Source organism: Panthera onca, chromosome B3, assembly GCF_046562875.1.
Source record: "Panthera onca isolate mPanOnc1 chromosome B3, mPanOnc1 haplotype 2, whole genome shotgun sequence".
In the NCBI taxonomy this organism is placed as follows: domain Eukaryota; kingdom Metazoa; phylum Chordata; class Mammalia; order Carnivora; family Felidae; genus Panthera; species Panthera onca.
Genome location: NC_138344.1, coordinates 145,649,567 through 145,710,514, shown reverse-complemented (window position 1 = coordinate 145,710,514; position 60,948 = coordinate 145,649,567). Strand labels below are relative to the sequence as shown.

At 64.8% G+C, this 60,948-nt stretch overlaps 2 protein-coding genes across 4 annotated transcripts; both read left to right on the top strand.

Moving 5' to 3' along the window:
• Window positions 1–754: 754 nt before the first annotated feature.
• NUDT14 (nudix hydrolase 14) lies at window positions 755–8,043 on the top strand. The gene is made up of 5 exons (XM_060620965.3): window positions 755–935; window positions 3,911–3,954; window positions 4,451–4,515; window positions 4,731–4,968; window positions 7,724–8,043. The coding sequence occupies exons 1-5, from the start codon at window positions 855–857 to the stop codon at window positions 7,962–7,964; spliced, it is 669 nt and encodes a 222-aa protein (XP_060476948.1). The 5' UTR covers window positions 755–854; the 3' UTR covers window positions 7,965–8,043.
• Window positions 8,044–9,894: 1,851 nt separating this feature from the next.
• On the top strand, window positions 9,895–36,306 carry JAG2 (jagged canonical Notch ligand 2). 3 transcript variants are annotated; one of them, XM_081796017.1, is made up of 28 exons: window positions 9,895–10,054; window positions 10,673–10,797; window positions 12,255–13,316; window positions 13,520–13,870; window positions 20,940–20,997; window positions 22,395–22,646; window positions 22,813–22,873; window positions 26,127–26,257; window positions 26,347–26,466; window positions 26,657–26,770; window positions 26,993–27,106; window positions 27,248–27,364; window positions 27,446–27,492; window positions 27,603–27,773; window positions 28,642–28,792; window positions 28,901–29,053; window positions 29,139–29,252; window positions 29,473–29,586; window positions 29,669–29,782; window positions 29,961–30,077; window positions 30,418–30,445; window positions 30,533–30,618; window positions 31,116–31,229; window positions 31,336–31,451; window positions 31,908–32,156; window positions 32,618–32,749; window positions 34,234–34,390; window positions 34,725–36,306. In XM_081796017.1, the coding sequence occupies exons 3-28, from the start codon at window positions 12,873–12,875 to the stop codon at window positions 35,207–35,209; spliced, it is 4,110 nt and encodes a 1,369-aa protein (XP_081652143.1). In that variant the 5' UTR covers window positions 9,895–10,054; window positions 10,673–10,797; window positions 12,255–12,872; the 3' UTR covers window positions 35,210–36,306. The 3 variants fall into 3 exon arrangements, with proteins under 3 accessions (XP_081652143.1, XP_078303889.2, XP_078303890.2); XM_078447763.2 differs by lacking the exon at window positions 27,248–27,364 and having other exon boundaries at window positions 9,897–10,054; XM_078447764.2 differs by lacking the exons at window positions 9,895–10,054; window positions 10,673–10,797; window positions 27,248–27,364 and having other exon boundaries at window positions 12,115–13,316; window positions 26,347–26,457.
• Window positions 36,307–60,948: the final 24,642 nt, after the last annotated feature.

Below are 60,948 nucleotides of genomic sequence, written 5' to 3'. Positions count from 1 at the left end.
CAGATCCACACCCAAGGCAGGAGTCCAGCTGTTGGGGCCTTTCCACAGCTAGAGGGGGTGTCAGCACGGTGGGACTTCCCAAGAAGGTAGGGGTAGCAGCAGGCTCCAGAGGTGAGGCCCGGACAGCTCCACAGACAGGGAGTGTCAGCTCCTCCCAAGTCCGGCAGGTGGGCAGTGCCTCCCAGGTCAGCTCCCTGCCCCCCAGGGGAGGGCTGAGCTCTGCGACGGCCCTGGTCCCGCCCCCTTCCCGGGCTCTTTTGCCGCGCCCTCCTTCCAGAGCTTCTGTCTTCCCGGCCAACAGGCACCCTGGAGGTGACGACACTGTCCCCCACCGTCGCCCGCGCAGTGACCCCGCGCGCAGCCGCCGACCGACCCCTTCCTTCCTCCTCTCGCAGGCGCCACCAGGCAGCCCCGACCCCTGACCGTTCTCTTCAGGGCCCAGCCTCTCCCCGGCCGGGGCCTGACCCCCACCTAATCTCCGGGCCTTGGTCAACCCATGTGGGCTGGGACAGCCGCTCGGCTCCTCCCGCCGCAGCTCAAGTTGCGAAGTCCCGGGTCCGGCGGGTCCCCTCCAGCCCCGCCCGCCAGCCCTGCGCCGCAGCCGGGGTCCACCGGGCTGGCCCTCCCCGCTCGGCTCCCGCAGCGCGCGGAAGTGGGAGCGCCTCACCTGCGCGGCCCCCCCCACCCCCTGGCAGGTGCCGCCCGCGGTCCGCCCCGTCCCGCCCCCGCTCGGCGCCCGTCCGCCCCGCCCCGGGCGCACTGGGCATGCTCAAAGCCGGGTCACGCGCCGCGCGCCCGAGGCCCGTGCGCACTCTGCCCGTGGCCGCCCGGACCCGGCTGCCCGGCGCGCTGCCATGGAGCGCATCGAGGGCGCGGCCGTGGGCCGCTGCGCAGCCTCGCCCTACCTGCGGCCTCTCACGCTGCACTACCGCCAGGTGAGCCCGCCCGCGCGTGCGCCTTCCGCGGCCCCGCTCACCGTGGGCCCCCACCCCCGGCCCCGCCGAAGCCCCGCCCCCGCCGGGTCCCGCCCCCACCATAGGTCCCGCCCCCACCGGCGCCCCGCCCCTCGCGCCTGGCCGAGCTCCCCGGCTCCGAGTGCGGCTCCGGTTCGAGCCGGGTTCCCAGCCGGGGTGAGCGCCCCGGTCGGGACGCCGCTGGGGGACCACTCATCCCTCCAAGGAGGCTTGGCAGGGCCCCAGCGCTCTGCACGTGGGCTTGCTTCCGAGGGCACCTCAGAGTCTCCACCTGCTCAGCCGGCAGGCGGGCTGCCCCTCGGGCATCCTTCCCCCACCCCGCCCTCCCACCTGTCACAGGAAGAGCGGGACCAGCCGACTTCCTGGGCGCCACGCACATAGCAGGTTCAGGAGAAGTATTTGTGGGGCGAGTGAGAACCAGCTCTGTGGTTCGGGTCCACCGGCGCCCGCCCGCCTCCCAGTCGGGACAGCTGGGCCGGATGTTCCATGCTCCTCTCCCCGGCTGCCTCTGGGCTTGCGGCTACCTGTCCTCTCCGCGGCCCTTCGCTCAGCAGCCTCCAGCCTGAGGGAGGCCCCCGCGCCCCTCGCTTGCCCTGCCCATGTAGTCCTTTGGCTCCATTCTTAGGATGGGCCCAAGTTGGCAGTGCTGGCCTGGGACAGACGCAGGGGGTCAGGTGACAGGCAGGGGCCTGGAGGTGGCTGCCCTTCTCCCTGGCACTGACTTTGGCTGGGGATGCCTGACTGTGGCTGCGCAGCCCCCCAGGGGCTGAGGCTCCGGGAGGCAGTGGGTAGGCACAGGGTGGGCCAGGCGCATAACTGCTCTAGGGCCTATGGCTGCAGTTCTCTCCCAGTTTTGTTTTTGTTTTTATTTTAAGTGCAGAGCCCAGCGCGGGGCTGGAACCCACACCCCTGAGATCCTGACCTGAGCTGAGGTCAAGAGTCAGATGCTTAACCGACTGAGCTACCCAGGGACTCTTAAGATTTTATTCTTAAGTAATCTCTACACCCAGCATGGGGCTCGAACTCACAACCCCAAGATCAAGGGTCGCACACTCTGCAGACTGAGCCAGCCAGGCGCCCCTCTCCCAGTGCCTGTGAAGTGTGGTAGCCTGTCCGTGTGTTCCCATTAATGGGCGCTGGTGACCAGAGCAGAGGAGGCCGTGATGGGCACAGGCCTGGGAACCAACGCAGCACGCCTCCAGGGGACATCGGGCTGGGCTGTGCGTGCCACTGAGGGACATCTGCAGCCCTCTGTCATTAGCTACCCCTGGTCAGGGGAGACGTGCTGGCCAGACAGGCCAGAGGCAGGTCATGTCTGTGGCTCTGAAGTCCTGTCTCTCCCTCCCAGGGCCCCTAGAAGATTAACCAGGCCTAGGACCCAACCGGCTGGTCCGGGGGTCCTGTGGAGGGGCTGGCTGGGCCTCACCGGCTCTCCTGGACTGCCCCTGGCACCCTGCCTTGGCTGGACCTGAGGGTCTGACAGACATTTTGATCTTGAGCCGAGAGAGTGCCCAAGACTCGCACAAGATGGCCCGTATCCTGAGGGAGGCCGGAGGCACGGCAGGCCTCCTCTGGAGCCCGTCCCGGGTGGGTGGCTGGCCCCAGGGTGGCCAGATGGCAGGCAGGCCCAGGCTTGCCTCCTGGGGGTGGTGCCTCTCAACAGCCTCCCAGGCAGCCCGACCTGTACACCGCAGGGTGTCCACCCTCCCGCCGCCTTGGAAACAAAGGCCCCACCACTCCTCTGGGACTCCTCTGCCTCCAGCCGAGCTGAAACCAATGTTCCCCGCTCCTCTCGCACCAGCGTGGGGGCCTCTGCCTGGAACACCCTTTGCTCACTTCGGTGGGGCCTGGTGCACTGTCACCTCTTCCAGGAAGTCCTCCCTCTCCGGTAGTCCTAGCGGCACATTCTGTGTCTCTGGTGTCTTCAGGGCCTGGATAGAGCCCCAAAAGTGGGGCCTGCAGCTCTCCAGGGCCTTAGGGCCGACCCAGTGACCGAGGGTGGCTAGGCTAAGCCCGCTGGTGACAGGCCGCCTCGGGGCGGGGCCCCAGGGCCCTAGGGCCAGCCCCATTGTCAGAGGCCCCTTGGGGAGCAGGCAGGGCCAAGTGGAATGCTGTTGTTGGCTCTGGCCCCTGGGATGGGAGCCCACCTTGTCTAGCAGTGTCCAGCTGGCAGGAGTCTGGGCCCCTCGCGCCCCCTGACCATCCCCCAGCAGGCCCTGCACCATCTCCTTCGTTCACTGATGGCTGCCTGGAGCCCCGGGAGCCCTTTGGGGGTGTGCTGCCCAGGCCTGGGGGGCAGGACGGTGGAGGCCAGTGACAAAACAGCAGGACCACAGGATGTGCGAGAGACGGCCTGAGACAGACACCGGGCTGGGGGAGGGGCTATCACCCGGCTGGTCACCGTCATTGTCATTACATCACTCCATCCTGCAGGGCCGCCTCCCGCCTGCCTCGGGTGGTGCCGATGCCCTCTCGGGAGGCCGGCCAGCCCCTCCTGCCTTCCTGTCACCCTGTCCCCTGGCCCGAGGGAGCTTCAGCAGTGAACACCTGATCTCTGTCCCCTGGGGACCCTCCCTGTCCTCACTGTAAGGACACCTTTGCCCGTCTCTCCCCCACAGCCCCCACGGTCCACCCTCCACTTGCTGACAGGATACGTCTCTTTGCAGCTACTTGAGGTCAGCCTGTGCCTTTCCACCATTTGCTCTGGTTTTCTGCCTCGCCCCACCCCCCCCACTGGAGCACCAGACTGTCGCTGACCTCCCCGGCCGGCCCGCTCCTGCTCCTCCCCCACCTGCTGAGGCTCCCCCGGTGGGCCTCGAGTGGGTCTCCGGGCCGGTGCGGTGCGCGGGTCGTCTGGCCTTCTCAGCCGCCCTGAGCGCTTGGAGCCTCGCGGGCAGCCCCGCGGCCCACCCTCACCCCTGTGCCATCTCTTTCAGAATGGCACTCAGAAGTCGTGGGACTTCATGAAGACACATGACAGGTGAGAGCCCGGCCTGGCCTGGTTGCCTGGGAAGCCCCAGACCGCTGCCCGCTGGGACGCTGGGCCCCTGGGGGCCTGGAGCCCCACCCCTGCCTCTGGCTCCCGGCTCAGGCCCCGGTGGACCTGGAAGAGGCCATCCGGGTGCCCTCGCCCGCCCCGGGCGTCAGGGCTGCGGGCTGGGTGGCAGTGTGGCGCGAGGAGCGTGGCTGGTGGGCGGCTGGCCAGCGGGGGCCACGTGTCCCGTCAGTCACCCGGCCTCGGCTGCTGCCACCCCTAGCTCACCCTAACCCCACCCTCTTGCCCCCGTTCGGCCAGTTGGAACGCAGTGGGCCTGGCCAGCCCTGGCCCTGCCTGGGCCTCAGTCTCCCCATTTTCCCAGGCTGCTGGGGAGAGGAGGTGGGCCCGGCATGCTGGGAACGGGGCATGGGGGCCAGGGGCCCCAGGGAGACGAGGTGAGGGGGTTGCTTCCGTCCTGAGCTCTGTCCACCCCCCGCAGTGTGGCCATTCTCATGTTCAACTCTTCCCAGCAGAGCCTGGTGTTGGTGAAGCAGTTCCGGCCAGGTGAGGCCGGGCAGAGCGGGCCGCGGGGGGAGGGGAGGGCTGCGGGGGGCACGTTCAGGCCCCTGGGGGCCATCGGGTCTAAACGCGGACATGGGGCCGGGGGGCTCCAGGGGAAACTCACGCCCCGTGAGGGGGTGGGGGTCTGGCCTGGAGCGGGGCGCGTGGAGGCCTCGACAGCACGGCTGTGACCGTGGTCAACGCCCCCCGGCCCCCAGCTGTGTATGTGGGCGAGGTGGAGCGCCTCTTCCCCGGGTCCCTGGCGGCCGTGGACCAGGACGGGCCCCGGGCGCTGCCAGTGGAGCTGCCTGGCTCGGCGGGGGTGACCTACGAGCTGTGCGCTGGCCTCGTAGACCAGCCCGGGCTCTCGCTGGAGGACGTGGCCTGTGCGGAGGCTTGGGAGGAGTGCGGCTACCGGCTGGCTCCCTCCGACCTGCGCCGGGTCGCCACCTACAAGTGAGTGGGGTTGGGCCCGCGGGCCTGCCAGGCCGGGGGAGGGCATCTTGTGGTCAGCACCGCCCCCAGGGGGGTGCGACGCGCTGGGGGGCAGCGAGCGCCCCGTCCTCACGGGTGTGCGGCTCCTGTTTGTTTTCCAGCATGGAGTTGGGGGGAGGTGGGGCAGCACGCACCTCAGATCGTGATCCAGGCCGGAACCCGGGGCTCTGGGGGGCAGTTCTGGAGCACGCGGCGCCCCCACCCTGCGGCCCTAGCAGCTGCTGCCGACAGATACCTCTACTTCCTGTGGGATTAAGCACCGGGCGCTGGGGGTGGGGGTGAGTCACAGATCTGCTGGCAGACGGCGCCTCAGGAATGAGGCTGGGGTGGGGGGGGGGGGGTGGGCAGGGGTCCGGCCTTGCTGGGGAGCGGAAGCTGTGTGGCCCAGAGCCCGGGTGTCCCCACCATGTTCCCCACGAGGCCCGCAGCTGGGGCTGTCCTCCCAGGATGGGATGTTGGGGTGAGGCCCCTCCCGCCCCTGCCCCAGGAATGCTGTCAGGGTCCCTGACCCTGGTGAAGTCTGGGAGCAGGAGGACGGTCCTGGCAGTGACACCCTGTCCCCAGCGCTGAGCACTGGCCGCTGGCAGCCGTCCCCAGAGGGGGGAGCTCTGCTCCTCAGCCCAGTGCAGGAACCACTCGGTGTGGGGCCCAGGCCCCTCTGCCTCAGCAGCCCAGGGCTTTGTCGCCGTGTCTCCCTGGCCTAGGGGCTGGGGGCTGGAGCTGACCTCTGGCACACGAGGGAGCCCCCGCGTCGAACATAAGATGCCAAGCGGCTGAGTGTCTTGGTCTGAGGGGCAGGCCTCGGTGACCTGCGGGCGTCCTCCTCGGCGCTGGGGTCCCAGAGGATCCGAGGGGCCTGATCTGGAGCTGGCGTTGAGCCGGGAGGAGGCACTCTGGAAGGTGGGGGACCCCAGATGAGGTGAGCCTGGGTGGAGTCGTGGCAGAGAGGCCGGCCCAAGCGCGGCCCAGGCTGCAACGTTTCCACAAGCAGGGCTATGGCTTGATCGTGAGGGTGCTGGGGAGCCCAGGAGGGCTCTAGGCAGCAAGCAGCATGGTAAAGACTTGCATTTTGGAGGCAAGGGGTGGCTGTGGCAGGGGGGCAGGACTGAGGGGCTGGAGGAGAGGTCAGGGCAGCTGTCCCTGCGGACCCGGGGGCTGGACAGACAGCAGAGAGATCTCGAGCCTCTTCTTCGTGTGGAGGTGAACCAGGCCACTCACCTGCCAGGCACAGGTGACAAGGCCCGAAGGCACATTCCTCTTGCTCTGGGTCAAAGGCTGTGCCTGTCTCCTTCACAAGCTGGCGGAAACTGGGACTGGAAACCCCACACGCTGGCGCTTCCATCAAAGGCGCAGCCTATGGCCACCGTTGTAAACAGGCCATCGGGAGAGGACTGTGGCAGATAAGAGTCTGGGGCGGGGGAAGCAGCTAGGTGAGGCCGGTCGGTCGGGATGGGGTTGGCCGTCCTGGGGGGTGGGGCACGGAAGCTCTGTCAGCCGTCTCTGCCCTCCGCGCCCCGCCCGGGCAGGTCTGCAAGAGCAGCCTCCGCCCTGCGGGTGTCTGGCTGGCCTGACGCCCCCGGTCCCCCCGCCCACTCACGCGGGACCTTCCCCTGCGGTTCTGGGACGCGGGCGGGCCCCGCCATGGCCCTGCCCTCACAGACGGCAGTTCCCGTGGCTGCCCGTTCTCGCCAGTCTGGGCCACCGCGCTTCCCCTGGGTGTCTGCCCCCCTCCTGGCGGCCAGCGGCCCGCTCTGGCCACCTGTCCACACCCCTCCACGCCCCAGCTGCCTCAGCATGGCTGTCCCCAGCCTGGAACTGGTGTTCTACAGATGCTGGGGTTGGGGGCTCTCACAGGGCAGGTCACACGGGTCGCCAGGAGGGCCCTTGCTTCCAGCCCGCCTGGAGCCTCGGGTGGGAAGGGAGGCCCTGGCTGAGGGGCTCACGGGAGCAGAGGGCAGCGGCCTGCCTGGCGTCTGCACTGCCGAATGTGGCAGAGACCTAGCGGCTTCCGTCAGCCCACAGTTAGGACCTCGAAGTCGCTGTGGGTCAGCCGTCTGCTTCTTGGGAACGGGGCCCGGCGCTCAGGGTTTTGCTGTCCTGCAGTCAGGGTCGGCTGGGCTCGTCTGGGGCTCAGGACCCCCTTCCTAGCGCACACGGTCGCGGCAGAATTCAGCTCCTTGTGGCTGTGTGACTGAGGGCCCCGTTTCCTGGCTGGCTGGTGGCCGGGGACCACAGTCAGCAACTTAAGGCCACCTGCGGGCCTGGACCACGTGGCCCCCTCACAGGGCAGCTTGCTTTGTCTGCAAGGCCTGCGGGACGGGCTTGTCTCTCTGACTTCCTCCGTCTCCCCTCTCTAAACCTGCACTGAAGAGCTCACCTAGTTAGGTTGGGCCCACCAACGTAATCTCTGTGGCCGAGTCAAAGTCATCTGATTAAGGCCCTTAGTGACACCTGCAGAACCCTTCCGTCTCTGCCTCGTGACGTAAGGATCACAGAAGCGACACCCAGCATACTGCCAGGTTTCTGCTCCACCCGAAGGTCGCAGGAATCTGGGGGTGGGGGGTCCGGGGGGGTGCACCCCGGAGTCCTGCCTCCCAGACTGGCCTGCCTGGCCTGGGGGGGGGCGGGGAGGCTAGAAGGAGGGCTGGAGGGAGCAGGACAGGTGTGTCCGCGAGGCCCGTGTGGGCGGTTCAGTAGGGGCTGTTTCAACCCGCAGGTCTGGCGTGGGACTGACCGGCTCCAACCAGACCATGTTCTACGCAGAGGTGACCGATTCCCAGCGGAGCGGCCCGGGCGGGGGCCTGGCAGAGGAGGGCGAGCTCATCCAAGTGGTGCATCTGCCGCTGGATGGGGCCCAGGCCTTCGCGGACGACCCGGATGTCCCCAAGACCCTTGGTGTCATCTTCGGCATCTCCTGGTTCCTCAGCTGTGTGGCCCCTGGGCTGGGTCCCCGGTGAGACTCCGGGGGGGGGGGGTCGAGACCAAGGTCGGCCACGGTCACCTCCTGCAGACCAAATAAAGGCTTGTAGAACTCCAGCCTGTGTCCTCTGGCTCCGAGCGGTGGCCCCGGGTGGGCTGGGGCAGGTGGAGGGACCGCGGGTCTTTCCCTGGGGGGCCTGGGGGAGGGTGGGCTTTCCACCAAGAGGCCTCTGGCAGCAGGCAGGGCAGGGACTGCTGAGGGCAGCTGGTGGCCGGCAGAAGGCTAAGGTCAGGCCTTAGGTGGGGGCTCGGCCAGGCCAGGCGCTCAGGGAGGACAGAGTGGTGGGCCATGGGGTGGCCGTGGAGCGGTGGCAGAGCCAGCCCTGGGGAGGAGGTGGGGACAGAGCCGCAGGCTGTTCATTCTTGAGGGCGCGTGCTCCCAGCACCCTACCCTCTCCTGGAGTCCGAAGCCAGGGCCGCTCTGGGTCTAGCGCCCCTTCCCCCCCCCGCCCCCCCACGCCCCGGGCAGTGCTCTGGGCAGTTGGAGTCGGTGATAAGAACTCCCTCTGCCTGCTGGCCTGTGTGTGGCGTGGCCTACAAAGCTGGGAGGACCCCTGCCCTGCACCCTGGCCTGTCTTAAGGGTCAGGGGCTGCATGAGCTGCCTTTGTGACCCTTAAAACACTTGGGCTCACAGGAGAGCTGGGTGACTGCTCAGCTACGCTCCCAGTAAATGCTCCATACGTAGCGGGTGGACGGGGGTCCTAAGTGGAGAGGGTGTGCCAGTCACCACAGTCCAGGTTGGGCAGTCGGTCGGTCGGGGACGGGGGCCCAGCCTGAGCGCTGGGGACGCTCCTGGGATGAGGGCCAGCCTGACCTCCCTTGCAGCTGGTGATCTGTCCTGGCCCTCCCCCAGAGCCCTCCAAGTCCTCTGGTCCACCGAGGGCGGCGCCACGGATGATGGGTTGTGGGCAGCTGGGGGAGGGCCAGGTGCCCACGGGCTGTTGCTGTCACAGGCAGTAGGAGCTGGCATGGTCGGGAGCTCTGCTCCGAACCTGACTTTAGTGTCCCTTCCGACCAGACCTCAGGCTGGAATGGGGCGGGTGCCGAGGAAGGGCCTGCCTTTGGCTCCCACTGAGACCCCACTGCCAGGTGGGGGCCACTCCCTCTGGCTGAGGTCACCCTGCCCTCCAGTAATCCCCCTGCCCTGCCCCAGGCTGACCCCACACAGGCAGCACACGTGGAAGGCCCCTCCCTTCAGCCGGGGAGGGGGCGGGGGCGACAGGCACAGTGCAGACAGCCCCTGGGCCTGGCATTCGAGGCCGTCCTGAGGAGGCCGTGCCCAAGGGGCCCACCCGAGCGGCACCACCTGTATGCAAATGCTGGCTGCGACCCAGGTGGGGCCTCCAGGGAGCCCAGCCAGTTGAGTGGCACACTGCTGGGAGTGGCCCTCAGGTGTGTGCTGTGCGACCAAGGGGGCTGGCAGGGCTCGCCTGTGGCAGGGTCCAGAGGAGCGGGCCGCGCTGGGCCTCGGTGCATCCGGAGAACGGCTCGCAGGGCGGGAACCCTGCCCAGCCTAGAACCACCCCACCTCCCTCCCTCTTGCCTGCCTGGTGCCCCCCTCTAGGGCCCCACTGTCCCTCCTCGCTGACCTGCAGGTGCTGCCCGCTGCCTCAGAGGGGCCCTGGCAGGCTGGTGCCGGGGAGCAGCTGGGGGCTGGGAAGCGGCAGGCGGGGGGCGAGGGGCAGAGCCCCCGGACTTGGGTGCGGTCCAGCCCCCTCATTCTGCTCTGCAGCCTGATGGGGCAGGTCAGCAGGCACTGCCGCTGGGCCTGACGGCGCTGGCATCGATTTCCCGGCACTGGGGGGTGGTGGGGGGGGCTGTAACCGGAAACTCCCCTCCCTGGCCGCTATATTTAGCACCACAGAACACGGGCGGAAGCGCAGCTCGCTCCTGAGCCAAGCCGGCTCCATCCAGACTCCGGGCAGCCCGCACCCTGGCCTGGCCCTGAAGATCCCCTGCCAGGTCGGGGGCCTCCGCCCCTCCCACGCCTTGTCAAGCGCCCACCTCAGAGCATGCCCGAGAGCCCCTGGTACTGGGGAGCTCGGAGAGGGAGCCCCCAGGCTAGAGGTGGGTGTCGCGGCCCAGTGGGCCCCAGAACAGGGATGGGGTCTCTCTGGAAGAGGCGAGGCAGCCCGGCCCAGCACTGGTGATACAGGCGCCCTGGGCCCCATAGGACCCCCAGCCCTCCAGCCCAAGGCTGCAGAAACCCCTATGGGGAGCACCCTGAGGGGAGGACTTATCCCTCTCCCAGCAGCCTCCAAGGCCCACCCCTTGCCTGAAGTGGCCACCTTCGTGACTCGAACCGCTCCTGGGAATTAAGTCTGGGCTGAGGCTCCTGGGAAGCAGAAGGAGAATGGGGGCAGTGAGAGGCAGGAGTCTTCTGTGCCCTGCAGGGTGGGGCACGCTGGGCAGGGAGGCGAGGAGCCGGCCCCTGACAGGCACCCTGGGTCTGCCGAACCCCTGGTACCGCCCTGATGGTCACCCAGCTGCCCTGCTCCCGAAAGGCCCCGAGGGAGGCAGGTGGCACCAGGCCATTGTCTCCCTAGCTTTGCAAGGCAGGTGGGGGCTCTCTCTGCCCGCGAGACAGGGCTGGCCAGCCGGAGGGGCCCCGGGGAGGCCACCTCCCTCGACAGGCTGAGCTTGAATCTTGAGATGCAGTGAGCATCCCTCCCTGGTACCTCCCAGCTGAGACCGCTCCGAGCACGGAAAGAACCCCCGCCGGAACTCCGCAGCTTCTGGAACTGGCGGCTCAGCGAGTCTCCGGGTCGTCCTTCCCTCCTGCAGCTGGCTGTGGGCAGGAAGCTTCAGAGGTGGATGACGGAGGGGCGTGTGGGGGGATTGTTCTCTGCATTCCGCCCACCACTTATCTGGGGATTCCGCCCCCCACCCCCACCCCAGCACCCCAGTCCCTCTGCTGCCAGGCCCCGGTTGGCAGTCCTGGGCCTCCCTGCCCTGGCTTTACCCCTGCTGCCCCTCTCCCCGCAGCCAGGGATTTCTGTGAAAATGTAAGTCTCTACAGTGCAGCCCGACCCAGCTCAGCTTCTCTCCGTGACTTCCCCTTGGTCTTAGCAGAAGACTAGTGCAGAGGCCCAGCACAGCCGGCAGTCACTACCACCAGCAGCCTCACCTATGCCCCTCACCCCCTGTGCGTCTGCCGTTGTGTCTTTCTCACAGGCTTTCACCTGGGTCAGGCTCCCTCACCCCAGGGCCTTTGCACGTGCTTTTCCCAGCTCCTGGCTGACTCATCTGCCTTTGGGTCTTAGTAGACCCCCTGCCCAGTTTGCCCCGCCTGCCTCACCCTTTAAGTTTGTCAATCTAGCTCTGTTCGTGCCTGGGCCGGGACCCCCCCAAGGGTTCACCACTTGGCTGAATGCTGGGTAAAGGTGTCTAGAAATTTCCTGGATAGTGGGGGCAGAGGGCACAGACTAGGATGGGCAGGGATGGAGCCCTGGGCCCCTGGAGCTGTGTTTGGGTCTCCTCACTTGTCTAGGGGCCAGGAGTATGTGGGTGCCTGCTTCTGAGCCAAAGAGAAGGAGCCCCCCACCCTGCGTCCCCCTCCCCATGACCCCTCCCCCGCAGGCAGTAACTGGAAGGCTCCAACCCAGTTTGCATTCCCTTATTTGGTGTGTGTCCTGCCCCCACCCCCACCCCCCCCCCCCCCCCATCCCAGCAGCCAGGGGCTCAGGTCTGCAGGGATGGGTGCCAGGCCCATCCCTTCAGGGGCTTCCAGCTGCTCCTGTCGCCTGCGTCCTAGAGGGGCTGCTGAGCGGCATCAGTCTGGCCCCCTTGAAAGCCTCTTCTCCCAGGAAGCCTTCTGTGCCTCCCCCCACCCCATAACAATTACAAGCTCCAGGCAGGGGCTGTACTTCCAGCCCAAGGGCCCGCAACAGACTCGCTCCAGGAGCCAGAGTTGAGAAGATAGCCCAGTTTTTGTGGGGGTGGGGTCAGAAGACCCCTGTGGACTTCGGGTCCCTAACCGCCAAGATGACCGCCAGCCCTGGAAGGGACCCTGCTTGCTGGAGGGGGGCTGATGTTTGCAGACAAGGAGCCCTTGGTATTGACCCCGGATGGGTGGTGGTGGGGGGCGGCGCGAGGTTACCCCGGCAGAGGGCAGCACGGTGATGACGGAGAAGCGGGACGTGGGGACCTGGTGACCAGGACAGCAGGAAGAGCCTCTTGGGGCAGCTCTCCCCTGGTCCCTTTGAGCGTGCACCACCGTCTTTTACCGTCTTTTATTCCTTGGTCATCCCCTGTGTCCCCACCCCAGCCCAGGGTCCGGCCTAGGCGTTCGGCAAGGGTGAGGCCTGGCGACCCCTGCGCCAGCGCGGACCCGGGCACCCAGCCTACGCCGCGGAGCATCTGTTGCCTGGCTGCCCGACCCGCGAGCCGTGCGGCGGGAGGGCAGGGGCGTCGGAGAGGAGCAGCGCCCCCTGCGGCCGGCGTGGAGGCGGTAGGGGCTGCGCGGAGGGGGACGTTCCCCAAGGAAGGGTCCCAGGCCGCGCCCGCCCCGCGTGGGGGCAGAGCCCTGATTTGTGCAGCAGGCGGCTTCTCCCCCGGGACGGCGAGGAGCGCGGCGGTGGCGCACTGATGGGAGGGGACCTCGGCGGTGACCTCAGGGGCGCCCCACCCCCGGCTCCTGACACCCGGCGGGGCTCGGGCGAGGGGAGGCCGCTTGGCGGCGCCTGCCCCCGCACGCCGGGTTCATTGGAGGCGTGACGGAACCCCCGACGCCCGGGGGCCTGGCGAGGCGCGCGCCGGGTCTGGGCGCGGGCAGGAGCGCCCTCCGCCGCCTTTAAAGCGGGCGCCCCCGGCCGCCCCCCCCCCCCAGCCCCACCCCGCGGCGCGGCCCCGCCCCCTCATGCATATGCAGGTACGCGGGTGACGAATGGGCGAGCGAGCTGTCAGTCTCGTCCCGAACTTGTTGGCTGCGGGCGCCGGGAGCGCGGGCGCGCAGAGCCGAGGCCGGGACCCGCCGCCGCCGCCGCCGCCGCCGCCGCTGCCGCCGCCGCCGCCGCCGCGAGGAAGGGAGCCGGGCTGGAGAACCGCTGCCTGCGAGCCGGAGCCGCCGCCGCCGCCCCGCGCGCCCGCCGCCCAGGCCCGCGTCCAGGCCGGCGCCCGCATCGCCGCCCCGACCCCGCCCGCCACCGCCGCCGCCGCCGCCGCTGCTGTTGCCGGCGCTCGGAGGGCGGGCAGGCGGGCTCGGGGGGGGGGGCCGGCGCGGGCCGGGGCGGCGGGCGCGGCGCGGGGGGGATCCGGGGCGGCGATGCGGGCGCAGGCCCGGGGGCGACTGCCGGGGCGGCTGCTGCTGCTGCTGGCGCTCTGCGTGCAGGTGAGCGGAGGCCGGGGGGGCGCGGACGGGGCGCACCGGGCCGCCCCTCGGGGCCGGGCGGCACCGCTGCGGGCGCCCGCTGTTAGCAGCCCTCGAGGCTGCGCGGCGCGGCGGGGGCTCCGGGCGGGTCCCCCACCCCCCGCGCCCGGGCTCCCCGACCCCGGCCCGCGCCTCCACGCGCTCTCCCTCTGCCTTATTTTTAGGCGGCACGGCCCATGGGCTATTTCGAGCTGCAGCTGAGCGCGCTGCGGAACGTGAACGGGGAGCTGCTGAGCGGCGCCTGCTGTGACGGCGACGGCCGGACGACGCGCGCGGGGGGCTGCGGCCACGACGAGTGCGACACGTACGTGCGCGTGTGCCTCAAGGAATACCAGGCCAAGGTGACGCCCACGGGGCCCTGCAGCTACGGCCACGGCGCCACGCCCGTGCTGGGCGGCAACTCCTTCTACCTGCCGCCGGCGGGCGCCGCGGGGGATCGGGCGCGGGCACGGGCCCGGGCCGGAGGCGACAAGGACCCCGGCCTCGTCGTCATCCCCTTCCAGTTCGCCTGGCCGGTACGTGCCCCCCCCCCCACCCCTTCCCGGTCCCAGCCCTCCCCTCCTTCGGCGCCCGCCGCCCCTCCGGCACCTGCGGCCGGGCCCTACATGCCGACTGCGCGCACCCGGACGGGGAGGGGCCGGCAGGGGGCGCCGCGCGGCGGGCCGAACCTGGGCGCGTGCTCCGTGGGGCTCCGTCCGCGCCTGGCCACGTGGACGCGCGGGGGTCGCGGCAGGGGCGGGGCGGGAGCGGGGTGGCCGCGGCCCGCGTGCGCGGCAGCCTTCGGCGTGTGCCTGCGTCTCCTTGCGCGTGTCTGTCTGGGGAGGGGGGAGGCGAGGCGAGGCGAGGCGCGGCGCCCGGGCCCGGGCAGGCCGCGGAGGCATGTGCGCCGCGCGTGCTGGGGCTGGTCTGGGGCAGGCCCTGGCGGAGCCGCCCCGGGCCCGTGGCCAGCCTGCGCCCGCCCTGCTGTTTCCTGGATGCCCGGGGGTGGAGGTGGGGGGCAGCCCTGGCTGGCCTTGGAGGACCCGATGTGCGAGTGTCGGCGCACCCCTGCTGCTGGCCCAAGGACACCCCTGGTGTTGGGATCTTCCCGGCACCGTCTATCTGGGGGCTTTTGGTTTTGTTTTATTTTGTTTTTAAGGGGGTCAGTGGGGGGCAGGCTGGCTGAAAAGTGGGCTCGGGAATGCTGAGAGGGATGTGGTCCAAACCTGGGGTCTGCTCTGGGGCTGGCAGGCAGGGGGATGTGCCCGAGTAGTTGGGTGAGCCAGGGGAGGTCTCCTGATGCACCAGGTGACTGGTCCGCTTTCTGAAGCAGAGCCTGCCCCCTTCCCCCTTCCCCCACACTCAGGTTTCTGCTGCAGGTCTGGGTGGGGCAGGAATGAGAGAAGGCCCCAGAGAGGCACCCCAGTGTGCAGGAGCTGGTGGGGGCCGCTGAGGTGGGCTTGCTAGAGGGTCTGGGAGCGGGGAGGGGTGGAGCAGGGTGCCAGGCTGTGACTGAGGGCCCCAGACCATTGGCCGCACCGGTGTCCATCTGATGCCCTGGTCCTGGGAGAGATTTGGGGTTAAGGCCAGGCCGGCCAATGTTGGGTCAGTAGGACCTGCCTGTGGGGGGGCTGGGCCCCCTGCCTCACCCTGCTCTGAGCCTTGTGCTGATACCTCTTCCTAAGCTTAGGCCAGGCAGCCTTCCCCGCTACCCCGTCTCTGCTGCTTTCTGAGCTCCGCTGGCATAGGAGGGATGGCGGGGGTCCCCTCTAGCCAGGGCCCCGTCCTAGCGTCCCTGGCTGGCCTCTGGGGTCTCCCTTGACCTTGGGGCCTTGGGTGGGAGCTGTGTCCCTGCTGGAAAATGCAGGGGCAGGCATGGGAGGGCTCCAGGCGGTTAGGATCTGCTCGGCCCCCTCACCCCCACAGCCGTGCAGCAGGCAGGTCTGAGCAGGGCCCGCAGCCTGTCATCTGCACTTGGGCCTGAGCCAGCGTGGCTCCAAATCGCTACCTGAGGATGTGTTTTCTGCTCGAGTTGGCAGCAGTGGGGGTGGGGGGCAGGGAGGCCTTGGAGGAATGTGGCGGGCCGGCGCGTGTCCCTCATGCCTCTTGGCCCCACGGGCTGGCCAGGGGCGGGATGGGACAGGGCAGGGAGCCCCGGAGCCTGGGCACTGGGTCTTTGGTGCCGTCTCCCCCCACCCCCCCCCCTTCCTCCCGCTCCGAGCTGGCTCCCTCAGGTGCTCAGGAGGGGACGCGCTGTGAGGTGGCCGGGGCCATGGGCTCGCTGCATGCTCGGGGGGTGGCTTCCGCGTCTCCGCTCCCCGCCGACAGTGCATCCTGGCCGCCGTGTGCAGCTGGTTTGGTGATGCCAGCGCCCTGGTATTTCCGCTCCGCCGGCGGCAGCCCCGCGGCCACGCTGCCTGGCTCTGCTGCAAGTTCGGTTCCGTCCTGTGAGCCGGGGCGCGTTTGGAATCGTATTTGGGTTTCCTTTGGGAGGGTTGCGGCGGGGGCAGGGGGAGGCCCTGCCCAGGACCAGCTTGGACTCTCGGGCATCCTGGAGTAGGGGTGTGAGGAGGGCGTTGAGCTGGGGAGGTGAGGGAGCCAGCTGCCAGTGCCGCCCCCGCCCCCGCCCCCGGAGACAGGAGGACAGGGAGCTAGTCTGGGCTCTGCACCACCCCCCCCCCCCCCCGCCCCGTCAAGCCGGCCGCGTGGGGCGAGCCGTCTATAGCGCGTGCTTGCGGGTTGGCGTCAGGCTCGGTGTTTGGGGACAGGCGGGCCCAGGGTTTGGGAGGTGGGGGTAGACCTGCCAGGATGTGGCCCACGCGACGCACACCTCCCACTGGCCCCCCAGGAGTTCGGTGACTCCTTGTTGTCACTGGTGCTGAGCCCGTGGCGGTCAGGATGGAGGCCACGTTTGGTCACGCGTGCCTGTGCGCGTGTGTGCACGCGTGCCACCTCTGGGTGTGGCCGGGAGCCAGTGCTGGGTTTGGAGGGGCCTGTGGGTGGTGAGCTCAGAGCAGCTGGCTGCTGGAGGGGCCCGTCCTGAGCAAGGGGCCAGCAGGAAGCACACCCCTTCCTACCTGGCCCAGGCCCTGGCACTTGGCACCCCAGAACGCCACCCGTAGGCGTCTCTTGTCGTACACGTCGCGCGTGCAGGGAGGCGACTGTGTGTGGCTCGCTGGAGACGGGCCTGGGGCTGACCCTCACAGTATAGCCACCTGAGCTCTCGGGCCGCTGCAGGACCCGGTGCGGGGGCCTTCCCGCCTGTGAAGTGGGGCGATGGTGGGGTCTCACAAGCGGGGGGGGGGGGGGGCAGGGCTGCCCTGTGGGCTCGGGCTCGTGGAAGCCCCCGGGCTGCTCCCTGGCCTCCCCCGTCTCCTCTTCTCCACGGGGAGCCCACAGAAAGAAGGCCAGAGTCCCAGAGGGTCCCTGGTGTGCTCAGGGCCGTGTGTAGGGACTGTGGCCGCTGAAGGAGGGCCTGGTGGGATGTGAATACAGGGCCTGACCCTGCTGCGCCCAACTGCCGCGGGAACCTGTCGTCTGCGTGCTTCCGGCCCAGGATTGCCAGGCTAGGGTCTGTGTCCGGGAGTACCGCGGCTGCCCTCAGTCGGGAGCCTCCATCCCTCCTGTGTGCCCTGCCCCGAGGACCCAAGGGCTGCCGTGGGCCCACCCCCGGAGCGCGCCGGGGCTGCTTTCTTGAGCCATCCCAGAGGGGACCAGGGGCTTGCTTGGATGACACTCGGCAGGCCGCACCCTGCTCTGCACCTGGTCACCTGCTGGTGTCAGGGGTCTCGTTTGAGGCTTTGGTGTGGGGGCGGCAGGGCGGGGCTCTCAGTGCCTGGAGGGGCCGCGCCAGCCAGTGGAGGGCTCGGAAATGGACAGGGGCTTTGTCCTCAGGCTTTGAGGGGGTGCTGGGTTGCGGAGCAACAGGGATGCTGGAGGGCCCGTGGCGGGGCTTTGTGGGGGGCTCTGTCAGCTGTTCTGTGGTGTGCGGACGGGGGTTGGGGGGGTGTGCAGGCTGGCCCGGTGAGGGGACGGAGTCAGGCCGGCAGACAAGCCTCTCTAATCTCCAGGCCTGAGCTGGGGTCCCCATCCCCAGACCCCGGGTGGGGAAGGCCTGACTGGTGTCAGCACGTCATGGGCTTTGCTGCGGGGATCTCGCGAGGTCCATGTGACACGGCACCGGGAGACCCCGGGCTGCCGGCGACCTTCACGGTGAGGGACTGCGGGTGGGGCAGGTGGGGCGCACCCAGGCAAGGTGTGGAGTGCGGGTGTCTGAGTTGCTGTGTGGGGCGGACCTGTGGTCCACTTCTCGGGCCTCGCCTTGGGGGAAGGTGGCCCCCTCCCCCTCTCCTTAGGGACAATGGCGGCAGAGGCCTGGGCCTCTCCAAGGCTCAGGTTTCAGGAAATGTATCTGTGCTTAGAGCTCCTGGCGCCGGCTCCATGGGGGGGCTGGGTTGCTGATGCGGGATGCTGCGGGAAGAAACCAGTGCCGGCCTTTCTTGGCCACGGGGTGTGGTCCATGGGTCCCGTGTCTGCCCTGCGCCGTTCCCATGCCTTTGGGCTGCTGCCCTGTCAGCCCCGTCCGAGGGTCAGACGAAGGCTTTGGGCCTGGCCTTGGGGGTCTGAGCTGGGGAGGGGTAGTCAGATGGCCGGGCCGGGGGTCTACCTGTGTGGTGCAGGTGGGTCAGGGCAGTCCTTTGGGAAAGGGTGTGGTGGGGCCTTCGGGGACTACGGCCAGGTAGCCGGATGGGCCTCTCGGGGCCAGGCAGGCAGGTGGCCCAGCTGAGGCTGGCCTGGGCGGAGGGACGGGGGCTCTCTGACTGCTTGCTCGGGGCCCCCCTCCCGTCCTAGCTACCACTGCCCAGCCCTCATCGTCTCTGCCCCATCCCTGGAACCACGGGAGACCTTATGAGCCTCTGGCTTGGACCTATCAACTCTCCTGTTCTCTGGGGACTTGGGCGACAAAACCCTGTCCTGGCTCACACTGCACGTGTCGGGAAGCACGGGGACGAGAGGCTGCCGTTGGCATTGGGGAAACTGAGTCTTGGAGGCCAGCCCCATAGAGGAGAGGAGGCTGGGGGCCCAGCACCGGGGGAGGTGTGGGTGCTGTCCCGCCTGCTGGCTCAGGTTCTCTCTGGATGACTTCCTGTTGTCCCTGCGCAGGGAGCCCAGCTGGCGGGCGGGTACGCATCCCTGTGGGAGCAGGTAACTGGAGCCCTGGGCGCGGACGAAGGTGGTGGTAATCCTACCTGAGCTTCTGGCGTGGGGGCTCTGGGGAGCCAGGAGGAGCCCCCTGCTCACCTGGAGCCCAGGTGCTCGTCCTGCTGGTGGACTTGACCTGCAGCGGTGGTCACAGCCCCCCCCCGCCCTGAAACCGGCCTGTCCTCTCGTGCCCGGCCTGTGGCTCCCTGCCCCTGCCTGCACCCACCCTCGCAGACCACTCTGCACAGTGGCCAGAGCGGTCACTACAGCCCTGCCGGGCGGTCTGTGGCCTCCCTGCCCCCTCCAGCAACCACTCGCTTCTCTCGGCATCGGCGCCCGAGCTGGTACGGGGTCTGTGACTAAGCACAGCCTGATAGCCCGTGTTCACACCCCTGCTCTCCCAGCCCCGCGGGCCTACCGTGCGCTTCCTCCTGCTCAGGGTGCTTCCTGATTGTCTGCGGCCTCAACCCCAACATCTCCATTTCCACAGCCTGCCCTGATCCCTGTTTAGAACGGCACCTCGCTCCTGGGTCTCTGACTCACCCATTAGTAGTAGGCCCATGCCTGGTGCATGCTCGATGAATGAATGAATGAATGAATGAATGAGTGAGTGAGTTGGGTGGAGTGAGGTCTAGGAAGAGCTGGGTACTCTAACTGTCAGCACGAGTGGGAACGGCCAGGGGAAGGCTGGCCCGAGGGTGGCATTCTAGGCAGAGGGAGGGAGCTGTGTGTACAAAGGTCCAGGGGCAGGGTGGGCAGGCTGGGGTGGAGGCAGGGCAGGGGCTGGGTGGTTGGGAAGAGGGCAGGAGTCACGGGGAGCCCCAGGAGGGCTCTGAGCATTGGGGAAGACACACAGCCCTGGGGGTCATCGGGGCTCCCATGGATGGGGGTGTGGAGGCCCCAGTGGCTGCAGGTAGCTGGCTTGATGGAGGTTGGTAGGGGGCATGGGGAGTGGGTTTAAGGGAGACTCCAAGATGTGCGACCGAGAGCCTAGTGACAGCCCAATGTGGGCGGAGAATGTTCTAAAGGGGTGGAGGACGGCTCCTGGGTGGGTGTGAGGTCCCGTGGGGCATCCAGGAGGCTCTGCTCAGGGCAGAGTCAGCAGTGTAGGTAAGGCTGGGAACAGCTGGGGGTGGTGCGGTCTCTCTGGAGGGACAGTTGCAGGCCTAGAGTGGGGACGAGGAGAGGGTCCCCGAAGGAGGGCTGTGCCCCGGGGACCCGGAGGCCGTGGGGGTGGCTAGGTGTGGCAGGCAGTCGGAGTGGGGCCGGGGTCCAGGGAGGCTGGGGTCTGTCTCTGGCCGGAGTGTGCTGACGGGTTGGGGCATCAGCGGGAGGCTGCTGGGCTGGGGGAACAGCCCACGCGGTGGCCTTTGGCCGTGAGGTGTGTGAGTTCCCCGGCACGGCCAGACCACAGGGGCGAGAAGGTGGGGGGTGCCAAGGGTGGGGATGAGTCTGGCCTCTCCCGCGTGGCCCCCCACCTTGGGGGGGAAGCCACCAGCCTGTGGCCACAGAGGCGGCCCTGTGCCACGGGCCCCCAACCCAGGGCAGCCAGGGCTGGATGGAGGGGTGTTCAGCATGTTCATGGCTGGTCTGAAGAGGGCTGAGCAGTGTGCATCCGGGAGCACGGAAGGCCCTGGGCGGGAGGAGCTGGGCCCCTGCGGCTGGAAAGCACACCTGCGCTGGACAAGGGCAGCACTGCTGGGGTCTCTGTCGCCTCCGGTGGAGAGGGTGGGTCCTGAGTTCACTCGGTGACATTACCCATCACATTGTACTCGAGGACCAGAGGCTCCTGGGAGGAGCGAGTGGGGAGTGACATCCGTGGGCAGTCCCCGAGCCTCAGTTTCCCCATCTGTGCAGTCAGGGCCCCTCCCTTCTGTTCTTTGGATGGGGCAGGTTTGTGGGATGTGTGCCGTTGAACCGTGCACCTGCTGTGGCCTGGGGGCAGCTCCGGGCCCTGGTAGAGGGGCAGCTGGGGCGGTGACAGGGCATCGTCCCTCTCGAGTCTCCGCTCGCAGAAGGCCTCATGTTTTGCGGGCCCCAGTGAGGTGCCCAGGGGTGCTCCTGCCCGTGGGACCCTGGTCTGTGTGCCAGCCCCCAGCCCACTGCCCCGCTCCTCCTGCTGACCCAGCTGGGGTAGCTGGCTAGGTGTGGGCCACTGGGGCTGCAGGAGCCCAAGTCCCCAGAGCCTTCGTGGCCTGGAGGGGCAGCCTCCGCCCCCTGGGTCATTTTGGGGCCTGTTGAGATGTGGCACTAAGCCACTCCCCAGAGCGGAGGAGTGAGGCGGGGAGGGCGCCGGGGAGGCAGAACCGGGACAACCCCAGGGGCAGAGCTGGGGCACTGGGGAGGGGAGGTGGCCAGGGTGGGCCCCGCCTGGTCCCTGACTGCCTGCCCCTGTGTCTGCAGCGCTCCTTCACCCTCATCGTGGAGGCCTGGGACTGGGACAATGACACCACCCCGGATGGTGAGTCCTCTGGGAGCCGGGTGGCTGGGGCAGTCAGTTGCCTGCAGGGCCTCCCTCAGGACACGGGGAGGCTACCCTCTTTAGCCAGATGCGTGTGGCCAGATTCCCGGTCCTCTGCCTGCTGGGGACCAAGACCCATGAGCCTGTACCCCAGGGGTCTAGTGTGCTGTCTCCCCCTTTGCCCTGGCTGCTAGAAGCTCTGCCACATTTGTGATGTGCAGAGCTGTGCCTGGACCCTGACCCCAGTCCTGGCTTCTTCCGTTCTGTTCTCCCGATGAGATGTTTTCCCCAGGGCCATGTCGGGCGCATGGCGGAGTGGGCGTCCCTGAGAGGCTCTCTGCATTTGCGGCCCCTCCTCTGCCTTTGTGTCCTGGAACGTGGGGGCTCGCTGGCCCTTCCCTGAGGCTCACATGCCGGCCGGCTGGCCGGCCGGCCTGTGCGTGGGGTCTGTGGGCCTTACGGTGACAGGGCAGAGGGCAGGAGCCGTGCAGGTGGCAGGGGTGAGCCGATGTGTTTGTGAGCAGCGTGGGCCTGCGTGGTGGGGGGTGACGAGGTTAGCGAGGCCAAGGTCAGGTCACGGAGGCCGCGTGGGCCCCCCTGAGGATGCTGGCCTTTTCCTGGAGGCCGGATCGCGCAGGCCACCGCACGTAGGGTGGACTGTCTGGCCAGGTTGGAGGCCCGGGAGGAGGCCGCTGGGTGCCAGGCCCAGGGGCGGCCTGTGGGGCGAGTGGGGCCCTGGCCACTCCGAAGGTAGACGTCATGAGAGAGGGTGGGGTCGGGATGGCCTGAGGAGCAGGCAGGACGGAGGGCCATCGCTGGGATGGATGCTGCGAGGGTGATGTCGCGAGGGCCCTCGGGTCCCCCGTCTGCCCGGAGGGGCCCCGGGCTCAGGGCAGCGGTCGGTGGGGACCGGGTAGGTGTGGGGACGGGTCGGCCGGGCACCTTGGCCAGATGGGCTCAGTGGGCTGTGGGCTGTGAGGCCAGAGCGGGAGTGCTCCCCAGGCCCTTAAGCGGTGCAGCGGGAGGGAGAGTGAGGTGCCTGTGGCTCCCGGGCCTCTCATTGCGGAAAACCCCAAATCGGAACAGAAGCGTTGGGGGTGGCTTCCCCCGCTCTGTGTGCCCACGGCTGTCAGCCTGCTCCCCCTCACCCCCTCGTGGCTTAATTGGAAGTGAGGCCCAGCTGTGGGGTCACGGGACCCACGTGTGTCTCGGGGGCGGGAGAAGCTTTGTGTTAAGACAGTGTGGGGGGCGGGGACGAACCCTCGACAGGGAGGGCAGTCCGGCCGGCCCCGCCCCTGCAGAGCTGTGGCCCCCCTCCCCCCCCCCCGGCCCCGCAGCCCCCGCGGCGGCCCGGCCGGCGTCCCCGTGGCCCCGGCTGACTCTGCCGCCCCCCCAAGAGGAGCTGCTGATCGAGCGGGTGTCGCACGCGGGCATGATCAACCCCGAGGACCGCTGGAAGAGCCTGCACTTCAGCGGCCACGTGGCGCACCTGGACCTGCAGATCCGCGTGCGCTGCCACGAGAACTATTACAGCGCCACGTGCAACAAGTTCTGCCGGCCGCGCGACGACTTCTTCGGCCACTACACCTGCGACCAGTATGGCAACAAAGCCTGCATGGACGGCTGGATGGGCCAGGAGTGCAAGGAGGGTGAGTGCCGGCCGGGTGGGCGGCACTCGAGGGGCACGCGGGGGCGGGGGGCGGGGGGGTGTGGCGAGGGGGCAGCCCGTCGGGGCGCCGGGCGGAGGGCTGCAGGGTGCGGGCTGGCGGCGGGGCTGGCCTCGGCTGGCACCTCTCACGTGCTCTCTGTTCACAGCGGTGTGTAAACAGGGGTGTAATCTGCTCCACGGGGGGTGTGCCGTGCCCGGGGAATGCAGGTAAGTGCCTGGGGGCGACGGCGGTCCAGCAGGATGTCAGGGACAGAGCCGATGCCACGCGTGTCCTTGAGCCCGGGTGCGTGTGTGCTCCTTCAGGATCCTGTGGCAAGGGGCCCGTGGCAAGGGCCCGAAGACGGGTGCCCTCAGCACAGCAGGCACACGGGGCACCGGGGCTCATGCTTGTGGCTGTGCAGGTGTCCCGGAGTGGATTTGAAGTGGGGTCTGAGAAGACGAGTGGGGGGCTGGGGCGGGGGGGGGCGCAGGTCTTCCAGCCAGAGTTGCTGAACAAGGGAACTGCCGTGACTGAGGCCGCCGGCCTTGGGCAGAGCCGGCAGGGCAGAGAGAGGGAGGTGGTGCTGGGGGCGGTGTCTCTCCTGTTCTGGGAGACACCGCCAAAGCAGAGGGATGGATGTGGAGAGACCCAGCCTGAGACACACGTGGGGAGACACACATCGTAGCACACGCAGGACAAGCTTGAGGGTCTAGGGCACCAGGACGGGACACAGGACGCGCTGGGGGGTCGCAGGGGCACCAGGACAGGACACAGGATGCGCTGGGGGGTCGCGGGGGCACCAGGACGGGACGCAGGACGCGCTGGGGGGTCGCGGGGGCACCAGGAGAAGACACAGGATGGGCTGGGGGGTCGCAGGGGCACCAGGACGGGACACAGGACACGCTGGGGGGTCGCGGGGGCACTAGGAGAAGACACAGGATGGGCTGGGGGGTCGCGGGGGCACCAGGAGAAGACACAGGACGGGCTGGGGGGTCACGGGGGCACCAGGAGAAGACACAGGACGGGCTGGGGGGTCGCGGGGGCACCAGGAGAAGACACAGGACGGGCTGGGGGGTCGTGGGGGCACCAGGACATGGCACAGGACGGGCTGGGCATCGAGGGGGCCCCAGGAGAGTGAGAGATCCTGTCAGCCTCCTGCAGACAGGGGAAGCCAGGGACAGGGTCAGGGGGCAGCAGGCAGGCAGAGGGGCGGGGGGGCGGGGCGGCTGGAGGGCCCGGGGCCTGTGACTTGGAGGGGGCGTAGGACGTAGAGCAGGGCCCCGGTACGGCGTGTGAGCGAGGGTGGGCGCAGAGGTGCACGGGCAGCCTGGGAGCCGGCTGTCCGGGTGGACGTACTCAGGGAGCCCCTGGGAGGGGCTGCCAGCTGTGGGCCGAGTAGGTGGGTCGGGGTGACGGTGGCCCTGCCCTGGCCGCAGGGTGCATTGACCCCAGGGCCTCACTCTGGGGGCGGGTGTGCTGTCACGTGCGTTTCGTAGACGAGGATGTTGAGCATGGAGAAGTCACTTCCCCAGGTCACCCAGTGTTGAGTCTGCACGGGAGGGTGCGGTTTGAGAGCTGGCTGGCTCGGGAGACGGAAAAGGGGGGACCCCTCTGTGTGTCCTGTGGGGGTTCCAGCCTGGGAGGCAGTGTGAGGAGAGCCCGGAGGGTCCCAGGGCAAGGGGGGGGGGGGTGCAGGCCCCCCACCCCGCCGAGCCGTATCCTGGGTCCGCCTGGGGCAGGGCCATGCCCTGCAGCCCTGCCCTCTGGCCTGTGTGATGGGTGTGAGCGTGGGGACCGTGGGCAGACCAGTCCATGGGGAGGGGTGCGGCCGGGGTGCAGCAGGGCTGCCCCCTGGTGCCATGCACCGCCTCGATGCCGCGCCAGCAGCCCTTGGTGGCCAGTGACCGGGCGACCAGGGTGGGAGGAAGGTGGGAGAGAAGTGGATCTTTTCCCACCCCCCTCCTGCTGCCGTGGGCTGTGGGGAGCAGTAGGTGAGCCCCCCACCACCCCTGTGGGTGGAGCGCAGCTGCTGCTGGTGGCTCAGGGCTCAGGTTTCAGTGCAGGACACCCCCCTCCCCCCCCCCCACCGGATGCTGCGGGAATGGCTCTGCCTTCCTGCCGCCTCCTCCCTGGGCTTCTGTAGCCACAGGCCAGGGAAGCCAGGGAGGGTGGGGCCTGGTGAGCGCTGCCCCACCCAAGGCTGAGAGCACATCCTCGGGACCTGCGGGGTCCTTCCTGGCGGGTGCCCCGCCCCCAGCCCCGGTCCCCTCACGTCACCTGTAGGTAGGGAGGATTCTGGGTGAGGACGTGCAGCCCATGCATGCACAGGCCCTCCTGGCAAGTGGGGGGCTGGGCGGTGGAGCCCCTCTTTCCAGCCTGGGTTTCCCCGTGTCTTGCCTGCTGAGCCTGTCGACGTCCCTTGGCGGTGGGGCTTGTGGGCAGCTCAGGAAAAGGCCACCGCTCCTTCCTTTACAAAAATAAACTCACATGGCAGGTGCCAGCACGGAGGGGACGTTGCCTCGATGACCGTGCCATGACCTTCCTGTTCTAGGAAGGGGGCCCCCGGGGGGACTGTCCAGAGCCTGGAGGGTAGCCCGCTGATCCCCGGGGTGCACTGCGGGACAATGGGCTCTTTCTCCTGACTGCAGTGCCCCCAAGTCAGGCTCAGCTCTGGCGGGGCCATACCTGGGATGGGACTGCACTGGTGGCCTGGGTGCCCTCTGTGCCCCAGCCGCCTGCCTCTCCTGAAGGACTTCCCAGAGAGAGCGCTGGCCCATAGCGGAAGGCGGGGCTGGGCCTGGGGTCGTGGCCTCGGAGCCAAGAGGCCTCTCTGGGCTGTTTGCCAGGAAGCGGGTGAGTCCTCCTGGGTCAGGAACTGCTCTGAGTCTGAGCGTGGCCTCTTGCACTGCTGGCTCAGGGCCGGGGGTGGGCCTCTGCATCCCCCATCTGTGAGATGGGTCTTCGACAGGGTTTTATTGGCAGAGTGGTTGCTGCCCTTGAGCTGCAGGTGAGGTCACACGCTGTGCCCGGGGTCTCGCAGGGGGGCTGAGCCTGGAGCTCTCCCCTGGTGTCCCAGCAGCCCGCCTGGCCCCGGGTGCCGCCCAGCCTTGGCAGCTCCTGGAGCGCTTGGGCTGGCAGCGTCGCTCCTGGGGTCCCCGCGGGGCCTTCCTTTCTCAGCGCCTGCTCTCGGGGCCCTGCTCAGGGGTGAGTCCCAAAATAGCTCGGGGGGGGGGGAGTGGCTGGGCAGCTGCGGCCGGCCATCCGAGGCCAGCGGCCGGGAAGTGCCCGTGACGGTGCGGGCTGGCTGGCGGGCCGTAACCCCCGCCCGGCGCGGGGCCTGCCTCGGTTCAGAGGCCGAGGCCGCCGGCCCCCCGGGGGTGGCCCACGTGACTGCGCCCACGTCCGGGCCTCCCCGCAGTGGCCACGGCTCCTGGCGTCCACCCTCCCCCACCGGGCCTCGTGCCTCTCGGCCTAATGCAGGTGCAGCTACGGCTGGCAGGGGCGGTTCTGCGACGAGTGCGTCCCATACCCTGGCTGTGTCCACGGCAGCTGTGTGGATCCCTGGCAGTGCAATTGTGAGACCAACTGGGGCGGTCTGCTCTGCAACAAAGGTAGCTGGGCGAGCGGGGGCAGGCTGGGCGGGGCAGGCCGGGGGGCCGAGGCGGGGGCCGTCCTCTGAGTACCCTACCCTCGCCTCCAGACCTGAACTACTGCGGCAGCCACCACCCTTGCACCAACGGGGGCACGTGCATCAACGCCGAGCCCGACCAGTACCACTGCGCCTGTCCCGATGGCTACTCGGGGAAGAACTGTGAGCGGGGTGCGTCAGGGGCCAGCTACGGGCTTCGGGCGGGTGCCCGGGGGGCCTCGCGGGCCCCGTGTCTCTGGTCTCTCTGCAGTAGGCATCCTCCGACCCCCAGCTTGGGGCCTCGGGGAGGAACACTCGTGGAAGGGCGGGGGGCCTGGGCTGCCGGCCTCCCCCAACCCCCCGCCTTCGGTTCCCCGTGCAGCCGAGCACGCCTGTGCCTCCGACCCGTGCGCCAATGGGGGCTCTTGTCACGAGGTGCCCTCTGGCTTCGAATGCCACTGCCCATCAGGCTGGAGCGGGCCCACCTGTGCTCTCGGTGAGTGCCCCCGCTCAGATGGGTGGGGCTCCCGCCTGGCACCTGGGGGCATCTGAGAGTGGGGGTGGGCTGGCGCTCCAGGGCGAGGTGGGGTGGTTGAGTCCGCACATGCTGTCGTGGGCCTGGTGGTCAGGAGAGGAGTGACAGGAACACCGGGGCCCAGAGCCCCGCCACCTCCCCACGTGGCCCACACCCCCACACACTCCCTCCGTCCCTCTGCAGACATCGACGAGTGTGCCTCCAACCCCTGCGCGGCAGGGGGCACCTGCGTGGACCAGGTGGACGGCTTCGAGTGCATCTGCCCCGAGCAGTGGGTGGGGGCCACCTGCCAGCTGGGTAAGCGGCCCACGGGGCCCTCGCGTACATGGACTGTGCTCCGTGCATGTGGCTGTGGCTGCTGGTGCTGCTGGGGCTGCGGGGGCCAGGTGTGGGGCCGGTGGGGCTGAGCCCCTTCGCTCCCCCTTGTCTCCTTCACAGACGCCCATGAGTGTGAGGGGAAGCCGTGCCTTAATGCTTTTTCTTGCAAAAACCTGATTGGTGGCTATTACTGTGATTGCGTCCCGGGCTGGAAGGGCATCAGTGCCACATCAGTCAGTATGGGCGGGTGGGTGGTGCCAGGTGGGCGGGGCTGCGGAGATCCCGGACCCTGCTCGTGACCCCGCCCCTTGTCCCCAGACATCAAGGACTGTCGTGGGCAGTGTCAGCACGGTGGCATCTGCAAAGTAAGACGCGCACCCGTGGCGGAGGCCGAGGGGAGGGGGGCGGGCAGGAGCTGCCCCGGGGGGTGGCCTGTGGAGGCTCACCGACCCCTGCTTTGCTCACCCTGCCCCAGGACCTGGCGGCCGGCTACCAGTGTGTGTGCCCACGGGGCTTCGGCGGCCGGCACTGTGAGCTGCAGCTGAACTCGTGTGCCAGCAACCCCTGCCATGGTGGCCTCTGTGAGGACCTGGGGGACGGCTTCCGCTGCCGCTGCTCCAAGGGCACCTCGGGGCCGCTCTGCGAGGTGAGGCCTGGGGTGCAGCCCCGGGGGCTTCAGGGGCATGCCGTCATCCCAGGTCACCCAAGTGTGCGGGACAGGCCGCAGTTGGGCTGCATGCAGCTCTGGACGGAAACCCAGCCTCGGAGCCTTGGGTGGGGCCGGGACGGTGGCGGGGGGGCGGGGGGGCGGGGGGGGGGGGGGCGGGTCGTAGGGTCAGTACCTGTACTGACAAGTGTCTCCTGATGGGGCGGGCCCGGGTTCTCTACCTGTCTACCTGTCACTGTGACTGGAATGATCTTCATGTGACAGAGGAGCCCTGGGTGGGATGGGGTGCCCCAGGGCGTGCGGACCCGCACGGTCACGTGTGTCTGAGCAGGGGTGGCTGACATCCCTGGTGCCTCGTGACCCCGCCTTGCGCTGACCTGCCCTGGCCTTTGGGGCTACAGACGCGCCAGGGGCAGGGCTCCTGACTGGCGGGCCTCCTAGGGCCCCTGGTGCAAGTCCCGCCTGTACTGGTGGAGCCTGGTGATGACGCTTTTGGGAAAGACCCGCAGACTGGGCTTGGCGTGGCTGTGGTGGCTCTGGAGGGGGTCAGGAGCCGGCCTTCCTGCCAGCAGGAGGGGTGAAGCCGGATGCTGCCTGGCGAGGCAGAGGAAGCGGGCCCCCCTGGAGGCCAGGGCGGTAGGAGGGGCCTGTAGCCTGCAGGTGTTTCCGTCCAGCTGACTGGCCTGGACAGTGTCGGGTGGGCGGTCCTGCGGGCTCCGGCAGCGGACGCCTGGGTGTGCAGGCTGAGCAGGGCCTGGGCCTCCGGGATTCTTCGGAGGGATGCGAGGCCTGGCTGTCTCCCAGGTAAGGGCCCGGCCTCCACAGATGCTCCCCGCCCTCCCCACAGGTAGACATAGACTTCTGTCAGCCCAGCCCCTGCCAGAACGGAGCTCGCTGCTACAACCTGGAGGGCGACTATTACTGCGCATGCCCTGACGACGTGGGCGGCAAGAACTGTTCTGTGCCCAGGGAGTCGTGCCCGGGCGGGGCCTGCGGAGGTGGGGCGGGGCCTGCGGGGGTGGGGCGGGGCCTGCGGGGGTGGGGGCGGGGCGGGGCCTGTGGTTTGCGGGGTGGCGGGCACACTGACCTTCTCCCATCTGCTACAGTGATCGATGGGTGCGGGTTTGAGTCGGAGTCCAGAGTGGCGGGCAGGGCCCCTTCTGGTGTATGTGGTCCCCACGGACACTGCGTCAGCCTGCCTGGGGGCAACTTCTCCTGCGTGTGCGACAGCGGCTTCACGGGCGCCTACTGCCATGAGAGTGAGTGGCCGCAGGCCGCGTTGGGCGGGACGGGCCGGCAGGGAACCCCCCCCCCCCCCCCCCAGCTCACTGCCGCCTCCCGCAGACATCGACGATTGCCTGGGTCAGCCGTGCCGCAATGGGGGCACGTGCATCGATGAGGTGGACGCATTCCGCTGCTTCTGCCCCAGCGGCTGGGAGGGCGAGCTCTGTGACACTAGTGAGTAAGCCCCCCGCCCCCGCCCCCCTCCCAGGGGCTCGGCAGCTCACTCAGTGGTGCCCAAAGGGGCCTCTGTGTGGGGTGGGTGGGGGGCTCCACGAGTGCTTCCGACCCGCCCCCGCCCCTCCCTCTCTCCCGGGTCACCTCCTCACACCCCCACGCTCTCCCTGACCCTCCCTGAGCGCCGGCGACCCCCGCTGACCGGCGTCCTCGCCCCCAGATCCCAACGACTGCCTTCCCGATCCCTGCCACAGCCGCGGCCGCTGCTACGACCTGGTCAACGACTTCTATTGCGCCTGTGATGACGGCTGGAAGGGCAAGACCTGCCACTCGCGTGAGTGCCCGCCGGGCCCCTGCCGCGCTGGGGTCTGCCGGCCGCTCTGGGCACTCCCACTGAGCGGCCTGTGTGCCCACAGGCGAGTTCCAGTGCGATGCCTACACCTGTAGCAACGGTGGCACGTGCTATGACAGCGGGGACACCTTCCGCTGTGCCTGCCCCCCGGGCTGGAAGGGCAGCACCTGCAACATAGGTGAGGAGGCAGGGCTCCGGGGCGCGCTGGGCCTTGGCCCCGCCCCTGGGCCTGCTCCTGGCCCCGCCCCTGGCTCCGCTTCCAGCTCTGCCTGGCATGGCCCGGTCAGGGACGTGAGTGGACGCCTCGTGCCTGCCCAGATCAGATGAGAAGGTTCTCTTCTTTTTCTTCTTCGCAGCCGAGAACAGCAGCTGCCTGCCCAACCCCTGCGTGAACGGGGGCACGTGCGTGGGCAGCGGGGACTCCTTCTCCTGCATCTGCCGGGACGGCTGGGAGGGCCGCACCTGCACGCACAGTGAGCTCGTGGGTGGGGGCCGCGGGGAGTGGGTGGAGGCCTGTGGGGTGGGAGCCCACCTATGCCCCAAAGCCCTGGTGCCCCCCAGGACCTGCAGTGTCACTTTTGGCCCCCCACCCCCAGCTCGTTAGCCTTGCCCCCGATCCCCATGTGTCCTGGTGGGGGTCAGCCTGCCGCTCTCTGAGGCATTCTCCCGGATAGGCTCCTCTGTGACACCTCTTCCTGGACCCGCTGCCCTGGCCCCAGTGCCCTCAGCCTGCTGGCCTTGTCCAGTGGGCTGGCCCAGGGGGTGCTGGGGGGTGGATGCAGTGCTGACCTTCCTCTCTTTCCTCAAACACAGATACCAACGACTGCAATCCCCTGCCTTGGTGAGTGGCGGCCCTGGAGGCTGGCTGGCCCAGGGGCGCTCGGCCTGCCGGGGGGGCCCCCCCTGACGCCCGCCCTCTCCCCTGCAGCTACAACGGTGGTGTCTGCGTTGACGGGGTCAACTGGTTCCGCTGCGAGTGTGCCCCTGGCTTCGCGGGTCCCGACTGCCGCATCAGTGAGGGCCCTGGGGCGCCTGGGCGGGTGGGGGCTGTGGGGCCCCAGCCCTGGGAGCTCCTCCCAGCCTGGCCCGGGTGTCGGGAGTCCGGGGCCACAGTATCCGTGAACCGGAAGGACGGCACGACCGGTCACTTTCTGCCCTTGTTCCGGGCCTCAGTCGCATGTGTCTTGCTGACGGGCCCCCCCTTTGCTCACTCCCATGCCAGCAGCTGGGGGCTGCTCTGTAAGGAGCTGGTTCCCCAGAGGCTTCTGTCCGCCTCAGTCCAGAGGCGAATGGAGGACGACGGTGCTCGTCAGAGCCGGGCTGATGTGATGGTGCTGGGGCCAGGCCCAGTACAAAGGCCCCACAGGGCGAACCAAGGCCCGAGCTGGCTGGGGGGGGGGGGGGGGGTGGGTGGGGGGAGGCTCCTCTCCTGGCCCGGGGGTCCTCCTGGGCCCTGCGTGTGGTCACTGGCCCCCTCACTGCCTCCTGAGCCTGGTCACTTTTCCCTGCAGATATCGACGAGTGCCAGTCCTCGCCTTGTGCCTACGGGGCCACGTGCGTGGATGAGATCAACGGCTATCGATGCAGCTGCCCGCCAGGCCGGGCCGGCCCACGGTGCCAGGAGGGTAGGTGGGGGGCACCTTGCCCAATGGGGTCATGCCAGGTCGGGACGTGGATGGACTTGGCCTTCCAGGGCCAGCCTGCTGACGACTCCAGTTTTTCTCTCCTCAGTGATTGTCTTTGGGAGGTCCTGCTGGTCACAGGGTGTACCCTTCCCACACGGGGGCTCCTGGGTGGAAGACTGTAACAGCTGCCGCTGCGTGGACGGTCGCCGGGACTGCAGCAAGGTATGGGGGTGCCCCCAGAGCTTCCCCGGCCGGCCTGCTGTCCCAGTACCCCTGGCCCAGGGGACACTGTCACCTTTCTGTAACGCTGACGTTCTGCCCGTGAGACTAGGGTGCTGGTGCTGGGGCTGGAGAGCCGTACTCCCCACCTCTGCTGGGCCTCCTGGGAGGAAGGTCTTCCCTCTTGATGTGCAACTGGGGAAACTGAGACTCTTTTTAGGCTCCAGAAGCCCCCAGCATGGGCCTTGCCTAGCCTCGTTCTTCTTTGGGCCCCCCTGTTCCGGTGGGGGTCCTTTCTGGTTCTGCGTTCATCCTGGGAGGCCGTGGTGGGACAGGGCACAGCCCCGGGCCTTGCTGGTCCCAACCGCGTCTTTCTTTCCTGCACGGTGCCCGTGTCTGTTTGCGGGTCCTCATCTGCGTGCCCCTGTGTCTGTCCTTCTGTGTGCCTGCCTGACCCAGGTGTGGTGCGGGCGGAAGCCTTGCCTGCTGGCCGGCCGGCCCGACACCCTCAGCGCCCAGTGCCCGCCAGGGCAGCGGTGCCAGGAGAAGGCCCCCGGCCAGTGCCTGCAGCCGCCCTGCGCGGCGTGGGGCGAGTGTGGCGCCGACGAGCCCCTGCTGCCCAGCACCCTGTGCTTGCCGCGCTCCAGCCACTTGGACAACAACTGTGCACGCCTCACTTTGCACTTCAATCGCGACCAAGTGCCCCAGGTGAGCGGTCCGGTCCCGGAAGGCGGGCGCCCCGGGCATCTGCACAGCCCCGACATCGTCCTTTCTCAGAGCGGCCGCTCAGAGGGCCTGAGCGACCGCTCGCTCAGGGATCCTGGCCCCATGGGGTCGGACGACGGGGGGGGGTTGAGCCAGGAGACTGGGAAGGGGGCTCAGGACGGGTGAGGCCCCCTCCCCGCCCTGGGCTGTATCTGGAGCTGCTGCTGGCAGGCGGGTGAGTGAGGACTGGGCGCCTCCAGGCCCCCCCCCCCCCACCCCCGCCCCGACTGCCGGTGGTGGGTGCAGGAGGGGACTGGGAAGCCAGCTCCCTCCGGGACCCTCCGCATCCCCGCCCTCCTCCTTGTGGGGCTGTGAGCTGTGGCCTGCCTGCCACGTGCCCATGGGGCAGCCTCGGTCCCCAGCCCCCGGGATCCCCCTCATGTGCCGCTTGTCTCTCTGCCCAGGGCACCACCGTGGGCGCCATCTGCTCCGGGATCCGCGCCCTGCCCGCCACAAGGGCGGTGGCCCGTGACCGCCTGCTGGTGCTGCTCTGTGACCGGCCGTCTTCTGGGGCCAGCGCAGTCGAGGTGGCTGTGGTGAGCACCGGGCAGATGGGGTGGCCGCCCCTGCCCGCTTTCCCCTTCCCAGGGTCCCGCCCTGTCTGTTGTCTTGAGGTGCTGGGTCCGAGGGCCCGGGCCAGGCTTGCCCTCAGGTGCAGGGGACGGGGGCTGACACGCACACTCAGGAGTCCGTCCCGGCGCAGCTGTGTGTTGTGGGAGCCGGGCCCCTCATGCGCCCTCGCGGGGGCTGACGGGTAGCGTGCACAGCCAGGCTGGCAGCGGGAGGGGCCTGAAGGGGCAGGAAGAGCCAAGAAGCAGCTCCAGGTTGGGGGTCAGTGGGGTCAGCTTCTCAGGGAACGGGAGCAAGGGTGTGGGGTGGGGGCCGCCGTTCCATCTGTGGAACTGGAGGAAGGGTCTGCGGGCGAGGGGTGCTGCCCCCTTGGGGCCTCGAGGGAGGGCTAGGTGGAGGTCCTAGGAGGCCGGGCTCAGCTGCAGAAGCAGGTCCCGGGAGCCTGCCAGGCACCGGCTGTCAGCCCCAGGGATTTTGGAGGCAGCGCGGGTGGATGGGCGGCTGGGATGTCGGACTTGGCTCACGGACTTCTCAGGTCTGGCGTCTGAGGCCGCGGAGGCCCGGGCCCTGGGCAGGGGTCTCTGGAGCTGTGGGCGGCTCTGAGTGACAGCAGATGAGGCCCGGAGGCGGTCCTGAGAGGGAAGGCCAGCGGCCAGCGTCCGGGGTGGGCAGCGGTAGGGTAGGGCAGCGGGGTTTCTCCCCGGCGAGAGTGAGGGAGCAAGGAGGTCCCTGCGGCTGTGGGCCAAGAGCCCTCCCCTGGAGCCCCGACTCCCAGCCGTGGGGCCGAGTCCAAGAGGCGGGTTGGGTGCCCAGCCGGGCAGGGTCTTAGGTGGTGATGCTCAGGCTTCGCTCGGTCCCCTGCTCTGCCTGTGTCGTGTCCCCCAGGGTCTGTGCAGAAAGGGTGCCCCCTGGCTCAGGCCACCCTGGGATGTGCAGTCCGGACCCCAGGCAGGTGTCCTCGGGGCCTTGCTCTGGGCCCGGGGTGGGGATCAGGTGTAGGCTGGTAGCCGGGAGGCTCGTGAGGCTGAAGTGGAGGGGGAGACACGGAGAGAAGGCGCAGTAGTTTCCCGGGGTGCTGGCTACTCGGCGCCCTCGGGGTGGTGCAGCGGGCAGTGACGTGTTTGCGGAGCCCTTGAGACCTGGGGCAGAGCCAAGTGGGGCCGGACGCCTTCCTGGGAGGGATGGCCATCCTTGTTCCAGGTGCGAGGGGGTCGGGGCGCAGCCCATCTTCCCCTGAGCCCGGCAGCTGCGGTCGCCGCGACCGCGCGATTCTCCTCCAGTGAGTCTCCCCACAGGAAGCCCTGGGGGCTCCCGGTCCCCGGGCCCGCGGCCACTGCATGCACCCTGGGGACCGTCCGGGAGCCTCGGCGCTCCCTGGCTCTGCACAGCCCAGGCGCGCGGCCCTGGCCCGTGCGGTGAGTGGGGTCTGTCGCGCTGTGTTTTGCCGCAGTCCTTCAGCCCCGCGAGGGACCTGCCCGACAGCGGCCTGATCCAGAGCACGGCGCACGCCATCGTAGCCGCCATCACCCAGCGGGGCAACAGCTCGCTGCTGTTGGCGATCACCGAGGTCAAAGTGGAGACGGTGGTCGTGGGCGGCTCTTCCGTGGGTGAGCAGGGGGCCGGGGGGGGAGGGGGTGGCTCAGGGGTGGGGCCGGGCGGAGGGGGGCGGGGTGGGGCGGAGCCCGGGGCGGCTCGGGGGCGGGGCCGGGCAGGGGGTGAGGGGCCGCAAGTTCCCGCGGCCCTCCCCTGCCCTCCCCTGCCCTCCCCTGCCCTCCCCTCCCCTCCCCTCCCCTCCCGGTGGTCCCTCCGCTGCACCTGCCACCCACCCTCCCAGCCCTGCCCCCGGGTCCCTCCCCACAAGGCCGGAGCTGGAGGAGGAGGAGGGCCCCCCCCCCCCCCCCCCGCAGCCGGCCGGCCCTCTCACGGCCGCGCCCCTCCCAGGTCTGCTGGTGCCGGTGCTGTGCGGCGTGTTCAGCGTGCTGTGTCTGGCGTGTGTGGTCGTTTGCGTGTGGTGGACCCGGAAGCGCAGGAAAGAGCGGGAGAGGAGCCGGCTGCCGCGGGAGGAGAGCGCCAACAACCAGTGGGCCCCTCTCAACCCCATCCGCAACCCCATCGAGCGGCCAGGCCTCGGCGGCCACAAAGACGCGCTGTACCCGTGCAAGAACTTCACGCCGCCGCCGCGCCGGGTGGGCGAGCTGCTGCCCGGGCCCGCGGGCTGCAGGGCAGGCGGGGGGGAGGACGACGACGACGAGGAGCCCGGCCGTGCCGAGGGTGACTGCCTGGAGGCCGAGAAGTTCCTCTCCCACAAATTCACCAAAGACCCCAGCTGCTCGCCCGGGAGGCCGGCCCGCTGGGCCTCGGGCCCCAAAGTGGACAACCGCGCGGTCAGGAGCGCCAGTGACTCGCGCCCCGCCGGCCCGGAGTAGGGCGGAGGCCAGCCCTTGGGGCGCGACCGGGACCCTTCACCGGGCGCCACACCACCCGCCAGATGGAAGGAGGCCCAGGCCGTGTGCATAGTTTCTTTATTTTGTGTAAAAAAACACCAAAAACCAAAAACAAATGTTTATTTTCTACGTTTCTTTCACCTTGTATAAATTATTCGATGACCGTCAGGCGGAGAACAATGGAGTATTCTCGGATAGTTGCTATTTTTGTAACGTTTCTGTGTGTCGCACTCGCTGTGTGGCAGGAGAGAGCAAAGGGTGTCTGTGTCCTCACCAAATTGTCTGTTCGTTAGCAGAGGTGGTGCACTGTTTACAGAATCTTCCTTATTATTCCTCATTTGGCGTTCTCGGTGGCTCCAGGCCAAAGAGCCAGTGGGACCTGTGGCTGTTGATGTGGCCCATGGCGTTGGTGGGACAACCCACGGCCGTTGGCGTGCCTCATGGCATTGGTGGGACCCGCGGTGACACAACGGCCCGTGGCCGTCGGTGGGACCACCCGTGGCTCTTGGCGTGGCTCGTAGTTGTCGATATGGCCTGAGGCTGTCCGTGGGACCCGTGGCTGTCGGTGGGACCCCCCGTGGCTGACAGCGCAGCCCGTGGTTGTCGGTGTGGCCTGAGGCTGTCGGTGGGACCCGTGATGTGCGGCGTGGCCCGTGGCTGTCGGTGGCGCCTGTGGCGGTCAGTGGGGCTTGAGGTCAGCAGAGGCCTGCGTTCGGCAGGGCCGGGGCCCCGGGGGCAGACCCCGGTTGGCTCCCTGGCCGGCCCCTCCTGCCCGCCGACCTCGCCTACTCCTGCCTGGAGCGCTCGCTGTAGAGATCTCTCAACTGTGTTTTCGGAAGTGCCCTTCCCGACTGCTCTGTTGTCCCTGGGACGGGGGCAGCGTCGAAGCTCACGACAAGTGCCTTCACACAGACTCTCCCCTCGCAACGGTCCGCGTCTGCCGTGGACTCCAGGCTGCTGCCCACCTGCCGGCCCCGGCCCCCCTCCTCGTGAAAGTGCATTTTTGTAAATATGTACATATTAAATGAATCACTCTGTATATTTGATTTAATAACTTAAACGTTTTGGCCTCCCTTGTTCTTTTCGGTGCTGTTCTTTGTTACCGGGAGTCGGGTGGGGTGGGGCCTCCGCAGGGGAGAGCCTGGCGCGGGGAGGCTGGGGTGCAGGCCCATACGGCCACGGTGGCTGCTGGTGGGATGATGGCCTGGGGGCCGCGGGGTCCCCACGGGCGCCTGGGGCCGGGAGCACGTTGGTATCCCGTGTGGCCCACGTGGGCCCGGCGGAAACTTTCCGGGAAGTGGGGAGACGGGGTGCTTTGCTGAAAAAGCGTTATAAAGTTTCAAGTTGCTTCTTCATTAAAAGCTGTCAAGGTTTTAAGAAATTACGAATCAGAACTCGAGAGAATGAACACCCATGGCCGAAAGTCACTCTTGCCTCTTGCTGGGGGGACAGGCGGGAGCTCAGCTTAGTGGCCTTGGGGCTGGCTTGCCGTTCGCTCTCCCCTGAGGGGCGGGCGGTCACTAAGTCGAGGAGCAAAGGCGAGAACAGAATTTAGGAGGAAAAGAAGAGAAAGCATGCGGTCTGGGGGAGCCGGCCGGGAGCGGCCACAGTCACTGCTTGCTGGCGACGTGGTTCGGGACGCACGTTCTCCAGCCGTTTCTATTGTCACGGGCCCTCCAGGCGCCATGTAAGAGACTGTCTCCTGGAGGCCCTCCTGCGTCGTCCCCGTCAGCTCCTTCCCCGTGAGAGGCCAGGTCTGCAGGACACCCTGCTCATGGTCGCCTGCACCCTGGAGGCGTCTGTCCTCCAGATGGCTGTGGGGCAAAAGTCACGCTCCATCCCGCTCTTCGCCAAGGGGTCGGCCCAGGCAGATCGGGCGGGAGGTCTGCTCCTGAGAAGTCACGGTTTAGGCCGGACTTGTGCAGACACGCAGCTCAGGCCCCCAGGTGCCCAGTGGAAACAAATGCGAACGGTCTTTGTCCTAGATCTCTAAGTGCCTCGTGTGTCAGTCTTCAGGGTCGGTCAGCAGACCACACGGCCCACACCCCAGCACATGGGGTGGGAGGGGGCCTGGCCCTGCAAGCAAGAGCCGTCAGAAACAGCCTGCGGGCGTCAGGTGCGTCCCAGCGCTCACATGGGCTACAAACCGCACCTGCCCCCTGGGCTCAGAGAATACCGGGCAGCGATGTGGATGGACAGGCGGGACCTCGAAAACATCTACACTTGGGAGGAGCTAGGAAGCAACAAAGTGCGGCCCGGGCCCTGCCAGCCAGGCCGCGAACGGACTGCCCTCTGCTACCCTGTGGCCTCAGCGGTCTCCACGCACGTGGGGCCTCCTGGTGGGAGCTGGGACGCACCTCCGCATCTACGGCCGGCGCAGCCACGGCCGCCGTGAGCCGCGCATCCACAGCCCTGATGCGCCCGCTACACCGTGGGTCCGCCCCCAAGCCCCCGGCCCGTGGTGCCGTGTCAGTCTCGCCTCCGCACGAGCCACGCGGCGCAAGGAGACAGCGCGGCAGCCGGCCGCGTCCCTGCCGTGCCCTCTGGGGGGCCTGACAGGTCGGTCCAGGACTGTGAGCGGCCGGGCCGGAACGTGTCACCCTCCTGCACTCAGCTCCTATCCCCTGATGCCAGCCTGGCCCCCACCCGCCCCCCCTCACACCCCCCACACGGTGCCCGCAGCCAGCGGCTGCGGGACGCCTCCCAAGTCGGCCTCGGAAGAGCTGGCGGCAGGGAGCACACACCAGCGCAAGAGGCTCAGACTCTCCCCCGGTAGGTACTCGGACTTCCGGCGGCCCCCCCTCCCCGTCCGCTTTCCCCCCTTCTCGTCCCCTATCCCCCCGTCCCCGTCCCCCGTCCCCCCTCGTCCCCTGTCCCCTCACAGGAAGGCAAGGCCCACGTTCCTCAGAGGCAGATTTGCCAGCCCTGCTCTCCTGCCCCGGCACGGGGGCGGGTACCTAGCCTACAGCTCTGCCCGTGTGCGGCACCGGACGTCCACTTCTCGCACACACGTGCACCCCAGCCCGGCCACGCTTCGGTCCCACAGTGGGGCCCAGAGCGTCTTGCACTCCTCTTGGTGTGCGGGACTGGGGTGAGTGCCTGGTTCCCGTCACCTCTTTGTCTTTGGCTGCCTTTGGCAGCCGCCGGCCCGTGGGCGTCCCACCCCCGGTCCCTGGGCTGTGCTGCTCTAGACCAGGGCGTTCCCGTTCCTGCGCCCGCACTCGGCCGGGAGGGCCAAGGCTCCGTGCTGGAGGTCCAAGTTTTGGGCCAGATTTCTGGGCATGTAGGTAAATACTCTCTCAACATTAAAAAAAAAAAAAAAGGAAAAAGACAAAGTAAACCGCCCAGGAGATTTGAAACAGAACCAAGCACAACTTCTACAGCTTCCAAGTGCCATCCGGATCTAAGAACGCGGCGGCTGCCCTGAGAGCCTGCGATGGAAAGAACGAGTGAGCTAGAAGACAGGTCGGGAGAAGCCGCCCCAGGATGCAGTCCGAAGCCGCGAAGACACCCGAGGCGGGGAGAACCTCAGTGGAAGGCACCGGCAAGAGGCCCAGCGGGCTGTCCCGAGGCCACTCGGGTCCTTGCCTTGCTTCCCCATCCGGGCGCGGCCTGGGTGGCCCGGTGCCTGGTGGGGGCAGGGGGCAGGGCTGTCCACGCGCCTTTCCGGGCCCGGCTTGCAAGGACACCCTGCGGGCTCCCACGGCTCATGCCTGCACGGCGCCTGGACCGCGGCTCGTCGCCTGCGGTGCCCCTACTCTGTGCTCTCGTGTGGCCGTGAAGAGCGGCCAGGAACGTAGCCCGGCGCACTGTGGCTGGCCCACCGCCCGCTTCTCTGCTCCCGGGGCCACCTCCATACCCCAGATGCCCCTCATCGGTCTGCCCTGGTCTGTGCTTAGCCACACCATGCTGAGGCCACGACCCTATAGCAAGGTCAGGCCACTCTGTCCTGTCCCGGCTGGAACCTTGTTCTCTCCTGGGGGCGGTGGGGAGGGGGGGGGCAGGTAATTAGCCCCCAGAGGGCAGCTGCTTTGTCAGCAAGTTCACGGAGAGGAACACAGGCTCACAGATGCCCCAGCGGCAGACACAGCTACCCCGAGGTTGGTGCCCGACCCCGCTCAGGGGGGCTCCACTGGCAAGAAGCAGTGGCCGTGGACACTGCCAGCAACCCCCCCGCCGAAGCCTGCGCGACTGCCCGGATCCTGCTGTGGCCCAGATGGGAGACAAAGTCCGGGACCAGTTTGGGGCCCTCCTGGCCACTGGGTCCCCTGCGCAGCCACCTTCCCGTGAGCTGTGCTCTGCACGACCGTGCGAGCTTCCTCCTGGTGGCGGGTCTCTCCTGCTGCCCCCACCCCTCCCTCCTGGTTGGTGGGTCTGGGGGACCGGACAGGAGACGCTGGGGGCCCGACGGGAAAGGGTGAGGCTCTGGCCCGAGCGCTGGGCTGGGGAAGTTCTCCACCATCTGTGGGGTGCCTGTCACAGAGAGAGGCCTGGGCCTTCCCACACCTGGTGGACAGTGGGCTTTGGGGTCAGGAAGCCCTGAGCCGGCAGCCCAGCCAGGACCTTTGGACTTGCTCCTAGCCCAGGTCCGGGGAGGCTGCACGGGCCCAGCAGGGTCTGCGTCCCCCCTCATCTGTGTGTAGCATCCAAACGCTGTGCGGTTCAGAGAAGATGGTGACGGGATTTAGTGGCCATCTGGAGGGGACTGGGCTTCGGATGTGCACTAGGGGCTGGGAGAGGTGTGGAGGCGGGGGCAGCCCCAGGCAGCCCTCTCTTTGAGGGCGGGGGACCCAGAGAGCCCCGCCGTGCCCACTAGGTGAAGGGCGACCGTCCACACTGGCCGTGACGCGCGTTCCACAGCACGGACAGAGCTGGCGTCCACGCACAGCTCTCCTGGAGATGCTCGCTTCCTCTGGGCTGGGGTCAGACGGCCCTCTCCCCCTTCCCACCGCCACCCGGTCAGAGCAGGGAGCAGTGCCCGGACCGAGCAGCACGTCCCAACCCCCCGGCCGACCCGGTGCCCTGGCGGACGGCCTACCGCGGGCGATGAGCAGCCGGGAGGCCAGGACCAGGGCCTCCCGCACCCGCCGCCCCGGGGCCGCCTGCTGCGTCTTTGGCGTGTGGCCCCGGGGACCGCACCGGCTGGCTCTGCCTGGCAACAGCTCTGGCAGCCGAGTCTCCGAAGAAACCGGCCCTGGGGAGTGGTGGGGCTGATTCCACAAGTGTCCCTCCTGCGCCTGGGGCCGTTAACCCCCGCGGGCCAGGCCACAGGTAGGTGGCGGTGGCCTCAAGGTGGCCTGACTCCAGCTGTGCCAAGACCCAAGCTGGCTTGCCCCTTCCCCATCCACAGAGGACATTCGGATGGGTCTGAGGCCGGCGACGAGGCCGGTGTGGGGTTCTGGCGTCCGGGCCGGGCCAGAAAACAGGTTCTAAACAGGGGCGGGGTGTGTCCCCTCAGGTGGGACAGGCCTGGCTCGCGTCCTCGGGCTCCCTGCACCTTCCACATCCCCTCCAGGGCCGGGGCCCGTGCTGTGCCCTCCCACTGGCGCTACGTGGGGGCCGCTGTGCCTCCCACACCCACAGGCCTTTGGACACCAGCGCCCCAGAGCCCAGGAGAGCTGACGACAGCCCCGGGCTTGGCGGCCAGCGGGCGGTCAGGACCCCCAGCGCCTCTCCACGAGACGGCTTCAGGAGAACACAGCCACACGGCTGATTCTCAAGGAGAGAGCATCGGAGGAGGTCCACGGGGGCACCAGACGATTTTCTGCAGTGAAAACGCGATCTCCCGGCCACTCGACAGTGGACAGGACGAACACCAACAGGAACAGCAATGGAGCCCCAATTTAGTCCTGGAGGATCACAAGGGAAGAGGGAAAATCCTTGGGGTGGAGACAGAGCACAGGGTAGGTAACAGGAGCTCCAGAAGGCGAGCGGGGAGTAGGTGGAGAGGGGCAGTCAGAGGCGGGGAGCACAGCTCTCCGAGCTAAATACAGACCCCGCCTGCCGAGGGAAGAAGGGCCCACGGCCCGCACTGCCCACGGACAGGCTCGCTCCCCAGCAGCCCTGCGGAAGCTCTCCGGCTCTGGGGGAAGGGGAAGCTTTTCCAGGATCCAGGGTGCCACGCCGAAGTGATAAACGGACAAGGGCGGGGGGCCGGGGGCCGGGGGACAGGGGACAGTGTGCTGGGCGTTCCCGATGCTCTCTGGCATCTCCTTCCGAGGCGCGGCCCCAGGAGGTGACACGGGCGTGGCGGGGTCAGTGTCACCCTGGGCAGAAGCCCCGCCGAGGCTGCCGTGGGGGCGCGTGGTGAGAGGGACCCACCACCCGCTGAGGCCCGGGGCGCCCGGCCACCCCACGGCTGTCTCCGTGTGCGTCCGGATGATTGCACCTGACACGCGGGGACCTCAGACTTGTCACTAGAGCCAGTATTGGTTCCTGCTGCTGTGTGACAAGTGACCCCACATTCAGGGCCTTGAACCATGAACACCTATCATCTCGGGCCACTTCTCAGGGCTGGGGGTCCGGGAGAGGCTGGCCGGGCGGATGTGGCTCGGGGTCTCCCGTGACGTTGCGGTCACTCTGACTCGGGCGGCTCGGGCCGGTCCAGCTGCCGGCGCGTCTCCCACAGCCACGGAGCCCAGAACGGGGACAGAGGCTGCAGGGCTCTGATGGCCGACCCCACGGCGGGCACCCACACTCAGGGGGGATGGGGGAGGAGGGGGACGTGGGAACATATTTTATTTTGTTTCATTTTGTCTTTAAAAAATGTTTAACGTTTATTTTTTTTTTCAACGTTTTTAATTTATTTTTGGGACAGAGAGAGACAGAGCATGAATGGGGGAGGGGCAGAGAGAGAGGGAGACACAGAATCGGAAACAGGCTCCAGGCTCCGAGCCATCAGCCCAGAGCCTGACGCGGGGCTCGAACTCACGGACCGCAAGATCGTGACCTGGCTGAAGTCGGACGCTTAACCGACTGCGCCACCCAGGCGCCCCTAATGTTTATTTTTGAGAGAGAGAAGGACAGAGTGTGAGTGGGGGAGGGGCAAAGAGAGAGAGAGAGGGAGACACAGAATCCGAAGCAGGCTCCAGGCCCCGAGCTGTCAGCACAGAGCCTGATGCGGGGCTTGAACTCACGGACCGTGAGATCATGACCTGAGCTAAAGTCGGACGCCTAACCGACCGAACCTCCCAGGCTCCCTCCATCTTAACTATTTCTAAGGATATGGGTCAATAGTATCAAGTATATTCACGTTGCTGTGACACAGAACTGTTTCCTCTTCAAATCTGAAACTCTGTCCCCATTAAATTCTCCCCATCCCACCCCCAGCCCTCCGTCTACATTTTGTTTCTATGAATGTGACTCCCACAGGTACCTCCGACGAGTGGAATCACACAGCATTTATCTTTCCGCGACTGGTTTATTTCATCTGGGATGATGTCCTCAAGGTCCGTCCACGGCAGCAGGCGCCAGACCTCCCTTGCTTTTTACGGCTCAGTACTATTCCGTCATTTTGTCTATCCCCCGATCTATGCATCGACACTTGGGTTGCTCCCAGCTCTTGGCTGTCGTGGACGATGGTGCGGTGGACGCGGGGGTACGGACATCTCTTCGAGATACACGGATATTCCTTTGGGTAAATGCCCAGAGTGGGATTGCTGGAAATGTGGTAATTCTACTTTTGAGTTTTTTGAGGAAACTCCGTACCGTTTTTCATGACGACCGCGCCATTTTACGTTCCTGCCAAAGGTGCACAAGGGTTCCGACTTATCCACATCCTCGCCAACACTGATTAAGTTTTTGTTTTTTCAGCAGTAGCCATCGTATTGAGTGTGAGTGGTTTTGATCTGCATTTCTCTAATGGCTAGTAATGCTGAGATGATCTGTGCTCTTTTAAAAGAAGTCACGACTGTGTCACCCATGCACACGCGTCCACATTATCACGTGCATGCAACGCGGACTCGTGGGCTCCGAGAGAACACAGAGAGAGGGCACGCAAGTGTCCGTGTGGGCGACGTGACAAAGGTGGGGCTGGGGTCAGGGAAGGAGTGAGAAGGACCGACAGAGAAGGGGGAGAAAGACCAGCTGAAACACGTTTAACCCTTGGACACTCATGCCTTCGTGGTGGAGAAAAAGTGCACACGACAAGGACAAAGCAGCAATAAAACATTGCCTGCGGCTGTGAGTGCACAAAACTTGGGGCCAAAGAACAGTCAGAAGAAAATATGAGGCTTGAGGGGGGTTGAAGAGGGAAAACTAACAATTTAAGAACAACAGGTGTTCCTTGAAAGAGTATGAAGATGACCTAAGCGGTAGACGCTCCGTGTTCTTGGATCGGAAGACTTAACGTTCTGAAAATGTCCACGCTCCCCGAGTGGATCTGCAGATTCAACACAATCTCTCCCGAAATCCCAGATGGAATCTTCCCCTCAGAAATTGACACGTGGATGCTAAAATTCACATCGAGTTGCACAGGACCCCAAATTGTCCACACAACCCTGACGAAAAAGAACAAAGTAGGAGGACTCCTACTTCCGCATCTCAGAACTGATCACCCCGTGACCATAATCAAGACCGTCTGGTTTTGGCACAAGGACAGACGGGCAGGTCAGTGCAGTAGAGCCAAGAGTTCATGGTCAACTGATTTCCGAGACAGGTGCTGGGACAACACAGGGGGGAGGGTAGTCTTTCCACGCATTTCCGACTGGACGTCCACGTGCAAGAGGGAGGCTGGACCCCTACCTCACGCCGTGTACAAGAATGAGCCCCCGGTGGACCAGACACGTACACGCAAGAGCCGCGTGACAAGGAGGCAGCCGACGTTGCCTCAAGTCCCGGTGCCGCCGGGGCAGCCCCGGCGGCTTCAGACACGACAGCAGAGCACAAGCCGTAGAGGAGAGGACGGATAAATAGGGCTTCATCAAAATGAAACACTTTTGGGTTTCAAAGGACCCCCTCAACACGGTGAAAAGACAAACCAGAGAATGGGATAAAACAGTTGCAAACCGTATGTTTGCTGAGGGGCTTAGACTAGAATATATAAAGAACTCTTGCGACTCAATAATGAAAAGACAAAGCACGACTGAAAAACGGGCACCTGAGCAGACGTTTCCCCACTGAAGATGCACAGCTGGCGGCAAGCACGTGACAGGCTCCTCGTCACATCCCTCACCCTCAGGAAATGCAAATCTCAACCACGACGGGACCGGGCTCACACGCGTCAGGACGCCTGGGACAGACAGACAGACAGTAAGTGTCGATGAGGAAGTAGACAGGTGGAACTCTAGTTCGTCGCTGGAAGGAGCGTGAAATGGAAAAGCCACTTGGGAAAACGGTCCGGCGCCTCTAAGGCTGAACACGGAGATACCATGTGACCTGGCGGTTCCAACCCTGGGCGTCTACGCAGGAGAGATAAAAACATAAGTGCAAACCAAAAGCTTGTCGATAAATGCTTACGGCAGCACTGTGCGTAATCGCCCGACCCTGAAACCATCCAAACATCCGTCAGCTGATGATGTGGTCTCGGGACACGGGGGAGCCCCAGAGAGGCGCCCGGTGAAGGAAAGTCCAGACAGAAAGCAGCGTGTCCTACGGTTCTCTTCACACGACGCGTCCACACGAGGCAGGTCCCCAGAGACAGGACGCAGAGCGGTGGCCTCCGGGGGCCGGGGGAGGGGGAAATGGGGTGTGACCGCGGACGGAGGCGGGATGTCTTTTCGGGGTGAAGAAGGTGACTGACGCTGGTCGTGGAGATGGCCGCTCAGCTCTATGTGTACCAAAAATCCACCCGTGGTGCAGTTTATTTATTTATTCGCTGTCTTTTTAAATTTTGTTTACATTTTACTTTATTTATTTTGAGAGAGAGGGAGAGAGTCGCAAGCCGGCTCCAAACACAACTCGCGAACCGTGAGACCGTGAGCTGAGCCGAAATCAGGAGTCGGAGGCTTAACCGACGGAGCCCCCAGGTGCCCTCACACCGCCCCCTCCCAACCAAGTGTTTCGGTGTGTTTTTCACACGGGAGCCCCTGGGCGCTCTCGTACCGGACGCGCTCGCGGAAGGAAGTGGAAGACATTGGGATTCCTTGTGGAGACATCTGGAAGGCTGCCTCTCTCCTGTGCTGAGCGGACTCTTCTGCCTGGATGGCCAGAGGATAGTTGGGATGGTGTCTCGGGGGGGGGGGGACGCGGGCCCCCGGCCCCTATTGCGGTCCCCTGTGGCACAGGGACTAGAGGCCGCCGTGCAGGCAGGCCCTGGCTGGGCTCTCTCAGTGGCCGCTGCGGTCCCCCCTGGTCGTGTGCACATCTTCCGTATGAAATCCTTCCTGTCTGAAACGCACGGAGCACAGCAGAGGGCTCACAGTGGACGCACCAGGAGTCCTTCCGAGAGAGGACCCCCAGCGCCGGCTCAGCGGTGGGGGCTGAGGATGCACGCACCCTCCGAGGGGTGCGGGGACGGGAGGAGGCAGTGCGGGTCCCGATGGCTTGAGCGAAAGTGGTGTTGGCCGCTTTGCTGATTATCGGGGTTGGGGCGGGGACCGGGGGGGGGGGGGGGTGCGCAGGCTGGAGCGCGCGGTGGGAAGTGGTTGCTGGCGCCTAGGGATGGAGCACGCGGGGTTTGCTCAGATGCAGGGCTGGGGTGGGGGTGGGGGGGCGGCCGAAAGCCACCAAACACCGAAGATGGAGCGAGCGCGACTCCTGTGAACCGGGTTGGTTCTCCCGCCCGCCTGGGGCCTGGGTGCCGCCCTAGGAACGACCTCGTGCCAGGGGCAACTGGGATGTGACAGGCCTGCCCGCAGCACGGTTACCAGACCCGTCACCTGCGGCTGCCGGCGAGAAAGCGCCGCGAGCAGAGGTCACGGCGGTGTGCGGCCAGCGACGGCGTGTAACCGAGCGCCGCCCACGGTGGCCCCAACCGTCGAGTGTGTGTTACTGCTCGCGAAGGCAGCGGGCACCTGAAGGTCCCCCGAGGGGGGCTGGCTGGGATGGTCCCACACACATCTGGGAGGGGCGTCCCGTCGGCTGAGGCGTTGGGCCCACTGGGCCCCTGTCCGGCCAGCTAGCAGGCGACCTCGGGCGAGTGGGCGGAACAGAGCAGAAATTCTTTCTGGTTCTTCCTGTTTAACAGCTTTGTTGAGGTATGTTTTCTATGCTGTAAAATCCACTTGCTTGAAGTGTGCGGTTCAATCATCTTTCATAGATTTAGAGGTTTGCAGGGGTCACCCCAGTCTCATTTTAGAACGCCTCCATCTCCCCAGAAAGAGCAGGGCGGCCGGGGCGGGGCCCGGCCGAGTCCCGGAGGCCATGACCTCCCTCGACGGCAGACCCGCCTCCTCTGAACCACCTGTGGTCTTTTGTGTCCGGTCTCGTCTCCCGCGTGTCGGGACCTTGCTCTTTCTTGTCGCCAAGCTGTATTCCGTGGCCCGGACACGTCACGTCTCGTGTGTCCAGGCACCGTGGGTAGGTGTTTGGGTCGTTTCCAGCCGTGGGAGTCAGGCTGCCGTGAACACTCACGCTCGAGGTTCTGTGTGGACACGTTTTCCTTTCTCTTGGGTGGATTCCTGGGAGCGGAATTTCTGGGCCATATGGTAAATTTGAGTTTAATATTTTAAGAAACAGCCAAACTGCACCATTTTACATCCCTCTAGCAACGTGCAAGGAGCCCAGTTTCCCACGTCCTTGCCCACCCCTCGCCCTTCCCCCTTGCAGGCGCGGAAGTTCCGGAAACATCAGTCAGAGCCTCGGCCGGTTGCACACGTGCACGCCAGCCTGGGCCGGGGGTTGGGTGGGAGCACTGGCTGGGCTTGAATGAATCTGACCACCCTGAGCCCAGCCCCCTCCAGGCTCCTGGCCAGGCCGTGCCACCCCCACCCCTGCCCGCGTGGACCCGCCTTCCTTCCCCTGACAGGCGCGTGGTGTAGGACTCTGCGTGGCCCAAGGGGGGTCTGGCCTCGCCCTCGGCCCCTGGTCTCTAGGATGTCCTGCCTGATAAGATGGTCTCTGTTTACCTGGGGGTCTGGGACACACCAGCTCGTCCCAGCGGGATCAGGGTGGGGGCCTTGGGTCAGGCGGTACCAGTTTGACCTCCAGAGGCTCAGTCGACCACGGAACGCCAGCAGGGACCCTGGACGCCAGCGCTGGGTGGGCGCCCCCGGCTGGCAGTCCTGTGTGCAGGCTCCCCCACATCCCGGTCGGGAAAGTCGTGCTGTTCTGACTGCGGGGGACAGGACGGCAGAGGCCTGGCATGCGGACCCAGGGAGCGGGGGTGGGGGTGTGTGTGTGACCGCCCTGCACCTCCCGCCCAGTCCGTTCGCAGGACGAACCCCATTCCTGAGTGTATCGGCTCTGGTGAGTTCGGCCAGCGCCTGCAGTGAGGCCCGCACCCGAGCGTGGTCTCGGGGGCCCCGGTGTCAGAGCGAGCTGGCCCTCTGGCCTCACAGCGGCCCTGTGCTGAGCTCTCCTGAGGCCCCCAGCCCCCCACGGTCATCTAGACTCAGAACTAAGACCCGGCGTGCCCGGGGGACACAAGTCCCCTGGAACGCCCAGGGTGGTCATCCAAGTAGGGGCACGGGCTGGGTCAGGTCGCGGTCATTGACGGAGGTGGGCGGCAGCTGGGAGGACCCGAGGTCGCCGGTGGAGAGGAGGGCTGGGGGACCCCTCCTGCCCCCTGGCTGCCCCCTCAGGGCCTCAGGGCCTCCTCTGGGCCGGGCCGACTCGGAGACCGCCACTCGAGAAGGGGTAACGGGGCCTTGGTCCGGCCTTCCCGGGGTGACTCGGGTCCTCGTGGCCCGCCCGCGCGAAGGTTGCGCTGGGGCTACAGTGACCGCTCCCTTCGTGCAGTAAGAAACCAAGGCGGAGAGAGAGGTCATGGAAGCGGCCGAGGGCCCACGGCCAGGGCAGCACTGACAGGCGTCCCCGGCCTCCCACCTGCCTCACGGGAAGACGACCCCCGGATGGCGCTTCTGTCCTCAGCATGGGTTTGGTCTCTGAATGCTGCGTGAGCCGGCCGCGGACAACGCGTGCACAAGCTGCCGGGAGCACACAGCGTTCTCAGGGATGCTGTGCCAGCTTGGAAGGACCCCCCCCCTTCCCGCTTGGCACCTGTGACCTCTCTTTGACCCCTTCCTGAGGGGAAGAACCTCACGGGGGGGCTCTGGGCAGGAACTCAGCTCCAGCCCCAGGTGGACGCGGGGCCGATGGCCCTGTCCCCACGGGCTCCAGGTGGCCGTTCACACCGTCATCCCTCCTAGCCATGCATTTTGTTACTATTTTATTCAAAAATTTCAGCACTTCGGGGCGCCTGGGCGGCTCAGCTGGTTGAGCGTCCAACTTCGGCTCCGGGCATGATCGCGTGGTTTGCGAGTTCGAGCCCCGCATCGTGTCCTGTGCTGACAGCTCAGAGCCTGGAGCTGCTTCGGATTCTGGGTCCCCCTCTCTCTGCCCCTCCCCGCTCGTGCTCTGTCTCTCTGTCTCTCAAAAACAAACACTAAAAAAAATGAAACATGACAGATTAACATGTTATAAGACTAAATTTATATATTTCAGTGCTAATCAAAAGCATATATGTGGAATAGTTTTCTTTCCTAACTAAAGAAAGGCAATTAAAATATTTGGGGGGGGGTGGTGCCTGGGGGACTGGGTCGCTTAAGCGTCTGACTCTTGGTTTCGGCTCAGGTCATGATCTCACGGTTCATGGGTTCGAGCCCCACATCAGACTCTGTGCCGACAGCGTGGAGCCTGCCTGGGATTCTCTCTTTCCCTCTCCCCCCGCCTCTCTGCCCTTCCTAAGCTCAAGTGCTCGCTCTCTCTCAGAAATGAATCAACATTAAGAAAACTCATCACTGCTGCGTGCTGGGGCTATGAACAGAACCCCAGCCCTTCTCGCCCGAGTGCACCCGGCGTGGCCAGTCCCCCCGGAGCAGGATGGCGCGGGCTCAGGCTGTGCCCTCGCGGTGCCCCAGCTCTGCTGCCGCTGAACCGCTTCTGAGGGCGGCTGTGTCGCCCTGGGGGCACCAGGGCAAGAGTGGGCACGTTGGAGACGTGGGCCGGGCGGAGGCCGTGCCCCGGGGCAAGCTGGCCGCAGGGAGGAGAGGTCCCGGCCGCGTGAGTGGGCGGGGCTCCGACGAAGGACAAAGCTTGTGACCTTGTTTGCTCACTGCGGCCCGCGAACTGACCGGCTCCGTCTGTCCGGGAAGCTTTGCTGTGAGGCGTGTCTCACGTGCACATGCTCAGACCTGCCCACTCTCCCACCGCGTGTGTTGCAGACATTTCCGCAAGTTCAGGGTCAACTGCGGCTTCCTCCTCTGAACGGAAGTGTTACACGCGTGTGGTCAGACCTGTCGCTTCGCTGTGTGTTGCACACTGTTTCCCGGCTGGTGCCTGTGGCTCTTGGCTGATCCGAAGTGGTCAGGTCTGTGGCCTCTCTCTGTGGCTCCGGGGACCATTTGCTTCATGATGGTTCTTCCCCCCCCCCCCCCCCCAGCTGGGACCAAACGAGGCCCTCGAGTGAAGTCGGCAGACAGTCCAGTGCTCGTCTGGTTCCTCTCCGGTGGACGGTGCGTGTGGTTGGTACCTGGCCCCCGTGGGCACCCAGGAACTCGACCTTCGCTGGAAAGGGAAGCAAGGTGGGGCGGCCCTCCCGCGGCTGCCACTGTTTCCCGCGCGAGCCCGAGCGGGGACGCTCTTCTGTGGCGGCGGGAACAGGCCCGAGTCTCACCCCGACAGCCCAGGTCATGGGGCCTCCATCTAGCGGCCTTTGGTCCTGGCTCGGCGGGGTCCCGGAGCTGAACGTGGGGCTGCGTCTTCAGGTTCCCCAAATTCCCAAGCGCAGCGGGAACCACAGCCTCCTTGAGGGCCCCAATCACCCCGCGTGTGTAATAGGCCCCCCTGGAACCCGTGGGTTAAAACAGCCGTTCACGTGTTCGTGTTCTGCGGGCGACGCTTCTGGCTCCGGGAGCGGTTCTCCCCGAGTTGTGGCCAGGCCGCCCCTGCCTCTGCCGTCCGGGTCCCCGAGGGCGTCTGAGGGGACTGGGGGCCCGCCGGGGTCCGGCCCGTTCCTGGCGGCCTCCCACACGGGCCTGGCGGCTGACGGGCCCGGGGCTGGAGCACGGCCGTCCTTCCCCAGGCTCCAGCCAGGGCCTGCGCTCCGGGGGCAGCTCCCCAGTAATGGGAGCAACAGTGGCAGTCCCCTCGGACGCGTTCTCCCGTCAAGCGAGCCGCGAGGCTGGTCTCTATAGGAGCAGCGAGGCCTCGCCTGAGGGGGCCTCCGGTGTCTGCGGTCATGTGAACTCCAGCACGGGGCCAAGCCGGCCGTGGGTCCCGAAAGCCACTTCTGAGACTCAGCCGAGGTCCCTCCGAGCTTCCACGGTCTGCACACTCCATGCCAGGAGAGCTCTGTCCCCGAGACTGACTCCTGGCCCCGACAGCACGGGCGGCGGAAGGGACTTCGGCCTTGGGCGGCCGCCCGTGCTCACCGGGAGCGAAGTACCCAGAAACGTGTGTTTCGGCGGTGCGAGCGGCCCGGGCCTGCACTGCAGTCTGAGACGTAATGTGATGTGATCGGGGGTTTGGATTCTGAGCTCAAGGACCGGTCAGAGAACAGGAGTCCAGAGGCACCGCAAGGGTCTCTGGTCTCTCGTGGCCGCTGCGTCGATGCACTCCCAAGGGAGACGAGCATCATCGGGGCTGGGGGCTGCCGGTTCCCACACGCGGGATTGACGTCCCTCCCCAGGCCCCTCTGTGAAGGCTGGAGCCCTGACGGGACAGAGCAGGACCCCAGAACTGGGAGGGAAGAAGATTCGGATCGCCAGGACGGCAGGATAATCGTGCTGAGCGGGAACAGCGCCCCGGGTCCCTCGAAGGGCCTGGTCCCGCCGTGCTGGCCGCGTCCATCCCACCTGGGGGGGGGGGGGGTGCTGCTCTGCGGGCCGCCCTCTCCGCTCCCTAGTCTGCAATCCGAACCGATCCCGGCAGGCCCCGGGGGACAAGCACAAACCTAACTGGGGAAAAGACGGCTTACACATCAAAAGATTTGCAAGATCTGATGGGGCGCCTGGGTGGCGCAGTCGGTTAAGCGTCCGACTTCAGCCAGGTCACGATCTCACGGTCCATGAGTTCGAGCCCCGCGTCGGGCTCTGGGCTGATGGCTCGGAGCCTGGAGCCTGTTTCCGATTCTGTGTCTCCCTCTCTCTCTGCCCCTCCCCCGTTCATGCTATGTCTCTCTCTCTGTCCCAAAAATAAATAAATAAAAAACGTTTAAAAAAGAAATTTATAAAAATAATAAAAAAAAATAAAATAAAAAAAAAAGATTTGCAAGATCTGTCACCTAACGGTCAGGTGACTAGGGCCGAGGTTTCTGCAAGTCCCAGGCCAGTGAGCGTGTGGACCCGATGGCTTCTTTCGAGATGCGTGCGGTTACAAGGGATTTAGAATTCCACGTTTTAGCTCAGAAGCTGGGGGTGCCCTCACCTTCTAGGGTGGTTGACGGACACCTGAGCCCACGGGCACCCGCTGGCTGAGGCCGGGGGGACTGGTGGGGCCAGGCACGACTCAGAGGGAGCCAGGAATCCACAGTAAGGGAGGAAGGGGTCCCCGGTCTCCCGATGCTGGTCCCACGAGGCCCCCCGCAGCGTGCCTGCGGTCAGCGAGGCCCCGAGGGCCCTGGCGAGGAAGGCGCAGGGGGCTGGGGACAGCTCAGGGCGTCCTCTCCAGGTGGCGGGCGGAGGGGCGCGCTGACTGCAATGCTGACGGATGGGGGGCAAACCTTTGGGGAGGGCCAGGCGGTAAAGACAAAAGCAAAAATGAACGGATTTGAAAACCAGAAGATGGTGGGAACTGACACATAATCGGAAGAGCTAACCCTTTGGGGGCAAAAATCACAAGGAAGCAGAACAACAGTTAGAAGGCCTAGTCAAGAAAAGGAGAGGGGCGCCTGGGGGGCTCAGTCGGTTGAACGTCCTGCTTCGGCTCAGGTCATGATCTCACAGTCCATGGGTTCAAGCCCCGCGTTGGGCTCTGTGCTGACAGCTCAGAGCCTGGAGCCTGCTTCGGATTCTGTGTCTCCCTCTCTCTCTGACCCTCCCCCGTTCATGCTCTGTCTCTCCCTGTCTCAAAAATAAATAAACATTAAGAAACAAATTTAATAAAAGGAAAGGAGAAAGTTCAAGTGCACAGAAAAGGGAGAAAGAGGAAAAGTGTCACAGGTATAGCACTTGTTTTCCGTGATAAGAAACCATTAGAAACCAGTAAGCAAACATATAAAGCCTGGTTGAAACAGCATTTTCTAAGAAAGTATTATCATCCATAATTATAATTATAACAGATCCCCGAGGAGATTTAAAAATCCAAGTGCACGGGGGCGTCTGGGGGGCTCAGTTGGTTGAGCGTCCGACTTCGGCTCAGGTCACGATCTCCACGGTCTGTAAGTTCGAGCCCCGCGTCGGGCTCTGTGCTGACAGTGGGGAGCCCACTGCAGATCCTCTCCCTCCCTCTCTCTGCCCCTCGGCTGCTCGATCGCTCTCAAAAATAAACAAACATTGAAAAAAAATAAAGTTGTGGGCTGCAGAATCTGGTCACCTGAGATTCTGTTTCTATCAACTTCGTCCCCCTTGATCACTCTTCTTCTCCATCTGGTCGTTGTTTGCTATGTTCCAGACACGGTGGTTGTTATGTCGAAAGGTGTCTCAATGATGGGACCATCTTTTAAAAGATGTCGTTTTGCTCTGGACGGCAGTTAAAGTCCCGGAGGACTGTCTGGTCACGTCAGGCTTGGCTGGATGCTTCGAAGGGTGGGGCTGTTCCGCGTTTGTTCTTGGTCATATGTTGTGGCCTTTATTGTGGAGTGTGTTTCTTATTCCTAAACCCCGGCCTTGCTGGGGTCTCACCTGATCTCCCCAGGTGCCCAGCGGGGACGCTTCCCTCCAGCTGGGCAAGAACACAGTGTCGCCCAGCCCTGTGTCCCCGGCTCGGCCCACAGCCCTGCGCCGCCCCCCCTCCCCGCCTCTCAGCCCACAGCCCTGTGTCCCCGCTTCCCTGCACGGTACAGCCTGGACCCCAGGCAGGCGGCTGAGGAGAACCCCCACGCACGCGCAGGCGCTGTGTGTTGTGATTTACAAAATGAGAAATCTGCATTTGGCTTCGTCCGCATTCCTGGCACCTGCTCCCGAAGAAGCCCTAGAATCCCCCGTGAGGGGGACCAGGGAGGTGCCTTCTGTGATGTTAATGAGGTGGCTCCGGAAACCACTTTGGGTGGGGGCTGGTTGCCTGGGGGCTGTCGGCTTCCTCCCGCCCTGACCTCTGGGGAGGGGACAGCCGCTGAATCTGTCGCCCGGCGATTTAACCAGGCCAGCCTACGGAAGGAAAGCTCCGGGAAACCTCAGAGGACGGGGTTCCGAGAGCTTCCAGGTGGGTGAAGCCTGCCAGCCGCGTGCCCCGGGTGCCGCGCGCACGGACGCTGCTGGGTCCCTGCGCGTCTCTTCGTCTGGCTGTTGTTCCACGTGCTTCAATGCCTGTTGTAATAAACTGGTTTCCTGAGTTCTCCGAGCCCCTTGGCAAGTGAACCGAGCCCAAGGAAGGGGCACGAGAACCTCGGATTTACAGCCAGTCGGTCAGAAGCACAGGTGACAGCCCGCACATGGAACGGGCATCGGAAGTGAGGGCCAGGGGACGACCCTTGGGGCCTCTCCAGGTGGTCTGAACTGAGCGGGGTGCAGGACATCCAGCTACTGGGGGGGGAGGGCGTCGCTGGGTGTGGGGAAAAGGCCCCCCGCCGCCCCGCAAGGGAACTGGCATCAGGCTCCCACCACATGCCCTTATGGCGCGAAGCTGCCTCCTGTCCTCTGCCGGCTGCCCCTCCAGCAGCACTGCACTCTGATGTCGCTTCCTCAGCCCGTGAGGCTGCCGGCCTGTGATTTGGTTCCAAGCCTCTGTACCCCGGAAGGAACTCAAGACAAAAAAACAGGGAAGGGGTGCCCGGGTGGCTCAGCGCGTTAAGCGTCCAACTTCAGCTCAGGTCGTGATCTCGCAATTCGTGGGTCTGAGCCCCACGTCGTCGGGCCCGGTGCCGACAGCTTGGAGCCTGGAGCCTGCTTCGGATTCTGTGTCTCCCCCTCTCTCTCTGCCCCCCCCCCCCACTCATGCTCACACTCTGTTTCTGTCAAAAATAAATAAACTTTTAAACAAATAAATAAATAAAATGATCTTTAAAAAAATAAAAAATAAAATCTTTTTAAAAACTGCAAAGAAGGAAATACAATATTAGTTTTTGCAGACGATACGATTAAATATCTGGAAAATCCAGGAGGATCGATTTAGATTCTTTTTTTTTTTTTTTTTTAGTGTTTATTTATTTTTGAGAGAGAGAGAGAGACAGAGACAGAGCATGAGCACGGGAGAGGCAGAGAGAGAGGGAGACACAGAATCCAAAGCAGGCTCCGGGCCCCGAGCTGTCAGCCCAGAGCCCGACACGGGGCTAGAACTCGGGACCAGCGATATCATGACCCAGGCCGAAGTCGGACGCCCAGCCGACTGAGCCACCCAGGTGCCCCTCGACTTAGATTCTATTACCAACTCTATTTCGGTGCTGTGGCTGCGACAAAAGCAACGTAATTATTGGCCTGGTCTCGACAAAACCAGCTTGTTTGCAGGAAGGGTCCTGAGAAGGAAGATCCCGGTGGCCAGAGTGCTACCTGGTGACAGTGCCCAGGAATAAGGTTAACAAGAAACTCCTAAGACCCAAAGTAAGAGGACTCATACCGCACTGAGGGACACACACGGGGATGTAGCACGGTCCGGGTCAGGAGACTGAGCGTCCTAAAGATAACAGTCTCCATGCCCGGGAATGCATCTCACGGATGTGACTTCACAGGTGTGGAATGAAGCACGTGTGCGATCCATTCAGTGGAGGCTTGTCTGCAATCGCAGAAGGCCGGACACGCCTCCGAAGGCCAGCGGGCTGGCTCAGGGAACCGTGGTGCACGTACAGCGGCTGATGTCGCGGCCGCGAACAAGGCTGCCTTCTAGGGACCGATAAAGGGCCGTCTCCCAGACTGACGGACACGTGCAGGGAACCAGTGTGCTGAAGGTACGATATGCGATCATCTGTGAGGTGTGTGTGTGTGTTGGAAATTTATAAATGGTTTGGCTTCAAGCAAAAGAAAACCGAACTTAGCGTGATGTCAACAAATAGCAGTTTATTTCCCCCCAAGAGGCCCAGAGGAAGTGGTCTCCCGGCAGCCCGGCGTTTCCCCTCAGCCTTGTTGCCTCGTTGTTACAAGACGGCTGCCTCTTCTCCCCAAGTCTGGCAGTGCTCAAGGAGGGAAAGGAGAAGGGAAAGGCAGTTTCAGTCACACCTGTCCCACGCGTTACGGAAAAGCAAATGTTTTCTCTGTCCTCTCCCGGGCCCAGCAGCAGCTCCTGGCTGCAGGGAAGCCTGGGCGGTACGGCCACCAACCAAGGCTGGGGACTGTGTGACAGACAAGGGCAGGGAGACAAGGCAGAGAAAGTGTTGCCGTGTTGGTCGTACCGAGGGTGTCTTCAGAAGAGCGCATTAGAGGTTGTGGGGCTGGTCGGCTCTGGGAGGGGACAAGTCTGGAGCAGGGCAGCGGGGGCGACTCTATCCTGTGGATCTCACACCGGGCGTATTTACTACCTATGCAAGAAACCAAGAACAATATAATTTTCAAAACAAGAGACCAGTAACCAAACCATGGCTTTAAAAATGCCACATTCAAGGGGCGCCCGGGTGGCTCTGTCAGTTAAGTGTCCGACTTCGGCTCAGCTCACGATCTCACGGTTCGTGGGTTCGAGCCCCGCGTCGGGCTCTGTGCTGACGGCTCAGACCCTGGAGCCTGCTTTAGACTCTGCGTCTCCCTCTCTCTCTGCCCCTCCCCTGCTCACGCTCTGTCTCTGTCTCTGAACAATTAATAAACCTTAAAAAAATTTTTAAAAAAGCCACATTCAGGGGCGCCTGGGTGGCTTGGTCGGTTAAGCGTCTGACTTCAGCTCAGGTCATGATCTCACACTCCGTGAGTTCGAGCCCCGCGTCGGGCTCTGTGCTGACAGCTCAGAGCCTGGAGCCTGTTTCAGATTCTGTGTCTCCCTCTCTCTCTGCCCCTCCCCTATTCATGTTCTGTCTCTCTCCATCTCAAAAATAAATAAACGTTAAAAAAAAAATTTTAAAAAAAAAGCCACATTCAGAAACTTTTTTTTTAAAGTGCTCAGTAGGGATTGGGTTGGAGAGAAATTCATAAAGTAAATCCCCAAATGCATAGAATTTAAGAATAAAGGAGCTTCTATGTAAAATTTGTGGGACACGTTTAAATAGTATTAGAAACAACCGTATAGCTTTGTTAGAAATAAAGAAGAAAGGAAATAATAAAGATACAGACTACGATGGAACAAAGACAAAAACAGAAAAGAAATAGTGAGGAAGTCAAAGCTGGCTTCAAGACTGATGGCAAATAACAAAAGAAACAACAAAATGTAGGAGAAAAGGGAGAATTAACTATAGCTGTATGAGAGTTATTGTTTTTTATTTTTTTAACATTTATTTATTTTTTGAGAGACAGAAACAGGGTGTGAGTGGATGAGGGCAGAGAGAGAGGGAGACACAGAACGTGAAGCAGGCTCCAGGCTCTGAGCTGTCTGCACAGAGCCCGACGTGGGCACGATCCCATGAACCGTGAGGTCATGACCTATGCCAAAATCAAGAGTCAGTCCCCCAGGCACCCCTGTAAGAAACATTTTGTAAAGAGTACACACCAATAAATCTGAAAACCCGGAGTTATAGAAAATTTAAAATACTGAAATTGGGACCAGAAGAAATAGAAAGACACAAGAGTCTAATAATCATTTAACAATCACAATAATAGCCAAACCTCCCCACCAGCACGCACACGCCTCCCAAAGCCCCCACCCTGCGGGTACCACAGATGAAATCCACCAAATCCTTGGGGACAGGTAACCCATATGACATATAAGTGTTCCAGAAAAAGAGAAAGAGAGAAAAGTGGTCCAACCCATGTTATGAAGCTAGTATAGAGATAGTCTAGGAAGCACTCGATCAGTGAATTCTACACCAGTTTTAAAAATCTTGGGGCACCTGGGTGGCTTGGTCGGTTAGGTGTCCGGCTTCGGCTCAGGTCATGATCTCACGGTCCGTGAGTTCGAGCCCCGCGTCAGGCTCTGTGCTGACCGCTCAGAGCCTGGAGCCTGTTTCAGATTCTGTGTCTCCCTCTCTCTCTGCCCCTCCCCTGTTCATGCTCTGTCTCTCTCTGTCTCAAAAAGAAATAAACATTAAAAAAAAAATTAAAAAAAAAATCTTAAAGTATTGGGGCACCTGGATGGCTCAGTCGGTTAAGGGCCTGTGTTTGGCCCAAGTCGTGATCTTGCCGTTTGTGAGTTGGACCCTTGCATTGAACTCTCTGCTGTCAGTGCAGAGCCCACTTTGGATCCTCTGTCTCCGTCTCTTTGTCCCTCCCCTAGTCGTGCGTGCTCTCTCTCTCTCAAAGTAAACATTTTAAAAATCTCAAAAAAAACCTTAAAGTATTAGCTAACTAAAATCCAATGGTGTGTTAAGGTCACACAAACTTTATATCAGGAATGTAGGCGTAGTTCAAATTAGAAGATTTAACACAGCAATTCACCAGGTTAAAGAAGGAAAGTCAGATCATTCTTACATTGATGCAGATTAAAGTATTCGACAAAGTTTAATGCATACTCATTATTAAAAAAAACAACAACAACAACAACAAGAAACTTAGAAAATAAGAACCAGAGGGAATTTCCCTAATGTGCAAGTGCTGTCACAGCCAAACCTGGCAAATGTAACAGAAACAAATTACACATAACATAAGCGTGTTTATTCTTATAATTTCTGTTCAGTGTTATTCTGGATGTCCAACGTGATAAGACAAGAAAAAAAAATCAGCAATTTAGGAACTAGATGGAGGGAGACCAAATTACAATGTCATGTATTTTCAGATAACATGATAACTCACACTGAAATGCCAAAATAACCAACAGATTAACTACTAGTACTATTCTGAGTTCAACAGGGTCGCTTTGATAAAAAACAATAAGCAGTGTTCCCCTAAGTCACTGGAAAAACAGAAACAGGAAAAATGTTACTTAAAAAATATATGTATAGGGGTGCCTGGCTGGCTCAGTCAGTAGAGCACGAGACTCTTGATCTCGAGGTTATGAGTTCAAGCCCTGAGTTGGATGTGGAGATTACTTAAAATAAAATCTAAAAAAAAGCCCATATATATATATATATATATATATATATATATATATATGTATAGGGGTAAAAAAATATATATATATATGTATGTATAGGGGTAAAAATATATGTATAGGGGTACCTGGCTGGCTCAGTCAGTAGAGCACGAGACTCTTGATCTCGAGGTTATGAGTTCAAGCCCTGAGTTGGATGTGGAGATTACTTAAAATAAAATCTAAAAAAAAGCCCATATATATATATATATATATATATATATATATATGCTATTCCGGAATTAATTTGGAACCCACAAGTCCTTTATGGAGGGAATGCCCCTAAAAACCCCCAAAACTTGAACTATCCTTCCAGGCCTTAACAGGAGACTGGAATAAACGCCATCTTTCTGCCACGTTTGTGGGTGGGGCCAGGCTGTGAGACCCATGCTTGCCAGGTCTAGCACCCGCACTCTTGTGGGTTTGGAGACCTGCGGGGGCTCTGAGCAGTGGAGCAGGTCTCCGCTCTGCTAGCGTCATGGTCCCTCTGAGTCTGTCTTTGATCCCCGCTGGCCCACGGCTGGATGGAGTTGCCCTGGACCTCAGCACCAGCCTCCATGGGTGCTGGGACCTGGCCTTTCCTAAGGATGCCACTCCCATACTGGGCTCTCCAGGAACGAGAGGCCCTGGCCCCTCTACCCCACATGGCTGGTCACGGGTCAGCGGGCCGTGTTGGCATTCTCTGCTCAGCTCTTCATGGCTTGAACTCCTGAGAGAGACATCCGGGTGGTGACCAGGCCTGCCTGGGTTCTTCTCAGCCTGTGAGGAATGCCAGGGCGTGCTGGAGCATGCCCACCCACGGCCTGGCTCAGCCGAGCTTGTGTGTGTGTGTGTGTGTGTGTGTGTGTGTGTGTGCGCGGTGGGTTTGGGGGACCTGGGGCTGACCCTGCAGAGGAACCAGAGTCAGCTCCTCCCTGAGCCTAAATAGCGGGGGTGGGGTGGGGGCTTGAACTCCCAGGGGCATTTGGAGCAGGCAGGCCAGGGGGTGGTCCCTTCTGCTCAGCTACGTGGACCCTGGAGTTAATGCCTGACACCCAGCCAGTCACGAAAACTCTCTGGGGTGCTGCGCCCAGCCAAGGGCCCGGCCCTGGCCAAGGGTCCCATTCCGTGGACTTTGGTGAAGGCTCTCCCTCTGCCCTGGGCTCAGACACGGGACGTGCAGACGCGGCAGGCCCTGGGGAGGCCAGAGGGTTTCTCGGTGATTCGGATGCAGCCTGGGCCGGGGGCAGGGAGAAGGTGTGGAGCATGCCAGGGATGTGTGAGCATGGAAGGAGGCAGAGGAGGGCAGCGGCCGGACGGGCTTGGCACAAGAGGCCACGCCTGAGCTCTGGCAGGGGAAGGGAAGGGTGGGCATCGGAGGGGGCGCTGCTGAGCAGGGGCTCCACGGGAACTCGAGTTTGATCTGGGGGCTCTGGGGAGCTGCTGCCGACTTTAAAGCAGACTGTTAGATGTCTCTTGGCGGGTAACCAAAATGGAGGGGGTTTCGGGGAGCAGAAAGGGGAGGGGGCAGGTGAGGAGGGGGACTGGAGTGTAGGAGGTTGAGGTCAGAGGACGGAGTGAAGGGGGTGCTGAGTGATGGGGCCTGTGGATAGGATACTGAGAGAGTCCCGAGGCTGGCTGGTGCTCCCATGGGGGGTCAGGAGTCCCCGGCACATACTGGGGGCTCCATGAGGTCACCCAGGAGGGTGCCAGGTCCCAGCGACAGAAGAGGCTGGGGAGAGGCCGGAGGAAGCTGTGTGCCTCCAGGGGTCCCGTTAGTAGAGTGTCAGGCTGGCACAGCTTTGTCAGCCGCAGCGGAAGATCACTGAGTCCTTACTCACCTCTAGAAATCTGTCTCGATGACTCAAAATTCAAACAGTGATGGACAGTGATTTTCACTGCAGAATTATCTGGAATCCACCTTAATACCCAACAATAGGAGATTTATTCAGTAAAAACTGGTCCAACCTGAAAGATGGATTATTCTACGACCCTGCACACCACACCCTCTCCATGTCTGTTGGGCTGGTCTTCCTAAAACTCACACTTGACGATGTCAGTCCCCCCTGCTCAAACACCTCTGTGGCTCCCCACTTCCCTCAGGACCGCGTTGGAGCCCAGCCTCCTCCATGCTGACGACCACAGTTACATTCTGCGCAGGGGGCGGGGCACCTTTCCTACTGATCTGTTTGCTCCTGGGAGCCCCGGCCTGTGCCTTTTAAGACCCACCGGACTCCCCCTGCCCTCGGAGCACTTCCTGCCCAGGTGAGCCGGGCCTAGGAGTGAGGACCCGCCTGGGGCCGGGAGGACCGGCCTGCGGCCCAGCCGGCCCTCCAGCCCACCCCCAGGCCCAGCCGTCCCTGGGGGGCCCCTCACTTTCCCCCAGGGCCCCGGATCCGTCCCGCTCTCCCCAGCCCTCCGCGACCTCCGTGAGAGTCACGGCCCTCGAAGGCAGGAGGGGCGCGGCTCCC

Coding starts and splice junctions, on each gene's coding strand:
- NUDT14 (XM_060620965.3), top strand. CDS start 855: ATGGAGCGCATCGAGGGCGCGGCCGTGGGCCGCTGCGCAGCCTCGCCC. Junction 936..3,910: donor TCACGCTGCACTACCGCCAG/GTGAGCCCGCCC, acceptor CATCTCTTTCAG/AATGGCACTCAGAAGTCGTG. Junction 3,955..4,450: donor TTCATGAAGACACATGACAG/GTGAGAGCCCGG, acceptor CACCCCCCGCAG/TGTGGCCATTCTCATGTTCA.
- JAG2 (XM_081796017.1), top strand. CDS start 12,873: ATGGGCGAGCGAGCTGTCAGTCTCGTCCCGAACTTGTTGGCTGCGGGC. Junction 26,258..26,346: donor CGGTCTGCTCTGCAACAAAG/GTAGCTGGGCGA, acceptor CCTCGCCTCCAG/ACCTGAACTACTGCGGCAGC. Junction 31,230..31,335: donor CGGCCCACGGTGCCAGGAGG/GTAGGTGGGGGG, acceptor TTCTCTCCTCAG/TGATTGTCTTTGGGAGGTCC.